This window comes from Vigna angularis, chromosome 7, assembly GCF_016808095.1.
Source record: "Vigna angularis cultivar LongXiaoDou No.4 chromosome 7, ASM1680809v1, whole genome shotgun sequence".
Classification (NCBI taxonomy): Eukaryota; Viridiplantae; Streptophyta; class Magnoliopsida; order Fabales; family Fabaceae; genus Vigna; species Vigna angularis.
The window spans coordinates 7,199,238-7,258,262 of NC_068976.1; the positions used below are offsets into that span (position 1 = coordinate 7,199,238).

At 31.8% G+C, this 59,025-nt stretch overlaps 1 protein-coding gene and 2 long non-coding RNA genes across 8 annotated transcripts; 2 read left to right on the forward strand and 1 right to left on the reverse strand.

Moving 5' to 3' along the window:
- Positions 1 to 11,939: 11,939 nt before the first annotated feature.
- LOC108337214 (beta-1,3-galactosyltransferase 7) lies at positions 11,940 to 15,789 on the reverse strand. Of its 2 annotated transcripts, none has more exons than XM_052881106.1 (11): positions 15,332 to 15,789; positions 15,021 to 15,117; positions 14,850 to 14,896; positions 14,517 to 14,743; positions 14,362 to 14,425; positions 13,690 to 13,762; positions 13,488 to 13,608; positions 13,291 to 13,378; positions 13,089 to 13,214; positions 12,364 to 12,473; positions 11,940 to 12,274 (listed from the first exon to the last, which is right to left on the reverse strand). In XM_052881106.1, exons 1-11 carry the CDS (start codon positions 15,421 to 15,423, stop codon positions 12,126 to 12,128), a joined length of 1,194 nt encoding a protein of 397 aa, XP_052737066.1. In that variant the 5' UTR covers positions 15,424 to 15,789; the 3' UTR covers positions 11,940 to 12,125. The 2 variants fall into 2 exon arrangements, with proteins under 2 accessions (XP_052737066.1, XP_017429176.1); XM_017573687.2 differs by having other exon boundaries at positions 14,517 to 14,734; positions 15,332 to 15,788.
- A 2,280-nt stretch (positions 15,790 to 18,069) lies between these two features.
- Positions 18,070 to 23,386, forward strand: LOC108338247 (uncharacterized). Of its 5 annotated transcripts, none has more exons than XR_008250389.1 (3): positions 18,078 to 19,334; positions 19,481 to 21,348; positions 21,748 to 23,386. It is a non-coding gene; the product is annotated as an uncharacterized LOC108338247 (long non-coding RNA). The 5 variants fall into 5 exon arrangements; XR_008250388.1 differs by having other exon boundaries at positions 18,079 to 19,174; positions 19,265 to 21,348; XR_008250386.1 differs by having other exon boundaries at positions 18,070 to 21,647.
- A 686-nt stretch (positions 23,387 to 24,072) lies between these two features.
- LOC128197708 (uncharacterized) lies at positions 24,073 to 26,948 on the forward strand. Its single transcript, XR_008250391.1, has 2 exons — positions 24,073 to 25,065; positions 26,662 to 26,948. It is a non-coding gene; the product is annotated as an uncharacterized LOC128197708 (long non-coding RNA).
- Positions 26,949 to 59,025: the final 32,077 nt, after the last annotated feature.

The following is a 59,025-nucleotide window of genomic DNA, read 5'->3' on the forward strand; positions in this document are numbered from 1 at the left end:
AAACTTATGCTTCTTTAATAATAGAATCTGAAAAATTAGATAAAGCTCATAAGAAATTGAAAAAGAATTTCAAAGATTTAAAATTAAATTTCGAAAATGTTCTTGAAGAAAATGAAAAATTAAAATTAAATTTTAAAAATATTTTTGAAGAAAATAAAAATTTAAAATCAGATTTTGAAAATATTTTTGAAGAAAATAAAAATTTAAACAATAAAATTTTATTTTATAAAAAAAGTAAATTTACTAGTAATGATGAATGTATATCTTGCATAAATATGAATAAATTACAAGAAACAACTCATGCTGAAAGTAGTAAAAATAATTTAAATGTTAAAACGGTTGTTAAAAATGTTCCTAAATATAATTATAATTATTACGATTATGATTATGATAATAAAATTGAAAATGTTCCTAAATATAATTATAATGATTATAATTATAAAAATAAAATCAAGTATGTTCCAAAATATAATCAAAATTATTATGATTATAATTATAAAAATAGAAATTATAGGAACCCAATGATGTTACTTGTTTTTATTGCATGAAAAATAAATGTAGAATAAAATATTATGGTGTTCCAAATGGAATATATGCATGGATTCCATTATAAAATAATTTGTCTCTAACTTTAAAGGACCCAGATAAGTATTTTTGGGTACCAAAATATTACTTTTTCTATTTTGCAGGTTATTTCAAAATTAAGGAAGAAGTTTTTGGGTGTGCACCAAAACTTGGTAAAGTATGGTTTGTCAAATTAACGGGGAGTTTTTAACTTGAATAAAAAATTTTGTTAACTTTTTTTTAACTACTTCTCTTTCTTCCTTAAAGAATTGTTTATGACTTATATTCAAGGGGAGTTCTTATATTTAGGGGGAGAATTTTTTTTTTAATCATACATAGCGCCTTTTTAATAATGATCAAAAAGTGGGAGAAATATGTTCAAAGACTTAATTATATTTATCTTTTGTCTACTAATCCCTCTTCTTTAAGTTATGTATGAGTTACCGATCAATACAGGTTACAAAAAGCTTTAAATTAAAATATTTTTGATCATCATCAAAAAGAGGGAGATTGTTAGCATAAAGCTAAAGAGTAGAAATTTTGATGATGTCTCAAAGTCAAGTCTCCAGTGCTCTTATTGCAGGAAGATCTTCATGAAAACTTGTTTTTATATTAAAGCTTTTATAATTTAGTAGATTTATGTATAGGGTGTGGTTTATATTTGATTCTATGTATTGTTTGTCTTAGGTTACGTTAAAATTTATTTTGAATCAGAAAACCTCATTTTATACTCAAGATAATTGATTTTGAATTTATAATAATCAGTAATCAATTATGACTTGCCATAATTGATTATAATGAGCAATTATAAGAAGCAAGTTTTTTTTACCGTTGTGCTTTCATTAAATGCATAATTAATTACCATAATTGGATAATTGATTATCACACGTTAATTAGTTGACAATGGATTTTTGGAGGTATCCTTGAGTGAGATCTCTATAAATTAGATTGAGACTCTCATTCTAAAATACGAAATACGAAAATACGAAATAAGTGTATTTTGGAAAATCTTATCTACAATGTGCGGTGATAAGTGTTCTAGGGTTTGTTGAACCCTTGTGTTGTGGCTTTGAGAACTTGGCGTGTTGGCATATAGCGAGAACTTTCACAGGGAGTGTGATTGAGTGTTGTTGCTGAGTTAAGAGCCTATCATCCTTCGTGAAACATTCGGAGGAGGTGTTCATCCTTTGTGAAGATTCAGAGGAGGTGTTCATCCCTTGTGGGTTACAGGGGAAGTGACTTTCATCTCTTGGGGTAACAAGAGAGGTGGTTTCTAAACTTTTACAAATTGTTTCTTTGTGATTGTAATTTGTAATTGTTTTGTGAGTAGTGAACTGTTTATCTTGTTTTGAGATAAGCGACTAGATGTAGGATTGGTAAGATCCGAACCAAGATAAAATCAGTTGTGCAAAATTCTCTCAACCTTACCCTCTTTATTTGTCTTTATTATTTGCTTGGTAAGTTTAATTGAGTAGAAATTAAAAGGCACACGTTCGTATTAAAAACCCTCTTGGTTTGTTATCCCACGCTAACCATTCCGCTGCAGCCGCTCTGACACAAATCCAGAAAGCATAGATGAATTCAACAAAATCATGGAAGCTGAATTTGAGATGACTGACTTGGGAAGATTGAGCTACTTCCTGGGGATGGAATTCACCTATACAACTGCTGGATTAGTAATGCATCAGAGGAAGTATGTAGGTGATTTGCTAAAAAGATTTAATATGATGGAGTGTAATATTGCAAGGAGTCCTTTGGAAGTCAATCTGAAGTTGATGAAGGATGACTCTGAGAAGGATGCAGATCATCGGTTCACTATGTTTCATTTGTAATAGCAGACCTGATTTAGCTTTCTATGTGGGAGTGATTAGCAGGTTTATGAGCAAACCAAAGGAATCTCATATGCAGGATGCAAAGTGGGTGTTACGGTACATCAAAGGCATAGTGGACTGTGGGGTGTTATTCCCTACTGGAAGATAGAAAACTGTAGAGGAGATAACAGGTTACACAGACTCAAATTATGGAGGTGATCCAATTGAGAGAAAGAGCACTTCAGATTATATCTTCATGTTGAATAATGCTTCAATTTCTTGGTGCTCTAAAAAGCAATCGGTGGTGACACTCTCAAGTTGTGAAGTTGAGTATATAGTAGGGAGTTTTGCTGCGTGTCAAGGCGTGTGGATCAAAGAGCTGATGGAAGAGTTGAAGGTGACTATGAAGAAGCCAATTCAGTTGAAGATTAATAATGTTTCAGCAACCAACTTTTCCAAGAATCCCATTAGCCATGGAAGGAGTAAACATATAGAAGTTAAATTTCATTTCCTAAGGGACATGGTAAATAAGGGCATAGTTGTTTTAGCCCACTGAGGTGCAGTTGGCTGATCTGTTTACCAAGCCTTTGAAGATTGAAGGGTTTGATATGTTGAAAGAAATCATAGAAGTTGTTTCTCTTAAGTATTTGACTTAGGGGGAAGTATTAGATAGTATAAGTCAGCTTTTAATGGCCAGCTGTCAATATAACAACTGCACACCTGTTTTTCTTTGCTCTGTATAAAAATATTTGTAAACAATATAGAATTGGATATACATATAATAAAATTTTCATTTCTCTCTACCTCTGCTATTTCTTTCGGTGCATTATCTTCTTCATTACTCCAACAGAACTGGTATCAGAGCCAGGTTCAGGTCTGGTGACCGGACTCAATCGAGAAGTCCCTCCATGATTAGGTGAAGCCTTGTCAAGTGGCTAGTGGTAGATAGTCAGATGAATCATGAGAGGTGAAGAGCAAGAGATGCTCAGTGTTGTGTGACCATAGATCGTGAAAGATGGCAAAGAAATGCTATGTGTTGACCATGGCTTACTCGAGGATAAGAAAAGACTTCCACTGTAGGGGAGGTAGAAGAACCATAGTCATTTGTTTGAGGGGAGGATGTTAGGAACAAATAAAGTCCCACATCGAATAAAATAAGAGATGAACATGGGTTTATATACACATAAGATACCTTCATTGGTAAGAGGCCTTTTGGAGTGGTACCAAAAGCAAATTTGTGAGGGTTTGACCCAAAACGGACAATATCTTACCAGTGTGGAGATCTATGTGTATGTGTGTGTGTTATCCCTCCCTACAATTATCACTCCATATTTTTCTTTTTTTTCCTCTTCCATAAGATGCTTTGCCTATATTGTATTTTCATCGTTTCTAAGCTTGATAGGAAGAATATTCTTTTGTAGGTGCATCAATGGTTTCATATATGAACTTTGTTACTTTAAAATATGGGTGTCCAAAAACTAAGAGGAATTTTTGATGATGATGAGTTATGGAGAAAGAGATTAAACTCTGAAAAATACTTGGAATATTAAAAACATTTTGCAGGGAGAAAAATGCATTGAAGTCTTGGAAATATCTTGGATGTCAAAAACAATGAAGACTTGGAAAATTGTGTTTGGAGTCTTCAAAATATGTTATGCTTTTGTATTAGTTAAGTGTAAGAGAGAGTTTAAATGTAGAAGACAATTGCAACGTAATTACTTCATAAATATCTTAACAATTCTTAAAATTCTCGCACAAAACGTGTCTTCTTAGAATAATCGATTATTCCTATCAATAATCGATTAATAGGGTAATATTGTTTTCTAATCTTGAATTCTTTGGAATAATCAATTATTTCAAGTGATAATAGATTATGCATACCTAATTTTGAAATGAGATTATTCTGAAATGGGTCAAAGCACATTTTTCTTCTATAAATCAAATAGAGCTCTATGTTTCAAGAGTATAGAAGTTAGATTGCGAAAATTAGCTTTGTGAGAAGCTTTGGTTAAACTAATTTTGAAATAGTGTCTTTTAAGTTTCATCAAGAGTTTTCTTGGTGATAAGGTGCAATTGTTGTTATTGTTTAAAAGTTTGGTTTATCCCTTGAAGTTTGTTAAGGAATTCAAGAGAGTTGGTTTCATTTCTTGTGGTATTTCAAGGAAGGTGTCTTCATCCTTTATGGTTTTAAGAGAGTTGGTTTCATTTATTGTGATATTTCAAGGAGAATGTCTTCATCCCTTATGATTATTTAAGGGATGTGAGTTTCATCTCTTGAGATTTCAAGAGATATAATTTATCATTCTTTATGAGTATTTGCAAAGAAGATTTGTTTTTATTTTGACTATGATTTTATATGTTTCACTTGTAATTAATGGTTGTAATATTAAAAGATAATAATTAAAGATCACTTTGTTTGAAATGGTTGCAATTCAATGTAGGATTTGTTTTTTTATTTGAACCAATATAAAATGTTTGAGTGTGACTTGCTCTATGTCTTATTCTCTATATTCAGTGTTTTAGAAAGATTAATTTTTTACATACTCGCTAGAATTCTAATACTGTGATATTCTTTAAAATTTATTAAAACAAAGTTTTAAATAGATGAAAAGTTGTGAAAAGCTAAAAGTTTAATTTTAAATCAATTAACAGTGATTTTGTTTAATCTCCTCTTTTATTCAAAGAAACTGAAGTTATTTTTTGCACTTAAGGAAGTGATACAAATGATAATTGTTTGAGTAAAAATCAAAATGAAAAAAGAGGAGTTGTGCGATTTTCACTAAGATGACGGTATGTGTTGATTCCTCATTCATGATGAAAGAAATTAAAACAAGAAGCGGACAAGAAACAAAAAAGAAAAGGAAGAACGAGAAAAAATTAAACAATTGATTTATCACAAAATACAATTTATTTTTATCAAGAATTATGTTATTTTTTTTCTGTTTTGTCACATGTATTCTTTAACCTGTTAAATCATGTACTAATCTCAATTATAGTTATATGATTATTATTGATGGAATGAGTTTTTACAGACCAAACAGTTAAACAAATATCCTATTCTTATAGTTAGATATATTAGCATCTAAAGAGTAACAGGTAAAGAATATTTAGAGACACTAGAGGTGTGAATCATGTAATGATCATATAAAGATGGGAGTCTACTGTTTAAAGAGTAGCATCTAATTACGTTGTCATTAGCAGATATAAAAAGTTGGATAGGTGAATCGTTTGTTGGTATGTGGAGACGCTGGACATATTATATGTATGATAATATGTTAATCGGCCAGATAAATGAATATTGTCTTAGAGTGTATAAATCATAAAATATTAATTATAAAAAATTAATATATTAGTTTTAAAAGATCCTATTCTTATTATAGATACTTACTACAACCTAGAACAATATGTCTAGTTAATACACCAATTTCTTATATAACTAAATTAATATATTAGTTTTTTTAAAAACAAAAACCGAATTTCAATCCGACAAATTATATTCATTTTTTTCTTAAAAAAAAAATTAGTGGCACTAATATATAAGTTTCAAAGATTTATTATGTAACACCCATGTTAGCAACATAAACTAATAAAATAAGACATTTATTAATAACATCCAAAATAAAAATAAAAAATATAGAAAATTGTTATTATAATTATTTCAAAATATAACTATAGTAACATGAAACTACAGTACAATAAGAACGATAAGAGTTTTCTTCAAAATTCTAGAAAAAAGAAAAAAGCAACCTAATATTGAGATGACAACAACACAACCCTATTGAGTAGATAAACTCTTGTTTCCTCATCTCCTCACACTGATAAAAGTGATCATTGCAAAAAATAAAAACCGTACAGACTGAACAACACAGAAAAAAAGGTAAGTTAATGTTGAAAAGAGTTTTGATAAATAAATATAGAAATAAACACCATACAACACCCATTCATAAAAAAACCTATCACATATGACGACTCATTCTAGACTCAAATATCGAGATAAAGCATTGATGCGAAATCTTGGGTGGTCGTGCATTTGTAGTGGCCTCTTCTACTTTATAGAATCATTGCCAATGAGTTTCACCCAACCACACACAAGGTTAGTTCATTAACATCTTTGGCCAAGATAAAATCCCTAGACTAGAACCTCCTACACCTCTCACCACATACCACATTCTACTCTACCTAAGATTGAATAATTATTAGAGTGACAAAGATAACCTCCAACGTTTGGACTCCACATCAATGCTTACGCTACTAAAACACCATCATAGAATCTTTCCACAAGATCCATGGAATTATGTGAAACACATATACCACACTCATAGTGATGGCATAGGCTCTTCCAAGCTATATGACTCAAGCCAAGGGGAGACTCCCAAATAGGTGGTGGTTTGCGGAAGCTTGATGGTGGTGAAAATATGGTACACATATGGTGGTTTTGATGTGATGAAATGGTGACTCCTCCTCCAAGCTATATAACTCAAGCAAGAGAGATATACTATGGTGGTCTTTGGGGCTCTCAAGATATGTTGGGTCAACTCATAAGGAAGGATGGCTAGAAGAAACCTATAAGGAGTGTTCTAGCCTTGGTGACCTAAGTTAAGTAGTATGTCACAAATTTAGCCTTGGTGACCTAAGTTAATTAGTATGTCAAGATACAAAGGTGAATTTACATTAAGGGGAGACACCTCTATTTATAGGCTTAAGTGTCTCCAAATTGTAAAAACAAAACTCTAAAAACCTGAACTTGGCTAGCTTGGAGACCAAGGTAAAAATCATCTCCATTAGGAGGAAGACATGTGACCACTAACATAGGAGAATCCTCTCCATTTATAGATTGACGCATCGTCATTACCTACGAGAAATCCTCTCTATTGATAGCATGACACATGACCACTATCTCCCAAAGGTGGGACACCCTTCTCCCTTGCTTACCAAGGCAAAGACGAAACATTGACTCATGGGGTCAACTGTAGAATATGTGTCTCTCTTGGGTCAACAACAAGTGTTGACCTTTGTTGACTCAAGTTTACCAAAACCGTACACTACTTAGCCTATTATAAAAGACCCAAAAAGAAAATCCTATACTACTTGGCCCATGATACAAGGTTTAAAATAAATCTAATCTACCAAGAACTCATTAATGGCTCATGATGGTAAGAGCTTAGATCGACCTTCCATTATTGACTCCAACTCTTCTTGAGTATGCCTGACCATGGTTAAGGGGTATGTCATCACATAACCAATAATAAATTCATCATCATCATCATAATATTATACATGAATATCCACCATAAACTCATAAACATTCATAAAATACATTACGATTTATATATCAAACAACCATGGGATAACAAAACTCAAACATGTATTCTAGCACTCATGAGTGGTGCCCAACACTAGGCTTCTTGTAGAAGGTGACGCTTATTGGTAGTCCTGGTGTTCAACAACATAGATAGTTAACATGCAAAGAAAGACAAAAATAGATCAATGAGAGAAGCAGAAACTTAACTTAATCTATCTGAGAAACCGATTGGATGGAAGTGGAGAGCTCGTTTCAAGGATAAACAAGAAATGAGAATTCCTAAAGAGAAGTTAGAGAACTCTAAAAAAGTGGATTGTAGAGAGATAATATATTTTAAAATAATAAAATCTGTTCATAACAAAATTGTTTATATTAATTTTTTTTAATATTAAAATGGTTAAGTCTCATTATTTTTAAATAATTATCACTTTTAAAATATCATTTTCTAGGTCTTTACATACCGTAATAAATTGAAAAAATCATATTCAAAATTTAAAGAAAAAAGACACATAAAAAAGGAGAGTGTGAAAAAAAATGAATGAAAGTTACTTTTATTTTTTGAGAGAAAAGGAATGAAAGTCCTTTTTGGAAGAGAAAAGGCAAAATGAAAAGAAGAAAAAAAATGATTACATTTATTTATAGAAAAGCACATTATTAATAAAGTAAAACAAGGATGAGACTAGTGAAAGTGAAAGTCCTCTTTTCAAAGATTGTCCTCAAACTTGAGGACATGCTTTTTGGTGAACGAGGTCCATATGATTTGCTAGGCCACACGTACTTTATATGCTCTTCAATTGATTCATACAATGCATGCTCAAGATATCTCTTTGGCAGGTTGTGACCATAACCCAAAGCTTACGTGCAAAGTTCTTAATTATGCCCACCCACTGCTTCCTCATTCATACCATATTCAGAATAAATTAAATTATCATTATTAGTTAATATATGTGGTTGGGTGGTGACTAGTGAATAGTGATGCTCCATATGTAAATTCTTCAATAATACTTTGCATTATTAAGAGAATAAAACTATGATACATAGGAGACAAGGTGGTGGTTACATCCATTACCCACCCATATTATATGTTATTTTCTTCATGTGGTGGGTAAGATCTAACAAATCCATATCAAGTTTTCTTCGGTTCAAACATAAAAAAATTTATGAAAATTGTAAGCTCATTAAATATATGATTAAATTACAATATGTAAATATATTTTGTAAAGTTTACAATTTATATTTTAAGATTTATTTCTATTGTTAATTATCGAGTTTCATTTATTTTCATGTTGGTTTCTTAAACAAAAGTGTTACAATATTTGTGGGAAATGGGGATATGCATGACTCCATTTTTATGGAAAAAGAAAACTATGTAGTTAGATATTTATATTTATTACGTGTGCACATGTAATGTAGACAGTTTTTTTTTTTCACATCGCTTAGTTTAATTTTGTAGGTAAGCCTAAACTATCTAATGAGAACCAAAACTAATTCTTTGAAATGATGATATGTCTTTGGAAGAATTAAAACCAACACTATTGTATTCTTTCCTTTAAAAAAATGTATTAAAATATATTTTAATTTAAAATGGGCTTGGTTTTACGGGACACAAGGAAGCTCCGTCAGCCCCAATTCACTTTATGTTGCTCAAAATAGACCAACACCACCGCGGCGTAATATGAAAAATATTTTTAGAAATTTTATTGGGTTTCAAAAAACTTAATTCAAGAGGGAATATTTAATGCACTACTGTAAGTTACTCACAAAGGTGTTTAAAAATTATCTAAACTTTAATTTTAAGAATGTATTGAATTCACATTTTAAATTAAAATTTTTCATGAGAAACAATAGCATTCTTATCTTTCTTAAATAAGGGGTAATTTTCAAAGAATAAGTAAAACCAAGTATGGTACAATTACTAAAAAAAATGTAAAAATGAAAGGAAACTAGGGAAGAATAAAGAAAAATGTGTTCAAGATAGTGTATTTCTACAAAATTTCTATTTCTTTTTATCAATTTTAATGGACGGTCTTTAAGATATCTCATTCCAACTAAATTAGTGTGCATTATAATTATTAGTCTATAAAATATTATGATCTTATCGGAATCTTGAACGTGGATTTGTAAACAGGTGTTAAGATCGTAACCGTGACTTGAAAGCTCTTTTTGGTTGGAATGTAATTTCTTGTTGGTCAAAGGGAGAGATCTGGCTCAAGTCAGTAAGAGAGTTTAATATTTTTATAAATATATTGAGTATGAGTAATTATTAAGTGAGTATTCATTGAAAAATACTAGTTGTATTTATAGGATTAACATAGACCATGAGCCTATATTTCCATTGAAATAATACTTACCTCGAGCATATAATAACAATGTAGTTAATAATAACATAATGATACCTTATTATAAACAATAACCATAATACCAAACTATTGAGATTAGTTATGATATATGGATATTACCACAATAGACGTAGGTTTGGGCTGCTCTAGAATGAAGAGACTTAATGAGCCTTGTTGAGTTGTGCTCTTTAGTATGTTTATTGGTTGGGTAGAAACATAAGCTCCCTTAGTCTTGGGAGTTTGATTTGGCATACATCATCGTGTCTGATCACTTGTTCTGATCTTGGCCAGCTTGTATAGTTTGTAGGTGGATTGATTATTCCGTTGAGCTTGCTGTAGATTGGCCCTCCAACCGAGTTCTTATGTGGATTGGACCCACAGTCGAGCTTCGCAGGTGGATTGACCCTCTGGCCGCGCTTGTATGAGGATTGGCCCTCTAGCCGAACTTTGCAAGTAGATTAACCCTTTGGCCGAGCTTGTATGTAGATTGGCCCTCTGGCCGAACTTCGTTGGTAGATTGGCCCTCTATCCAAGCTTGTATAGGATTAGCCCTCCGTTCGAGCTTTGCAAGTAGATTGGACCTTCGACCAAACTCATATGTGGATTGGCTCTTCAACATAGCTTGTTCGAAAGTTGCTTTGTAAGAATAGTCCTTCCAACTTGTGTTGTGGACTTTAAGGAAGTTTTATGCCAAGTTGTAGGGCAAACTTTGTTAGGTTCTATAAACTTTAGATTGTCTTTTCTTCGTGTGGCCAACTTTAGGGAGGCTTTGCTTAGATGTTATAGACTTTAGGCGAGCTTCGCTTTTGATGCGGCTGACTTTGTTCAGTGCTGCTAGTTTGGGTAGGTCTGACCAAGCTGATGATGATGTTAACTTGCTTTTATACTGTTACTTCACTTCTAGCAATCCTTGTTGCTCTGAGTCCTCAGTGTGCTTGTCCTCGTGTTTCTTATCTTTTCTTTTGAATTCATTTGTTGTCGAAGGAAGTGAAGGTGGTTGAGGTGAAGGTCGTGTCGAGCATCTTGGCCTGCTTGTAAGACTTGGAATTGGTACAAAGTTCCAACTGTGTTGTCCAGGTTTGCAAGCCTTAAGGCTAATGTTGGTCGTTTGGGTTAAGGAGAGTGTCAACTTCCTAACTGGTGAGCTAGCGGCCTATGTTAAGAGTTTAGAGAAAGAGACAAGCCGCCTTCTTTAGTTCCGCTTTGGACTTGGGGTAGCATACAACTCGTGTACTCTAGGGTGATAAGGCTAGGGATTGTTTTACCAAGACTCCATGATGGGCGCCAAATGATCTTATCGGGATCAGATCCTGGTGGTGGCTTGAAAGCTCTTACTAGTTGGAATGGAGTTCCTCGTTGCTCAAAGGGGAGGGAGATCTAGCGGCAAAAGAATATATGACGCTCAAGTGAGTAAGAGAGTTTAGGATTTTATGAATATAATGAGTATCGGTGATTATTAAGTAAGTATTCCTTAGGGAATACTATTTGTATTTATAGAATCAACATAGATCGTGGGCCTATGTTTCCATTAAAATAATACTTATCTCCAGCATGTGATAACAATATAGTTAATAATAACATAATGATACCTCATCATAAATAATAACTATAATACTAAACTGCCGAGATTAATTATGATACGTGGATATTGTCTTAATAGACATAGATTTGTATGGTTTCATATTAAAGATTCTTAATAGACCTTGTTGAGCTATACTCTTTAGTATGTCTATTGAATTAGATAGAAACATATTTCATCTACTTTAATACAACTGTGCTGAGGAAACCCAATTACAATTTGACTTATAAATATAAAGAATCATCTATAATTTAAAAAGTAGAAGCTTATTGTTTAAACTTTTTTTAATAGTTGAAGCAATTGAATTTTAATTTTGTGAAGTTTTGGATTTCATACTAGTCAAGAAAAAGAAAGTGATTCTATAATTCATTTAATTTCATTTATCTAGGGTACATGCTACATTGAAAACTAACCTTGCACACCTTTAAAAGCATTGTGCAGAAGGGTGAAAGGAACAAAAGAGGCCTATGTTACATGATATAATAATAGTACTAATTATCTTATATATATTCCCTCACACAAAAACAAACCTAAACTAAAGCACTCCAAACGGCTCCATCCCCTTCACCACACTTTGAGTGCACATATTTTATCTTCTCCACGGACTTGCATATTCCACTGCAGCTCCAGTCAAAGGATGCAACACATATGTTACCTGCTTGTGCCTTCCACTCACAGTCTGCACAAACATTTGGTTAGGAATAACGTGTCATGGGAAGAAGACACCAAGTTGGTGTCACATATTCTAAGAATTTCCACATGTCATACCTGGAGGAGTTCCACAGCACATGCTGCGCTCATCTATGTGCTCAACTTCTAGACCTATGAACCATGCACCAAGTGACACATCTTCATTGGCATATTTGTGCAATATTGGCCTGCAATCACAGTTAGGATCACCCTTTAAACTTGGACTCATCCATGAACTACAATAGAAAACTCCTTTTAACTACTTTTTAAAAAACATATTTTAAACATAACTCAACCTCCACAAAACCGGTTTGTAAAATAATTTTACATCCATATATACATATATATATATTCTAAATTAACTTTATCTTTAATCAATGTTAGACTTCCAACACTGACAACAAACAACAAATATCCAACAAATAACAAACATCGTTAGTATAAATTTTTCAAATGACTCTAATACTATCTTAAGAAATAAATTTTAAACCTAACTTTACTCTACTAAACCGGTTTATAAGATAAGGTTTGTACCTACTTGTAAATTTGTTTTATTTGTAAATTTGTTTTATCTTTAGTTTAGTTGAGTGGAATCTCCAACACTGGAAAATGTTTCAAAGTATATGGTGAATCTAGTGAGTGTCAAAGGTGAAAAAAGTTAATCTTAAACATACACCCATGCATAAATGGTCCTTTTTTGTTAAATCTATCACTGCTTGTCCATGTTGTATACTATAGATTAACCCCTCTTGTACCGTCAACTAAAATGTGGCTTGGTGTTGAATGAAAAACTGTATCCATACTGGTTAATGGAAATGTAGGTGGCTAGATCCTTAGAGATTGCGTATATCTGTCCAGTTGCATGTCGGAAGTATTTGTTACCCTCTTCTCCAAACTTCCAAAACTCAGGTTCATGATACTTAACATCCCTAGAGAAAGAAACAAGATCAGATAACACAGAGCCACAACAAGGAGAATTGAAAAACATAAGTCAAGTGGAATTACTTTCGTGAAAGAACAGGTCCAGATTTCATACATCCAATGTACACCCTGGGTTTTGAACGATGACGAGTAAGGGTTGTTGCAAGTACACCTACATGGCAGCAGTTGTTAGCACAAACCTTTCCTGTGAAGGGAATGGGGTGGAGGAAACAAAAGCATGGAAACACAAGAAAAATGTCGAGTATTGAGACATCATATACCTAAATTGACATGGACATCATCATCCACTTTGACAAAGAAATCAGCATCCCATTTTGCAACTGCAGTAGAAAAGAAAATTTTTGTCTTTGCAGACAATTCATGATACCCTTCAACATGTTCCTACAAAATGAATTAACAATATCATAATCCTGATGGATTATCAGGATTTATCTCAAAAACAGATCCAGTGATATGAGTTACCAGGCGAAGGAAATCTTTGTGCTGAGCTTCTTCTGAATCAATAGCTCGATCAAGAATGCTGTTAGAAGTTGCACTGAGACAACCATGACAAAATCATTCATGTAAGTTCCGTTAAGGGTAACTGTGTGTCACTTTTAAACATGTATCTATTTTCAATCAGAGTAATAAAAAAAGCATGCCTATGGTAACTTCAGAATTTACTCTTTTGTGATGTCAAGAATCTTCTATGAGCTTGATCATCTCAACATGAGATTGAGTGATTGACAAATACATAAAGTAAAGGATTACAGAAAATTCTACTGCAATTTGTAATTCTGTCACCAATGGTTCTTCTACAAGGTAAGGGTTAAAAATGAAGTTCTACGTGACAAATTTTGTGGCTCATTTTAGAATCTACCGGTCAGATAACTGTGTAATGGAGATAACTGTCACATAAAACAGGAAAAATCTTTCGGTGCTATCATATCAACAAATAGTATATGAAGGTGTTTCACATGACAAAGGAAACTTCACATGACTTTACATTTTAAGAAATTATGCATAAAGCCATTAATTCATTTGCTGACCTTAGTTACTTTAGACATTATTGTAACTCTCCCCTGATTCACACCATACTTTATTTTGATGATAATTTCACCTTACTAGCACAATCAGAATCTTACAAGAAATAACCTGTGACCAATCATGAATCTGATGATAATTCCCTTCTCTTGTTCCAGTTGAAGAAGCTGCTGCCCTGACCAAAGGGAGAAGCCAAAACCACAACTTATCAGAAATGAGTGCATCACCATTTAGATTAGATTAAAACAATTTCCATTCATAGATACCTTGTGGCATCCAAGTCTCTCTGACAGAATCACGCCGCTTCCTGCTACTGAAAGCAGTGTTTATGCCAATCACTAGAAACATCTTCTTCCTTGAAGGGTCTTCAATGGAGGATCCTGTGGCCAAGGTGTTAGCCGAACCATCTGAGATTTCAGATTCTCTGCCACTCCTTGCCACTGCTAGCTCCATCTGAAGGATGGAAATTTGCTTGTCCAGAGATCTGACACCGCTCCAGAAAAACATAAACACCAATCATTCAAAGAACACTTCAATTGCAAATTGCAAAAGGAAACAAATCTAACCACAACTAAAAACATGTTCCTCTCAGCACTCACTGAATGGCCTCATGGGTTTTGTACACTTCACTCATTACATCCTTATCCTGCACAGGTTGCACGTGACACATTCAAAACACCACCACAAATTTAAAAAACATAGAACGTAATGTAAAAAACATCAGCAAATGGAACTGAAGAGATCACTGGGAGTGAACCATAAAAACATGCCTTTTTAGTGGCACAATCCCCTGTCACCACTTGCAGTTCTTGGTCGCGTCGATGATTTGACATAAGCACCCCATTAGACTCAGGTGCCTCCCACATCCTGCGAAGTAAACAACGTTGTCGTTATTGAGTTCAATCATTAACATGAGCAATAAAAATTTGAACTTGGGAAAACAAAGCGCCAATTCACAGACTCAAGTTTCGAACTTCAGTATTTCAGTTTAACAAAATAAAATAAACAGGACCAGTGAACAGAGAAGAATCGAATAAAAATTGTGTGAAGAAAAAAGTTAAGACGATCAAGATATAGTGACCTGGTTGTTATGATCATTCCAAGAATGAAGGAAAATACAGAGAAAATTGGAACCCATTTTACAGAGATTTTGGCGGAACCACGAGTCTTCATATTGATTCTGTGTTCTGTGTTTATGTCCGAGAACTACAACTTCAAATACACTCTTTTTATTTAACAGTTTGATTTGTGGATATTTAGGGTTTAGGGTTTAGGGTTTAGGAACTTCAGTATTTCAGTTTAACAAAATAAAATAAACAGGACCAGTGAACAGAGAAGAATCGAATAAAAATTGTGTGAAGAAAAAAGTTAAGACGATCAAGATATAGTGACCTGGTTGTTATGATCATTCCAAGAATGAAGGAAAATACAGAGAAAATTGGAACCCATTTTACAGAGATTTTGGCGGAACCACGAGTCTTCATATTGATTCTGTGTTCTGTGTTTATGTCCGAGAACTACAACTTCAAATACACTCTTTTTATTTAACAGTTTGATTTGTGGATATTTATATGAGAATACATCAAGAACTAAAAAAACGAGGACAACAATAGTCAACTATTTGAAATTTTTGAGTGGAATATTTTATGAAAATGTTAGAATTTCAAAAGTTAATTAATGTTTTGTTGGATTGATAAGAGAGAAGCAATTGTCATTTTTAAAATCATTTTTCCATTCCTCTCCCACCAAGCTGTCTATTAATGCTATTTTATTAATCTTTTCTACCAATTTCAAGAAACTGAACTACTTAGTATAATAATTTAACTATTCAACTTTTAAAAATTGAACTTATATAATTAATTAATAACTCTACTTGTCTCTAAAAACATATTTTGATATATATATATATATATATCAATATTTTTACACTATTCACTTAGTTTTTTATACATTTATTAGAGAATTATACTTAATTATCCAATATATATATATATATATATATATATATATATATATATATATATATATATGAGTCAATATTTTTACACTATTCACTTAGTTTTTTATACATTTATTATAGAATTGTACTTAATTATCCAATATTTCTTCAGTTTTGATATTTGGGCTTAATTTGATCAATAATTCTTATTTTAATTAATTTGAATTATCTGAGACTAATTATTTACATTATTAATTGTAGGGAATTATTTGAAATATTATTTTGGGACTTCAAGAGGGCAAGAATGTCAACAACCACTCTCCACATAAGCGTTTTAGATTTAATTCATGTGTAAATTCGTTTTTAGTGTATTTTTGGACAGATTTGAACCATTGAGCCATTTTTAAATCAAAATACTAAAAGCCCAATTTTGGGCTCACCTAGGACTAGGGGTTTTAGGACCCAAAGGGGGGAAAACATCCCTCACTCTCTCATTTACATTTCCTAAGCTTTGGACAACAAGGACGAGCTCCCCCAATTTGGGGTTTTAGGTTTTTCATTTACAATTTGATGCACTTTCAATTCCAGTAATGCAATTTCGTTTTCTTCTCTTTGCTATTTCGATTCTGCACCTTTAATTTCCCTTTCATTGTCGCATTTCAATTTTCGTTTCCAATCTCATTTTCATTTGCGTTTTTATTTGCGTTTTCATTTGCGTTTTCAAGATGAATTTCGTTTGCTACAATGAGTTCTTTAATTTCGTTTTAATGGAAGAGTGAATCTGTTTGGGTTGGTGATTATGGATATTGCTTTGCATCCTTGAGATTTCTGGATTGTGTTGATGGAGTTGTTCTTGCTTTGCATGAGGTCAATTCAGTTTGTGTTTGCAATTGGGCATACGCTTAGTTGCCTAATTGATGTTTGATTTTCGCTTAGTTAATTGGACTGTGGGTGCAGATTTGATTGAATTCGTGCAACTTGTTTGGTTAATTTCACATTTTTGAAGATCGGATCAACCTTCACTTAATTGGTTAATTCGTGTTTGATTTAGGGCGAGAGTAGTGTTTAATTATGTTAATCCATGATTGGAAGCACAACAATTGATGTAAACACCAACCTGTTTTGAATCTTTGTTGAATTCAAGTTTTAATTTAGTTCGTTTTCATTCACATAAACACCTTCAAACACCCCCCACCAAGTGTTCGACTTAATTCTTGAACCACTGTTTGGTCATTGAGAGATGATCTAAGAGTCACTTCCTAGTCTATACTACACTTAATTACATATTAAATTTGATTCGGGTACGACCTCGATCAACTATGTATTCATTGCAATTATTTCATGGTTAGTATTATTTTGAAATCTAACAAATTTTTAAACACATATACCGGTGTTGCTTATATGTTAATAATATTGAATATTTGTAATATAAAGAAAATACTAACCATTTGAACATGACACCCAAAGTAGAATATATATATATATATATATATATATATATATATATATATATATATATATATATATATATATATATATATATATATATACACGTATATATATATATAATTGTATTATATTTTATAATTGTTTTCTCATACCCATATTTTTATTTTTTTATTTTTATAAATATATTTGGTTTTATTAATTTACAAAATAATTACCTATTCTTAATACAATTTAATAAAATTTAGTTTTTTTAAAATATATAATAATTTTAGTATAAATTTAATAATATTATTTTATTTTAATAATTATTATAGTTAACTTTTTAAAGAACTTTAAAAACAATTATTTATTTATTTATCCATATTTTATAATCTAAAAGATAACTCGAATATGTATTACTTTTTTATGTTGTTGAAAAATAAAAAAAAGAGCGAAGCAAGTAAAAGTTTCAAACCAAATTAAAATATAATTCAGAATTTAAAACAGTTAACTAAACTTTTAATAGAAAAAGTTTAGTTTTTTTAAATTGAACTAAAAAACAGTATAATTCAGTTTTCATAGTACAAAATAGTATAGATTATCCATAGTTTACGGTAACCAAAGTAATTATGCTTAGCCTTAAATTTATATGTAGTTTAAGTCCATAAATTAATTCTCACTATGGTTTTTTTAGTGTCATTGCAAAGGATTGAGATCTCGAGAATGGATTTGTAGATAGGGATTGAGATTTTAGTGGTGATTTGAAAACTTTTGTTAGTTGAAATTGAATATGTTGTTGTTCAAAGTAGGAAGATCAACTTGTAAAAGATTTTCTAGCGTTCAAGTCAATAAGAGAGTCTATGATTATTTTTTTAATATAGTGAGTATGAGTAATTATGAAGTGAGTATTCCTTAGACGATACTAATTGTATTTACATGATCAACATCGATCGTGAGTCTATGTTCCTATTAAAATAATACGTACCTCAAGCATATAATAATAATGTAGTTAATAATAACATAATAATATTCCATCATAAATAATAACCATAATACCAAAATGTCGATATTAGTTATGATATGTGGATATTGATTAAATAAACGTAGGTTTGGGTTGATCCAAGATGATGAGGCTTAATGAGTCTTGTTGGGTTATGCTCTTTAGTATATCTATTGGGTTGGGTAGGAACATAAGGCCCCTAGTGTCGAGAGTTTTGATTTGGTTTATGTGATCATGACTGATCTTTGGTCGATCTTGAGCCGACTGGTATAGTTTAAAAATGGATTGGTCATTCGACATAGGTCGTTGTGCATTGGCCCTTTGGCAAAGCTTCGGATGTGGATTGACCCTTTGGTCGAGCTCTTATGTGGCTTGACCCTTTTCGCAAGTGGATTAGCCCTCTAGCCGAGCTCTCAAGTGGATTGACCTTCTGACCGAGCTCTAGCTGAGCTTCATAGGTGGATTGGCCCTCCGACTATGCTTGTTTGTGTATTGGCCCTCCAGCCAAGCTCGTTTATAGATTGGCCCTTCGGCTGAACTTGTTCGAAAACTGTTGTGTAAGGATAACCCTTCCAACTTGTGTTTTGGACTTTAGGAAATTTTTATGCTAGGCTACCAGCTTGGGTAAACTATGTTAGGTGTTGCAGGCTTTAGGTGAGTTTCACTTTTATGCGACCAACTTTAGGCAGGTTTTGTTGGGTGTTGCTACAGGTTAGGGTGAGTTAATGATTATTTTAACTTTTTTCTATCTTGGATTTCTTTATCGTTACTTCTCTCTAAGCAATCCTCTTCGCTCTTTGAGTCCTCTCTGAGCTTGTCCCCGTGTTTCATGTCTTCTTTTTTGAATTCGCCCATTGTCGAAGGAAGTAAAGGTGGCCTAGGTGAAGGTTAGGTGGGACATCCTGGTCGATTTGTGTACTAAGGTCGGTGAGAGCTAACAAAAAGAGACCTGGAATTAGTACCAAGTTTCAACTATTTTATTCAAGTTTGTCAGCCTTGAGGCTCGATGCTGCTCGTCTAGGTTAAGGAGAGTATCATGCTCCTAATTGGCGGGCTGACGACCTATGCTTAGAGTTTGAAGAAAGAGGTGGGTTGCCTTCTTTAGTCTCAGTTTAGACTTAGGGTAATGGTTAAGTTATGTACTCTGGTTTTGGAATGCTAATTTGCTCTTGGGCCGAGTTGTTATTTGCTCCTATACTCTGGTCGAGTTACCCATATACTAGAATGTTGAGTTGCTCCTCTACTTAGTCACTAGAAATGCTAAAATGTTTTTGGTGCTTGGGCAGTGGAATGTCGAGTTGTTCCTTTTCTTAGGCATTGAATTGTTTTTTGTACTCGGGCACTAGGTTGTCGAGATGTTCTTGTGCTTAGGTATTAAGACGTTGAGCTTATCTTGTACTCGATTGAATGAATTGTGTTCTTTTACTCTAATAACTCAATGTTTCTTCTATTTTGTCTAAGTGACTTGATGTCTCACCTTGCTTGGAGGGATTTTTGGTTGGTTACTTGGTGAAGTAACTCGATTTTCTTAGTGAAGTTGCACGGTGCCTCACTTGGAGGTCTTTCTTATGAAAGTTTCTCGAAGTAGCACGATTTACTTGTTGATGTAGCTCGATGTCTCACATGGAGGGCTAGTGGTGCCTAAAGAGCTTTTGGTGCCTTGTTTTGAGGGCTTGCGATGACTCGTTTAGAGGGTTTTTGGTGCCTCACATGGAGGAATTTTAGTATCGTCTAAGTAAATTGGGTGTCACCTTGGTGATCTTTTTCTCATTGCCACCTCTATAGACTTTTCTCGTTGCCACCTTCATGGATTTTTCTCGTTGCCACCTCCGTGGATTTTTCTTGTTGCCAACTCCGTGGTCTTTTATCGTTGCCACCTTCATGGAATTTTCTCATTGCTACCTTTGTGGACTTTTCTTATTGCCACCTTTGTAGACTTTTCTAATTGCCATCTCCGTGGATTTTTCTTGTTGCCACCTTTGTGGACTTTTCTCGTCTCCACCTTCGTGATCATTTCTTGTTGCTACTTCCGTAGACTTTTGTCGTTTCCACCTTTGTGGACTTTTCTTGTTGCCACCTCTATAGACTTTTCTCGTTTTCATTTAGTAACTCAGTTGCCTCGTTTGAGGGCTTATTGTGCCATGTTTGTGGGTTTTATTTGCTGTCAGAGTAGGCTTTCTAGTTGTCCTTGTGTGTCTGCAAGAGGAGCCTAGGGAAGTAAATTCCCATTGTGTTGGTTGTCTTTCTTTCTCTTGCAAGTCTTTATTGTTATCGTTAGCATAAAGAAGTAGAAACAAATAACTATACAAAATGAATGATCCCAAGTAAAGGTTTTGGGAATATAATGATGTTTGTCTTTGTGTCGTCTTAGGAATTCTATCAGTAGACATTTTTCTCCATGCTTATCTACTTTTGATGTTTGTCTTAGGTTGACCTCAATTAGGTTTTTTCTTTATAACCAGACTTTATTCATACTAGGTGTACCTTCTGCACAGTTCTTTCTTGGATTCGAGTATTGCAATGTTGAATTGTAATCTACTACCATAGGCGGGTACTAGAACACTAAGGTATTCTCGTACATGGAGTCTGGACAACCGAGTTTCTACTATACTCGATCATTGGGAAGTCAAGCTTCTACTGCACTCGGTCACTAGAAGACCGATCTTATATTATACTTAGCCACTAAAACACAAAGTTGTTTTTGTACTCATTGAAGTCTTCTTATACTCAGGTATTGAAATCCTAAGTTTTTCCTATATTGGGTTGTTGACTTACTCTTGTGGTAGATATCATCATGCCGAGTCTTTTTTTTGTACTCTTGGCATTGGTAAGTCGTTTTACTTTTTTGGTGCTTAGGCACTATAATGCTAGGCTTCTTTTGTACTCGGACACTGAAACACCGAGTTGCACTTGCACTTTAGTGGATTAAGATTGTGTATCGATTAGTTGGAAATGGTGACAGTGATAACTCTTGGACGATATTACTCGTGGTTATGAAAACGGTTGGCATAACTCCTTATGGTAGTGAAGGTTTGTGTGCAACTTGATTGTTGTGGTTATGCTCATGGCAACAACCTCCGTTTGAAGGGTGTGTTCCTACGGTCAATGACTTAATGTTTTGCTCTTGTAGGTTATGGGACCTGACCATCCTTTCACGTCAGTGAGGTGGACTTTATGGTTGTTGCAATGATTAAGTTGTTCCCGGTGATTGTGTCTTAGGTTGTTACTCTCGAAATAACAAAAATGAAATGAGTCGAGCTTTTACCGTCAAGCACGTGTGGGTCGAGCTTCATGTGGGCGAGCCTTGCATCCTTTGATGGCCAAGCTTCGTGGCCAATCTTTATTCTTTATTGGTTGAGCATTGCGACAGAACTTTATTCTCTATTGGCCGAGCTTCATGACTAACCTTTATCCTTTGTCGGTTGAGCTTCGTAGTTGAGATTTATTCTCTGTTGGCCGAGCTTTGAGGCCGAGGTTGTCATCTTATAACACTTGGTTGTAGAACTTTGTTATTAATGGAGGCGCTACAATCGCTTTGTTATAGGGTGTCTTACCACTGTGTGAGTATGACATGTTCGGGTGTGCTTTATAGACAATTTTCTTTGTGTTGAGAATGCTCTTTTTCCCGATTGACTCGCCTGTCGAGGTTTTTGGTGGTGTGCTCAGGAAGTCTAATGTCCTTCCCGCTTTACCCTTTTGCTAAGATGCTTAGTATATCTCAGAATTTCCCAACTCTCCATCTCGGAAGGGGCTATGATGTCTATTGCGATATTATCTTGAGTGGTAGGACCGTCTATGAGTCTCCTTAGTCATGCACCAAGTTGATTTGTTTTGAGCTCTTCGAGGATTTTTGCCGAGTAGATCGACTACCACTCACTTGGCTCTTGCCGGTTTGTCCGCTTTTTGTGATGTTCTCTAGAATCGTGGGACTCCACTGATTTTGCATTTTGGTCTAGGTTACGATATTTGTGCCAACGAGGCTCTCATTGGAAGTGGTGGTCGTTCACAACTTTCTCTCATTCTGTGACAGGCTAACTAGCTTTGTTCTCTCCAAGTCCAACGTTGAGGAGATCAGTCTTGGTTAGAGTGGCGGGAGCGTTCATGAGTCTCTCCCATTTTGTGCCAAGTTGACCTGCTCTGGTGTTGAGGAGAACAATCTCAGCTTCTACTGGAATCTTGCTGAGCTTATGGGTTGTGTCTTGTTAAGGAATTACAAGGGTCGTGCATTGTGTCTGAAGTTTCTGGAGTTCGTGTAGATTAGCTTGTTGTTGAGCCTACATGGATTCCAACTCGGTGTCATATTGCTTGCGCTTTTTGTTATGCTATTATATGAGCTTTTGCATTTGCTGCTTTAGGGTCGCCACCTGGTTAACTTCCATCTCATGGGCGAGTTAAGCAGTCCTTCGTGTGGTGACCATGTGGAGGTGAGGTCAAGGGAGAGTTTTATTGGGGCCTCACGGTGAGCACCAAATGATCTTAGTGGGATCTTGAACGTGAATTTGCATACATGAGGCAAGATCCTAGCGGTGGCTTGAAAGCTCTTGTTGGTCAAAATTGAATCCCTTATTATTCAGAGGGAGAAGATCCACCTGAAAAGACTCTCTATCGCTTAAGTCAGTAAAGGAGTTTATGATCTTTTAATATAGTGAATATAAGTAATTATGAAGTAAGTATTCCTTAAAGAATACTAGTTATATTTATATGGATCGTAGATTCATATTCTTATTAAAATAATATTTATTTAAAGCATATAATAACATTGTTATCAATAATAACATAATGATATCTCATCATAAATAATAACTATAATATCAAACTGTCGAAATTAGTTATAATATATATATATATATATATATATATTTTGTTTAAATAAACGTAGGTTTTGGACTAATGAAAATAAAGAAACTTAATAAACTTGGTTGAATCATATTCTTTAATATGTATATTGAATCAAATAGAAAACTAATACAGCCTAGTTAGTATTCTTTTTATAACTAATGCAATTTAAGATTTTTTATACAAAAATAAGAGTAAAAGTCTAGTCCAACTTCGTTTAAATCATAAGTACTTTACATACCTTTATCCAAAATTTTGCTTTAACAACGTCAAACCCACATTTTTATAATTTTAAATTCAACTTTTTACACTTTCATTTTTTATTAAATAGATTATAATTATATATATATATAAAATAATAACATTATAATTAAATAAAAAATATTATTAATTTTATTATATAAAATTAAATTAATCAGTATAATTAAATTACAATTTAATATTAAACACAACGAATAATATTTTAAAATAAATAAAAATTCTAAATTTTTTGTGTTGATTCTTTATTGTTCGTGAATATTTTCATAATACCACCACATTTGGACAGTTATTTTTTCTTAAGGTGATCTTATTTATATCATATATATATATATATATATATATATATATATATATATATATATATTAATGACAGAAGATCTTACACAAATCCCACATCTTAGTTTTAAGATTTTCACTTTCCCGTAACACATGTTGCTTATACTAAGTTTTATACAATACTCACGTCCTCACTACCGTATCACATTATTACATTAATATGCTCTAATAATTTTCTTTATACACTAACCATTGTTAAGATATGAAAATGGTTTGAGAGATTTATAAATAAAGTACATAAATTTTTAAAAATGGTTAATTTGGTTAGTGTGAGACCCTTGATAATTAGCAATGATAATTTCTGTCACATTACCATTAATGCACGCCACTTCAATGCTCAGCCATTAAAACCCTCTCCCTAATTTGAAACTCCACTGCCAAGTGTCACAAATAGGGGAATTCTGAAAATGCTAGTGGAAGGCAGGTGTCCGTGTATCAGAGGACGTCCGCTTGACTTGGGAAGAAAACCAATTTCTGAAAAATCTTCTTCCCACTCTCTGCATGCACGAACGCCACCTGTCACGTTAGAAGTTTCTGAAATCAGAAGTGGGAGTGCAGGTGTCAGCTTGGGAGACGCTCGTCCGTTTTGACGTGGAATCAACAAAACTGAGTTTTGAAAAACTCTCTCTCTCTCACCTGCACGCACATTTCATCTCCCTCTGAACCTAACCCTTCATTTTCTCCACCTTCTCTCTAGAACTCCCAACTTCTCTCTACTGTAAATCTCACGCCTCTCCTCCGATCACATTTCAGAACCGTAGGAAAGTTCTCGGAGACGCGGACGTTATTTTGGACCGAACAGAATTAGGATCTAAGCTGGTAAGTCCTCTCCTCCAGTCGTTGTCCATTAGGTTTCATGCGAAACCATGTTCTGGGTTCATGCATGGGTGAAATCTGAGTTATGTTTGATTCTGGTGTATAGATTAAGTGAAAGTTAGTAAGTGGACCTTGGAGTAGAACGCTGTTAAAGGACGCACCATACCCCTGCTTTAGGACATTTCACATATTGATCCGGGTAAGGGAAGCTTATATGTTTAATTTATACTTGTATGTTGTATGATCTGGTTTGCATGTATGAAAAGTATGATGAGTGAGCTGTTATGAACGATCACTGTTATGGAATATGATTTTGATTTGGTTGAACTGCATGTTGTTTTGATACGTATGAAAAATGGATTATTACTGTAATGAATGAGTTATTAATGTGATGAATTCCATAAAGTTTGTAAAGTAATATTGGATGTGAAGTTATAAAGTATGAATCATATGAAAAATGTTAAAGTTAAGATAGTTGAAAAATCTGGATATGATAATTCTCCCTATGATAAATTACGCTCGTCACCGTACGGTCTTATACCGTTCGTGTTTCCTGGAAATAACTTAGAATGAAATTCTTTCATTTCGAAAGAATTCTGTTCGAGAACGAGCGTCCCCATTTTAAATGTCTGAGCGTTCGGTTCAGCTTAGCTGTATATAAATACCTTAACTTTAAAATACGTAACGTTTGGTTTTATACCGAACGTTCGTTCTAAATAGCGCTCGGTTTTAAACCAAGCGTTCGTCTTAAATAGCGCTCGGTCTTATACCAAGCGTTCGTCCTAAAGAGCGCTCGGTCTTATACCAAGCGTTCGTCATGATTGGTTTTCGGTCATTTACCTAGCGTTCGCTTTGATGTAGTGTTCGGTCTTAAACCGAACGCTCGTCCTTATCTTTGATTCCTTAACGCAAGTAAATAGCGTTCGTCCAAAATACTTAGTAAATGAATATTGGCGCGTTCGGTCATTGACTGGCAGTCGACCCCTTTTAAACAAAAAGTTCTCAATGTAGTTAAGTATTTTTCTTGAGGTATCTTCGTCCAAGTTGAGTCAACCTGACCTCTTGGTACTTAAATTATTATGAAAATGGTCTTATTACTCTGGAGTCTTCCTGATTGTTATTGAGTTCTTCTAAATCTGGCTTTTTACGTTCGTCCTCTTCCTTCAGAAAGTTGAACGTTCGTGCTTTTAAGAAAGTGGAACATAGAATGAAAATGTTATGAATATGAAATATTAAGACGTGTGAACACTATATTACATGATTATACGATTATGGAATTTGAACGAGCGTTCCAGGGAGGAACGTCTTATATATGTTGGATATTAAATTGGTAAAGTATGACTGTGGCTATTGCTAATGCTGGCTTGGTCCATCCTGATATTCCGTGATACTCATCTTCATGTAGAGGAGAGTAGTCATGTGTGGGAATGGCAGGAGGTTCTATTCCTTAGGGGTACTTTGGATAGAGCTAACCTCGAGTGGCAGCTGTTGAGTGTATCCAGTTACTACATCACTCGGGTGCAAGGACGCCTGTAGCTACACGGTTCATACAGTCCGGATGGTCGTCATACACACACACACACACACACACACATATATATATATATATATATATATAGATACTACATGATGTTATATGTTAAACTATGTGTTTGTGTGGAATGAAATGTTTTATTGTATGTGTTGATGTATAACTTAAACTATATAAGCTTACCCTTTCGTTTTCCTTGTGTTGTCCTGCTGTCTATGTACGTTCGTCTTGTCTTGCAATGATCATCCGTGTGGATGTGAGCAGAAGGCGAGGCCACCCTAGAGGATGTGATCGAAGAAGAAAACTTGGTTGAAGTGGAAGTGAAAGCGGAGCAGTAGGACGTCCGTCTTTCGTTTTGATTAGAGCGCTCGTAGATGTTAGGTTGTAAATGTTAGCTTATTTGGACGTTCGGTTAATTCTTTTGTAAAACCGTTAGTTCTAGTTTACTTTCCTGTTTCTGTGTTACGCTCGGTATTTTTGTATCCAAGCCGTTCGACTTTTGAACCTTGAGCTCTGTTATTTATATAAAGACTGCATTGATTTACTGTTAATTGTAATTAATTCTGATCTATGGTAATTACTATATTTTGGGATGTTACAGTTAGTGTTCAGTTAAACTATACTGCAATATTTTCCCAAAACTATTCTTAAAATATTAATGTGTATGGTAATAGAATAATAACAATGATGTTTTAATAGTTAAAACTAAAAAAACCCTTCTAGATCCCAATATTTATATGAGAGAAGAAAAATAGAAGCAATTCATTTAATTTATTATTTATAAAAAAAAATCACAACTAGTTATTAATTTAATTTATTAAGAAAAAGGAGAAAAAAGAAAAATCGAAATTTCTATTGAATTTTTGGTTAATATATTAAAGTGAGTGTATACTAGAGATACATACAAGAACAACTCTAGAAGCTCATCATATAATTTGTACTAAAAAGAGTGAGTAGCAGATGTAACCTTGTCTCCCAAAGGCAAACATTTGAAGGGAAAATTTACAATGATGATAAAGAAAGGAGCAGTAAGAATCCTTTGTTTTTATTATTTACTTGTTTTTTTTTTCTCTCTTACTTTTCATTTATATGTGTGTGTGTTTTTTTTATACTTAACTGTTTACATAGTAAAAACCAAACACATGTATGTTAAACTTGAATCCAACATACTTTATTAAATAATTTAAACAGTTATAATTCAATAAGCTAACTTATTGTTTCAAAAGTTGTAAGTTAAAAGTTTGTTAATTTTCAATTAACTTATCGATTACAAACTAACTAATGAATGAGAAACTAACTGATAAGCTAATTTTCTCAAATAAAACTTTAATATCTTACTAAAACACATTAGTTTGATATGACCTATCACACATTACTTAGTTTAACGAATTGGTTCATTAAAAATAAAATAACTACTATAATAAAAAAAAAGTATTTTTAATTTTGTATATATTTAACAAAATATGATACATGAAAAATAAAATTTTATTAAGAATTAAATATTTTATATAATACATAATTAAATATTTTATATAATACATAATTATGTCAATCCACTCAAATTTCGATAAAACTTCAACTTCAACCTAATTAACCATTAGATTAATCTAAAACTTTAATATGTAGTTTCTAAGACATATTGACATATTTATTCACCTTGATCGCTCGAATTTTTAATTGGATGTCTATATGTTGAGAAACTATTTTCGGGTTTATTAGAAAACTAAATCCCATCTTAAATTATATTTTTGAGTCAGCTAGATAAAATTAAGATTTTCACTTCATTAATCGTTGGATCGAACTAAAACTTGTATAGTATGTTCTAAATATGTTGTTATTTACTTTGATAGATCAGATCTTTAATTAGAGACTATAACAAAGAATAATCACCCCACGTAAAACTATAACTAGTTAAATTGTTAATAATATTTGATTATATTAGGTGAAATGAGTAATTGTATTTATTGATTTGTATCTCTGATTGTATCATTGACTTGAAAATTATTCTATGTTAAGCTACCAACATGATTTTGGATCAAATATGTATTGCATGATGAATGGGTTGATGAATATGAATATGAATATGAAGTGAGATTGGTCAAGTGTCTCGTGGAAAGACTCTATGGTTGTAATTCATTACTGTACACGTTGATGTTGAGGGTCCTACTGTTGGAGGTTATATTGATACTCTAATAATCATCCAGTCTCAAGTAGAGAAGGATGAATTATGTGGTGAGAGGGGCATGAGATCCTAGTCTATGCGCTGATGACATGGAGTGTTGTATTGGAAGTGTATCTGTAAAGAGCAGTAGAGGTCATCACAAATGCACAACCTTTCGTGATTGCTCATCAACATCTCATCGAGACGAATATGTCTAGTATGATTATTGTATGATGAGATGGTCGTGTCTAGTAAGATTATTGTATGATGTGAGGATTTAGGCTAGTATGATTGTTGTATGGTGTGATGATCAAGTCTAGTATAATTATTGCATGATAACATGATTATTGTTATGTGAGGTAATATATTTATGCATGTTGGATGAATTATCTGTTACATGTTAGCTCACCCTACTTGTTTGTATTTGTGTTTGTGTTTGTATTTGTGAGATGATCGTATAACTCGTATTGTCATACCAGAGCTTAGATAGGAATACTGATGATTATGGAGCCGATGGTTGACGAGAGAGGGGATTGACAATGAGAGTTTTATTTAAATTTTATCTACTGAAAATTTATAATGATGTTTTTATAAATTGATGAGATTAATGTATAAATGGAAATTGACATTTTCTTAATAAATAAAATGGAAAATTTTCCTGTAACACTCTAAGAAGGGGTGTTACATATTGTGTGTGTGTGTCTCTATGCGTGTGAGTGTGTGTGTGTGTGTGTTTGTGTGTGTGTGTGTGTGTGTGTTTGTGTGTGTGTGTTTGTGTGTGTGTGTGTGTTTTTTTGAGTGTGGACTTGTGTGTGTGTGTGTGTGCATGTCTATGTCTATGTACATTTGTATTTGCGTGTGTTTTATGTGTGTGTGTGTGTGTTGATGTGTGTATCTTTGTGTGTGTGTGTGTGTTTGTGTCTCTCTGTGTGCATGTCTTAATTCTTACAAAAGTCAAGCCAAAATAGGATATTTGGCCTAAGTTATTAGAAAAACTAAGGTCAAATACCCTTAAAATTAAATCATATTTTAAAATTGAAAAGGGTATTAAGCTTTCTACTAGAACCAAAGCCAAACTTTATGATTCAGTTATGGTTATAACTCAAGCATAATGTAAATGTTTTCTTAATATATTTTTTTGTTTTTTTTTCTTACATATTAACTTGCACAAAATACAATAAATTCAATACATAAACAACACATTATATTTATTACACCCATAACGAGTCATAATCTATATATAAGAATATGTTATCCTTACAAGAAGTAAATGTACTAAATACTAATACAACATATATCAAACATCAAAAGAAAACATATTAAACATAAAAAAAAACATACTTTAACATAAATATACAAATAAAAATATTAAAAAATATTTACAAAAAAGTGAAAAGTTTTCATGAACCTTGGAACACAAAACAAGTTGGAATTGGAGGCCTCACAAATATTTGGAGTGACAAATTGCGTCTAGTGTGAAAAACCTTAACACTAAGTAGTTGCATTAACCTTTCAAATAAAATAATAGAAAACAAAAACATTTAAGCAAACCTCTCTCCTGCAATTTCGAAATGGAAGCAAAGTAGAGGTTATGAAGTAGGAGATGTGGAAGGGAAGGGAAAAGAGAATGGAAGAGTGATAGCAACGACGGTGTGGTGACTTTGACGACAAAAACAATGAAGACTGGTGGCAAAAATAACCCTAGACAACACATTATGCTTCGATTATAATAAAAATTGAAGTCAAATCATCTTGTTCAGATAAAATAATTAAAAAAAACCCCAAAAAATTTAAAACCTAAAAGTGTTGAAAAATTTTAAAAAAATTACGCAACTTTTGACCTTGATTCTTTAAAAATCAAAGTAGAAAAAAGTGAAGGACTTCAATTCTTGCAAGAATCGAGGCAAAAAAGGGTATTGCCAAATACCCTTAAAAATTTTAAATTTTTGACACACTCTTTGATCTCAATTATTAGGGCCGAAACAAAAAATGATGTATGACTTTAGTTATTGTATAAGGAAGGTCAAATTCCTTCGCTTAGATTAAATAATTAAAATAATAGCTAGAATTTTGAAAAATTGTATGTACCTTTTTCGACTTCAATTGTTGAGGAATTGAACAGAAAAGAGATGTACGCCTAATCGAAATCAAATCCCTCACGTAGATAAAATAATTAAAATAATAACAAAATTTATTACAAATATCTAATCTAAACATTTGAAATAAATTATTAAATGCAATATTTTAGTTTATATTGTTATAAATATAATTATTTAAAATCTTATGCCAATTTTTATGTCCGTACTAAAAATACGAAAAGTATTCAATAATAAGAATATTTATATTATAAAATTAATATAAAAAGATAAATGTAATTTGTTAAAGACAAAATTATTACATTACAATTTGTTTTATATTGTAGTGTAAACAATTTGAATGATCAATAAATATATATTATTTTTAAATAATATTATTTTAAAAATAAAAGAAAAATATTTTTTTTCAAATTTTATTTTATTAAATGACTAAGTAATTAGAAGTCATAAAATAATAAAATTAAAAATGAAAAATATAATATAGAAAAAATATTTAGTACAATTATTTTTATCTAAAGTCTTTTTGTTATACTTGTCTAATTTTTGTTGTTAGACTCGTTTAATCAAAATAAATAAATAAATATATATATATATATATATATATATATATATATATATATATATATATATATATATATTCCTAGACTCCTCTAATAACAATATTATACATGGATAATATATTTAAAGAGAACTAGTTGATTAGTCTTTATTTTTGTTTTGGTCTTATTAAAGTCACAAGCTTATTAACAATTTTTGTAAAAAATGAATTCAATGAAAATAAAACAAAATTTATAATATTAAGAAGTCTGATTTTTTTCTTATTATACTAAACCTTTGAAAAGTAACTATTAAGTACAATCTTTTAATATATTTTATGGCAAAAATAATTATTTAATGGGTTAAATATATTTTTAGTTCTAAACTTTAATGTAAAATTAGAATTTGTTTTTGTATTTAAACCTTTTATATAATTTGATCTTCAAACTTTTAAAATAAATGGATATAATCCTTATAGCCCAATTGTAATACATCTTTTTACATGTCAAGTGGTGTTTGCTTGAATTTTTTATACTATTAGACAAATTTTAGCTCAAATGTGAGTCTATGAGACTGTTTAACAAGTAAACAAATTAACATGATTGAATTAAAATGATTATATCCATTTATTTTTAAGGTTTAACCTTCGGTAGTCTTCATATTTGTTGGGGAATCTCAAGTAGGTCCTCGTTTTTTTAACTGTCAAAATTAGGTCTATATACTTGTAAAATGTCTCAATTTGGTCCAAATATTTGAAAAATTAAGTCAATTAAGCCATATTCGTTAAGTTTTCACATACAATGTTAAAATGTGATGACGTGGTGCACGCTTATGTAAGAGTATTTTATTATGTGGAATTTTTTTAAAATGTATCAAAGTTTTCATATAGGAATGAAAATCAATTTGGCTTTGGTACTAAAACATACTTAACCATTATTTAAAACAAGTTACATGTATATGCTAATCATGTTAATTTTTTTATTAAATAATATCATTTTGATTTTTATATAATAAAAAATAAGAATATTCAACAATAAAAATATTTCTATAATAATTTAATAAAATAATGATAAATATAATTTTGTATGGAGAATTTTTTTAAGATAAAATTATTACATGACTATTTTTTTTAATATGACAATGCTAATACTTTTTATTATTAATAAATCTATATTATTTTTTGAAATAATATTATTTTAAGACATAAATCTAAAATATATATTTTCTTAAAATTTAATTTTATTATATGACAAAGTAATTAAAGATATAAAAGAATAAAACTAAAAATTAAAAACAATATAAAAAATAATTAATAATTTAAATATAAATTAATCATTAATAATTTATTAAATGATTAAATAATTAAAAATTATAAAAGGATAAAAAATGAAGAATAAAAGAAATAGCATAGAGAAAAGAATAATACTTTAAGTATAAGTTATTATTTAATAATAAGTATATTAAAAATACGACAAATAAAAATGTTTAATTATGATTAAAATGTATTTAAAAAATTAAATTAAACAAAGTATTTATTTATTTATTTTAAAATTAAGGTTTAATCATTCTCCAGGTCATTCTTTCTTGTTGGGAATCTCAAATAGAATCCTTATTTTTTTTGTCTCAATTGGGTCCTCATTTTTTCAAAATATTTTTAATTAAACCCTTACCATTAAATTGGACCAACATTGTTAAATAGACGTTGATATGACATGTTGATGTTAGTATTTTAAATGATGTGACAAGTTGTTAGGAGTGTTTTAAATGACATGGAAAGTTGTCAGGTGGCTTGCGAGGGAAGATGAAGGTGGAGTCGCAATTGGTTTCTACGTCTTGGTAAAGGTACGAATTGAGTTTCTGGGTTTCACTTGGTGGTTCGAATATGGTTTTCCTACAGGTAACTCACAGTGGTAGCGCGATTTGGCTCATGGTTGATCAGTGTGAATGCTCACGGGGCTACAACTCGCGATGAAGATTGGGGATTTTTTTTGTTCTGTTGCTTGGGTCTTTTTGCATGTTTGATCTGCAAGATGAAGGGGATTCTACATTTTGTGTGGCTTCTATTTGTAGAAAGAGAATACATGAGGGTTCTGGAGAAGATGGTTGTAGGGTTTATGGTTTAGGGATTGGCGATGGTGGTGATGCTGCGAAGATGTGTGATGGAGAACTCGCGTATTAGGATTCCATGGCTGTGAGATTTGGGGGTTTTGTCACGTTGATGGTTGTCATGAATCGTGATTTGGGGTTTTTTTGCAGATTTCCATGGAGGAGGCGATTCCGTGATGTCGTTGTTCGAAGGTTGAACTAGGATGTCTGAATCGGGTTTTTAGAGGTTGGGTTCGAGCTTCGCGACTTGGATTCCTGCGTTTCAATGGTTCGGGTGAAGGTGGATGGTGGATTCGTGGTTTCAATTTGGGTTGCTGTGGTGATCTCCATGGTGGCACAAACTAGGTTTTGCAATTATGGTGGGGAAATGCGAGTTTGACAGTGACTTCCTAGTTTTTTGGATTTTTGAAGTTTTGGTTGTGATGATGATGAAGATGGTGGCTAAACGATGTTAATGGTGGCTGATGCAAGGTGGAAATGGTGGCACAAAAGGGTTGAGGGAAGAGGATGGTGGCTGGTGCAAGGTGGAAATCTTTAATTTTTGGAAACAATTCACTTCAATTAACTTTTCTCAATATTTTTAATTTAAAAAAAAAGTAAAAATTCACGTTAGACTAAGCATTAAGTATCTAACAACTTGTCACTTTATTTAAAAAATTAACATGAGTGTGTCACATCAATGTCGTTATCCACTTTAACCACAAGTGTTTAGTTGAAGTAAGTTTGCAATGAGACGAAAAAATAGTTAAAAAAACTATTTAAAATTCTAAAGAAATGAACTCGATTAAACCTAAAATTAACTAATTTTAAAATTAGTTTTTGGAATGTCTATCGATGGATTAAGAAAAAAAATGTATAGGATTTCTTTATAATAGTATAAAAAATTTGTATTGTTAATAAATATATTATTTTAATAAGAATATTTATATTACAATTTAACAAAAATGATAAATATGATTTTTTATCGATAAATTTTTTAAGACAAAATTATTTCATCCCATATGTTTTTATACTTTATTATCAATAAAAATTTGATTATTTTTTAAATAATATTATTTTAAGAAATATAAGTAAAATAAATTTTTCTAAATTTAATTTTATTAAATATTAAATAATTAGAAATCATCAAAGTATAAAATAATATATAAAAATAAGTAATACTTTAATGTAAGTCATTATTTAACATAGTAAATATGTTGAGAAGATGCTAGAATTTTGTTTAATAATGGTTAGAATATATGTAAGGACATATGTTAAAAGAACTATTTATTTATTTATTCTTAAAATAATATTATTTTAAAAATAACTTTTAAGAATGCAATATGTATTAAACAGTATATTTTCAATTTTTTATTTAAAAGAAATTGATATAAGATATTTTATTTTCTTATAATGATCAGTTATATTCATGGATAAAAGAATTTTAATTTTAGATACAAGTAAGTTCAACAGGAAATTAAAATGTCAAGGAATAAAAAGGTATTAATCAAAACAAACAAATAAATTGTGTTAGTTATATGAATATATATGAAAATTTGTAATATTAAAAATAATTATGAGTTTTTGTAATTTGGTATATTTAACTACTAAATTTAATTGTTCATTGACATATATTTCTAATGAAATTTAAGAAAATATACAAAATTTATAATATTACGGTATTTTATTATATATATATATATATATATATATATATATATATATATATATATAAACCTTTGAAATGAATTATTAAAATAATATTTATACGAAATTTATGGAATTATGTAAAGACCTAGAAAATAGAAATTTCTAAACACCCACTTCATTTTCTTGAAACTGTTTATCTCTCTAGAACCACTATTTCCTAATTTCCCTCTTTTTTCTCTCTAGATTTCTTCACCTATAGTTGATCTATTCAGCAATCACGGGACACTTGAGTGATCCTGGCATCACAAGCTTCTTATTCCCCCGATCAATTTCGTGTTTAGAACGGGTAAGTGTCATTCCTTAAATTCTCGTGAATTTCTGGGATTTCTGGTACATGCAAGAAAGCTTTGTTGTTTGCATGTGTTTAACAGTATCCTCTTTCCCTTTCTAACTTCATTTTGGTCCTTTAGGTGGTCTCTTATCACCAATCGGTGAACTATAGGTATTCTTAGGATATTTTGGTGTTGAGAGCAAAATTTATGAAGTTATTGAGCTGTTCGGTTCGACTAAAAGGTAAGGGAAGCTAGTTAATTTAAATTATAATATTATTCTGATTTTGATACTGTAAATGCTGTTTGAGGTATGCATGTGTATGAAATTGTGTTCGGTGATGATTGGGTATGCCTGGATGGATTGTTAATGTTTGTGATCATATTGTTTTTAACTTCTGCAGATTTATGTTACTGTGTTGAGTGAGTTGTGAGGAAGTGGAGTAGTGAAATTGGGGAATTTTGATCCGGTATGAAATTGGTCAGTGGGGAGAGTCTAGATGAATTGTTTAGGACTTGTTAGAACCCTTAAGACACTCAAAACTGTACCAAAAGTAAGAAATCTGATTTTCGTTCCTTGAGTTGTTGATTAGGTAGATTTTGGAGTGAAATATGGTACGAGACTCGTTGGAATGATGTTAGAAAGATTTAGGTAACCTTGGTTAGGTGTAAAGGTGTATATGATTCATGTTTGGAGGATTAGAAGTTGGGGAAATTGTTTAGTTTTGGTAAAATCTAGCTTGTTCATAATTCTGCAGAAGTTCTGCAGAATTATGTAGAAAATTGAGCGTTCGTTGTTGACCGCTCGGTCATGTTCAGGTACTTGGTCATGAATTGGGTTCGGTCTCTTTAGTCTTATCCGTTCATGACCTTTCGGTCTTAGGTGGTAGTGCTCAGTCTTGTACTAGCGCTCGTTCTTGGTAGTGCTCGATTTTGTACTAGCACTCGTTCTTGGTAGTGCTCAGTCTTGTACTAGCGCTCGTTCTAGGTAGTTTTCGGTCTTGTACTAGAACTCGTTCTTGGTAGTGCTCGTTCTTGTACTAGCGCTCGTTCTGGGTAGTGCTTGGTCTTGTACTAGCGCTCGTTCTTAGTCAAGCGCTCAGTCTTATACTAGCAGTTATGATAGAGTTAGCGTTTTGCCTTATACTAGCATTTATGTTGGTGTTAGCGATCGGTCTTATACTAGAAGTTATGCTAGTGTTAGCGCTCGGTCTTATACTAGCATTCGGTTTAGTCTTGGTATTCAACCTAGTTTTATTACTCAACTTTAATATAGTGTTAGACTTTCCCTAGTAGTCAGCCTTCGCCAGTGTTCGGTCAATTGTTAGGTCTTGTCTGTTATAGACCGTTCAGTCCTGTCCTAGGGTGGTGAGAAACTGTTCGGTCTTCAACATTCACAGGGTGTTCGGTCTATTTCATATATGTTTGGTGATTTCTGTTCGGCCCATATTTATATTTATTCTCATGTGCTATTTTAATTAATTGTTCAAATTTCTTTGATGGCTTATGTATGCATTATCATAATGGTGTCAAAGTGAAAGTATGGTATGATAATTGTAATATGGATATGAAAGAGAATTTCAAGGCGGAATGTCTCGTGGATGGTATTTGAATTATAAAGTATGAATGTGGATATCGGGTTAAGCTGACGTTTTTCCTGATATTCTGTGATTACTCATTCTCAAGTAGATAGGAGTAACTCATGCGTGAGAATGGCAGGAGGTTCTTTAACCTCAAGATATCGAGGTAATCTTCACTGGACTACCCTTATGGGGTAGCTTGATAGGGGTCTTGCTGTTTCACCACTACAAGTGCAGGAATGCTTGTAGCTACACATTCATACAATCCAGATGGTCAAGTCAAGTGTTCGGTCATTGCCTGTAATGTATGGTCGGTCATTGTATGCTTGAAATGCTTGGTTGACACATGTTTATGTATTGGTTTAAATTGCATGATAACTGTAATCAATTAAATTACTCTAGCTTACCCTTGCTTTTCTGTGGCCTGTCTTTGTGTCTGTGTTTCTCTTTTGCGATAATCACCTGATTGGTGTGAGCTTAAGGATACATTCTTTTTCAGTGAGAACAGTTGATGGAGGGAAAGTGAAGCTAATAGTATATATAGTTAAGGTGATTACTATAATTATTTATTAGGTAATATCAATTTAAATTTTATATACTAAAATATGAAGAATATTTACTAATAAAAATATCTGTATTATAACTTAATGTAAATATGTTTTATTGTTGATAGTTTTTTTAAGATAAAATTATAAATGATAGTATTTTACAAAATAAAATTAAAATATATCTTAAGAAAAAAAATAGTAAAATAATAATAATTAGTATCATAAAAATATCAAGTGAAAAAAAACTCACAATTAACACTTATAGATTTTTCTAATATTTTCTTTTATTATATTATAATAGATAATGGATATTAGTTAAATATTTACATAATAGATAATATATAATAGATAATTGATTACCAAAATAATTTCATACACGGCAAAACAAATAAAAATAAAAAATTAATTTAAAAGTAAAATAAATAAATAAAAAGTTAAAATAAATTCTATAAATATGGATACAAAATTAATTTGAAAATAAAATAAATAAATAAGAAGTAAAATAAATCCTATATGTGACAACAAAATAAATATAAATAAACAAATTAAAAAATATCAAGTGACTTATAAACTAAGTTTTAAGACACTTATTAATAAAAACAAAATAAATATTAAAATAATTTTTTTAGTATATTCTTTTCTTATATTATAATAGATTGTTTTATTTTTATTAAAATTGGATTTTTTTTTATTTCTTTGTGTCACCTACCCACTTTTTCCCTTCTATATTTCCTTCGTTTAAAAAATAAAAACTAATTAAGAAGTGAAACTTATAAAAGGTATAATTTTGAATAAATTTTATATAAAAATATGATGCAGAATGTGTGTTGTCAATCTTTCTTAAATTATTTACACCATTATATAGTCTCTCTACCAAGAAGCTTTTTAATTATTTATTTTTCATAAGTTATTTTTTCTGTGTGGTCTTTTTTTTATGTCATAAATTAGTTTCCAGAGGTAGATTTTCTTTGAAAAAGAAAAGAAAGAAGGTTTTAAAAATTAAAAAGTACACTATATTAGTTTAACGATTTTTTTCTTAATAAACCTACCTTTTAAAAAAATTGTAAACTTGTATCAATATCATTTATCATAATAAACTTGTTTATCATGTTAGAATTCGATCATCAGAAGTTGAATTTTAAACATGAAATAGTGCCACCAGTATTGAAAAATAAGCTAAAATTCAGTTTTTGAGGTATCAAATTTTCAAGTCTAAATAGTTTCACTAAAAATCGAAAACTCACTCATTAGAAACTTGAACTTGAAAATTATCTGAAAATTCAATCACTGGAAACAAAATTCCGATAAAGTTTTCTTTTTTTTTTCTTTCTTTTTTTTTTTGCAAAAGGAGATAAAAATAATTCAAATGAATTTAAAAAAATAAAAAAACAACCCAAATTCTACCGTTCAAAAACTGAATTGTAACTATTTTTTCATACCAATCATATTATTTCACATTCTGAATTCAGTTTTCTGAAAACTGAATTTTTAAAATAAATAATTGATAAGTTTATTGGATAAATAATGTTGCTACAAGAATATTATTTTTTTTCAAACGAATTTATTGGAAAAAATAATTTAGTTTAAGTAGCATTTGTTTCAGTGAATAAGAGTGATGCAAGAAGTGGTTGAGATTGTTAGGTAAAGTTGATATGCGACTTTAACTCCTAAGATTTGGTGTCTCTTGGTCTCGTCGTCAATCACGCCTTCACTATGATCTCTCATATTCAAAACAAGTTTCCTCGTGGAAATGTAAACAAACTCATGCATGCATTTGTGTCAACTTTGGTATTTGCTTGGCAACTTTAATTAAGTAAATGTTATCACCTAAATGTGTACTTTGTTTGAATAATCTATATAGGGAAAAAATAACATTTTCTTACAAAGGGTTGAATTACTTTAGAAATAAGTTTTGCTAGGTACTATTCTAGCATCGAATAGAAAATTTCTCTAAGATTCATTGGATAACTTAAAGATATGGAAAAAAAATTATTTTTTTAATATAATTTGTTTTATATGTTAAAAGTGACATCTTCCCAATTCAAACCCATAGATTTCTGCAACAACCAGGTTCAAAGAAATGATGAAGGATTTGTTCATGCTTTGTGCGAATAAAACGAGTTACAGGAAACTGGGTTTTCTTTACTGCCGGGTTCCATTGTGTTCCTTAATTAAAGTTAAATTAAGATTTTGATTTTCTTTGACTAAGCAGTTGAACAACATTAAGACAAAATTGTTCTTATTAAAGTTTATTAAAAGACTAAACGACAAAAAAATCTCTTCTATCTTCTATCATCTAACTCGTGTTTTTTAATGTTAAATAAAACCAGTTGAAACCGTAAAGATAATTAGATAAGAGACCAAGTTTAAAATTAATCTCAATGGATAATTTATCTTACAAATTAATTATATAGCGTCTATAAAAGAAAATTAAGGAAATAAACAATCTTATGATTATATTTGATTATGTGTAATATTGTAATTCTTATATTTACACACTAATACAAAAATGACTTTTATAACTAATGTTATTTTAAACTTTTGATGACTAATGTTATTTTAAACTTTTGATGTTTGTTAAGATTTGATGTCATAGAAGAAGACACCAAATTGATGTTTACGATAGACTCTTTTTTTCTAATATTGTTTTTTCACTGAAATAATACAATATTAAATATATAATATAAAAATACATCACAAAATTTTTTAGAATTTTATAAGTAACGTGGGTATCTAAAATAAAAGTGTAAAGTATAGAAAATAAGTGAAAAATACTAATAAAATGAAAAACATACTTTAAACTATAAAATTTTGAAAATTCCAGAAAAACAAATACCTTAAATGATAGTAAGTGTAAAGTATAGAAAATTTTGAAGCGTCTCTATTCGTGGTCCATACAAATTTTTTTTGACAATTTGAATTTTACAAAAATTAAGGTTAAACTAAATCAAGGTTATCTTAGGAATTTAGTACACCTCTAAGAAGGAAACAACACCGAAATGGAATAGCCAAATCAAGAGGTCCATGAATCAAAGCAAGAAAAACTCAAATGAATATATGGTAAACTCAAAAGGAGAATTGTCAAGACATACTCGATAAGAAATCAAACAAGACAAGTAAGAAATTAAAGGCTAGAAAAAAAAGGAAGAAGACAAAAGAAATTAAACTATAGGAATGGTACTAGAGTGGATTCAAAAACCAAAAATCAAACTAGAATAAACTTGATAGTGGGTGGAGCAAACAAACAACAAATATCAGTAGGATAGACTCTAACATAGCTCTGATACCATGTTGAATATTATAAAAACTGTGTATGAGATTAATTTCTCTTATATTGAATATACACATAGAGTAATCTATTTACTTTGTTTTTTTCATTCTAATTGACATTGACACAACTTGCATGTTTTAATTATTTATCTCACACTCAGATACATTATTAGTAATCAATCAAGTAAGGAACAAAAAAACCAGCCAAAATAAGACTACTAAGCTAAATCATTTTTCTAATTCATTCATATTTTTCTTCTCATGACTTTTTTTTATGGTTTTAAATTTTTATGTCTTGTTTACTTTCTAGTTCAATTCAACTTTAAATTTGTTATATTCATTCATGTTATATTCATTTAAGGTATTACTAAGGTATTACTAAAATATAATTTATTTAATTAAAATATAATATATATATATATATATATATATATATATATATATATATATATATATACACTTATGTAGAAAACAAGGTGTGTGAGTCTCACAAAGAGTGTAGTAATCTTATGGATATAGTTAATGAGGTTTATGAACCTTGTGGAGGGTGTCGAAATTCGACTATTGCTTACCAGAAGATCAATATTCCTGGGTTTAGGGGCCAAGTGAGTTGGACTTTGAGGGTCAGGTGGAACTGGGCTTACAGGTGCCAAATGAAAGTGGGCTTAAAGGGGCTAGACGAAACTAGGCTTAGGGTGCTACATAAACTGAACTTACAGGTGCTAGACAAACTGGGCTTAAAGGTGTTAGATAAAACTAGGCTTGGGGTGCTAGATAAACTGTGTAATGCCCAAAATTTCAGGGTATCACGGGTTATTCAAAAATTGATAAAATTTAAAACTTTATCATAACGCGAAAAACGTAATTTCAAAACCTTAATCCTTTAAACAACATAATGTATTCAAAACATAATAGTTTCAAAACCATTTGTTCAATAGAAATAATGAAGGAAATAAAACAACTTCAATTACTTTGTTTCAAAAGTCTATACCAAAAAGACTTTTTAAAGAAACCCAAATCTTTCCTCTGTCATCTCACGAATCTATCATACCTCTAGAACATCTGCAATATCATTTTCTCATGTATAACACATTATACGATCATCGCCGATAATTTCATTCAAAAACACACAAACACAAACATGTATGGGTAAGCTACCGATAAAACAATCATGATAACAAGATATAAACATACTGATTATATCAACAATAATCAAACACCCCATACATAATAGTAATAACATTAGGATTCCTAATCCTCTAACATAAACAATTCAATCATAATGAATTACACGATCCTCAATTCTCAATTCTGGATCCTCTAACATCGATCCTTGATCTCTAACCCTTAATGTGATCACTAACACGTCACACACAGACCCTTGGTCTATTAACTCATTAGCACCTACGCTAACTACTTACTATAACCATTATACTAACACCACTATCAACATAACGTGAAGCATCTTCAATACCATGATCATCATCATAGATATACCACCATCATGACTATCTCAATCATGAATAACATCACCAAACCATGAACTACATCATGATAAGACTTAGTCATACTCTTGTACCCTACCTCAACCGACCGTAGCCACTCTTACAGCCCCATTTATAGCTTCCCCATACAGATACACTTGAGTCATCCTTCTTCTAGCTTCGGACCTATTCTCTTATCACACAAGGCAGATCATCTACCCCCCTCACCAAAGAAGATTCAACACTCGAACATCATTCTCTTTTCTACAACTATTTGCCAAAGAGAATAACATTGTCTTTTCAAAAACCAATGCCAAAGAGAGTCACCCATTTTCAACAACCAATGTCAAAGGGAGCACCTATCCATAGATAGAATCAGGATTTACTAGGTACAGTAAGTAGACTAATCTCCCATGCCTCATGCTCATCAATCACACACACTCTTGTGTGTTCCTCTTCCACTCATGCTTCACTCGCAAATCACAAGTCAAAACTGACTCTAAACATACCCATTACTCTCATTCCTTGAGTACCAATGCATTCCACTACTTTGTAGGCTTGGTTCACGTCCATTCTTCATCAAATTTGCCATTTTTCACCAAAATACATTGTGATAATCGATTATCTCAGTGAAAAATTACCCAGAACCATCACACATGAAGGGATAATCGATTACCATAAGTGATAATCGATTATTCTCGTAACCAGACTCAATACTTGAATCATCTAAACCCAATCATTATACATGTTATACCCCAACAAACCCAAATATATTTCATATGATTATCACAAAACCCTTACAACATATATTTGCATGGAAACCCCCAAGCATCATAACTTTGTTCTCCCTTAGCATGAAGCCCTCTATTGGGATAACCCAACAAACCATACATACATTCCTAGGAAAAACCAACACAAATATTACATAATCTTTATGCTCATGCATACATAAACCCTTGCCTAACAATAGCAACATACAACCATAATCATAATTATATTAACATATATCAAACAAGGATTATTAGTCCAAATAACCAAGAATACTAGAGATTTATCTACAACCCCAAAACACCATCAATCTTTCTTTTGCCCTAAAGGTTTCTTTTGTTATTTCACTTCTCTCCCAAACGTCTCTTTCTTTTGCTTCTCTCTTTGATTTAGAGTTTCTAGGGTTTCTAAACCACAAAATACCACCACTCACTCTATATCTTAATATTTATAAAACAACACAACTCTATCTCTAATATCTCCTCACTTATAATAATATATTTTAAAACAACACAACTTTATCTATCCTTTTATTTTATTTTATTTCATTTACACACTTTTACTTCCTACACTTCACTTATTTAATTTCTTCACCAATTAAATAAAGGTAAAAGACCATTTTTCCCCTAAGCAAAAATACAAATAAAACAAAGGTTTCCCTTAATTCCCTTTCTCCATAGAATTGAACCCATACCTATTACAATCCTTCCATTAACAAACCAACACATCATATTAATAATATCACACAATCACCAAATCACCTAATTATCAACATATCAATCATGTGTTGCACTTTATTAATAAAACACAAATAACTAACATATCAATTATAATTATAAACAACATCTAAACATTAAACCTAATTACCAATAATAACACTCAAGTCTCAAAATCGACTTTATGTCTTCATTACTACATTTTTCGCAGGTCCTACAAAATGGGATAACAGATGCTAGACAAACTGAGCTTAAAGGTGCCAGACGAAACTAGGCTTGGGTGCTAGATAAACTGGACTTATAGGTGCTAGACAAACTGGCTTATAGTTGCCAGATGAAACTGGGCTTATAGGTGTTGAAGGTGCAAGAAAACACTAGAATGGGAGTTGAATAGTGTTTCATATATCTTGTCGCGACTCTAATGATTTGTTCATGATGTACGTAGCACTTGTGACTTAGTCATACTTCGTCTATAAACTCTATTCCACAAAGATCGTTTACATGACTAACTTAGTGTATTATGTAGGCAATAACCTTAGATGAAGTTATTCTTGTTGATAGAGCAAGAGAGTGTGAAGAAGCTTCAACTAAACCTATATTGTTTACCAACAAGCCAAGACATACAACATTTTATACTGGTTCACTTGTTAGAGCTACATTTAGTTCTCCTCTAAGTTGACTTAGAGGGTTCCATTAGATATTCAATGAAGTATAGTTGAGTGTTTTAAACCACTCCTAGTGTTCCTAGTCCTATTGAGTTAGCATCGTTACTTCTAACTAGTTGAGTTTGACTCACTCATGATTGTGTAGTATTATTCAGAACTCATAGTATCCCTAGATGATTACAGTATCATTGTGATACATAGGCTAGTTGAGCTTTTATCCACTTCTGGTTTTCGTAGACGGTTCCAGTATCATTGTGATACATCGCCTAGTTGAGTTTCACCCACTCCCAGTTGTGAAATATTCTTCACCATTCCTAGTGTCCCTGATCAACGAATAATCTCCAGTTACCCTAAACTAATTGAGTACGTATTCGCACCACTCCTAATTTCCCAGTCAACAAGTAGTTGTTAATTACCTTTGACTGGTTGAGTATTCGCACCACTCTTGGTCTTCAGTCAGCGAATAACCTCTTGTTACCCTAGACTGGTTGAGTATTCTCACCATTCCTGCTCTCCATAGTCAGCGAATAACCATTTGTTACGCTAGACTTGGAAGATTATTCGCACCACTCCTGGTACTAAGCAACCTTGCCTATATTTCCTTAACTCTCCAAAGTCAAGTTGTAAGTGTTTTGATTCTCTCTATAATTCTATCAATGATTTCTTACAAGTCATTTAGACTATTACTCTCGTAGAGAGTATTTTGATTACAATACAAATCAGTTTAAATAGTCACAGGTGTTTCTCTCTTTACTCTTTTCTCTCATCTTACAAAAGTAATCAAATAATACAATAAAGCACAAGAGTATTGCTTAACTTTTTCTCTTTTATTTTTCTCTCTTCTCTTCACTCACAAGATGAATGGATATAACAATGAGGCTTGAGATAATCTTTCTTTTCTTGAGCTCTTCTCTTCTACTATTTCCTTCGTTAGAGGAGTTTTGCTTTTAATAGCTTCAAGAGATTTCCTTGCTCAAATGATGATGGTATATCTTCTTGCTTGTCTTATATTCCTCATCATCATCATCATATTTTTCTTGTTGTCTTCTATTTATACACCTTGATGATATAACCGTTATGATGATGTTTGTCTTGAAATTTTATAATATGACCGTTTCATGAAGCTTATCTTGAGATTTGGTCTTTTCTAGCTATTGGTCAAGATGTTTGTCATAGGGTGAAGTCCTTTGTCAGAGTAATCATGCTTTCCAGAGCTTTTATCAAAGGAAAATTTGACTTCTCATTTGGCACAACTTTTGATAAACTGATCAACTCGTCTTTTGTCTTTTTCTTCGACGTTCATATTGGATGCTTATAAGATGAGGTAGAAGAATATTTGTAGCATTTGTCCTGCATGAGATAGAGGCATGTATAACAAGTATGTTTTATTTGCTGTTTATTTTAGTGTTTCTAAATGTTTTTATCATTTGTTCAGGATTATAAGTTTTCCATTGTTTTGTTTGCATGTTTGACTGATATTGTTTAGTTTGTAAGAGACTTCTTCCTGATTGGTGTTTTACATATTGTCTTCATGTTTTGTTTAGGCTTAGGTATTGTGTTACGATTTCCTAAGGTATAAACATTCCATGAATGTTTGTCTTGTTACCTTCTACTGATTTGTGTAGATTACTCGTTAGATATGACTTTTGTTGTTAAGCATTTAATGTCATTTAATGTCATTTACTAGTGTTTGATAGTTAAGCTTTTCTTCCAAAGATACCAAACATTGATTAAGGACTTTATCGTCTGAAAAAAGTAACCTTTTAGCTTATGGTATCGTTTAGGCAAAGTAAACGCTTTTGTTATTTTGCCTTTACAGACAACGTTTAACTTTGTTTATGTTTTAAGTTTTAGTCTCTTAGTTTGCTTTGTCAATGACATAGTCTTTGACATTGTTTTGTTTTCCCAAGAGCTAATCTGAATACCCTTTAGTATGATAAGCTTTACGCTTTCAGCTTCAACTCTCTTAGATGCTTTTGACTTCTTTTACCATTGCGTCTAGGTGTTTGGCTTAGTTGTTTATCTGTTTCCTAAGACCTTACATGTTTTCTTCAACTGACCTTACTCCTATTTCTCTTATGTTGTATCCAGTTAGTGTTTTAGTTTTCTGCTTGTCCTATTCTTAATTTGATAGCCTAAATTTTCTCATGATTGTTTGGTATGTTAAACTCCTTTAAGAGGATCCTTGTTAGTGTTGTGTGAATACCTGTACTTCCTAAATTTAGGGTTTCATATCCTATTGTTTTGAGTTTGTTTTCTTATTCTACGAGGTTTTTTATTTTGTGGTTATCATTTCTTAACTTAAGCCTTTCTACTCTTGCTTTTAGTATTTCAAGGTTTTTAGAGTTTTCTATCCCACGAGTTTTCTTATTCTTTTATGGAACTTTTTCGTTGCCTTTTCTAACTTGAGGTTTTCTATCTTATGAGTTCTTTTATGGAACTTCTTCGTGGTTTTTCTATCTTGAAGTTAGTTTTCTAACTCAGGGTTTTCTATCCTAGTGTTTGGTGTTAACGTAGAGTTTTCTGTAACTTAGGGTTTTTTATCCTAGTATTTGGTTTTAACCTAGAGTTTTCTGTTTAATGAGACTTCTTCGTTTCATGTTGATTAGTTAAACTTCAAAACCAAGATTTCTATTAGATGAACTTGTCTTCTCCTTTCTATTAGACGAGTTGGTCTTGTCTTAACAAATGCTAGACAAACTAGGCTTAAAGGTGTCAAACAAAACTGGACTTGGTGTGCCAGATAAACAAGTCTTACAGGTGCTAGACAAATTGCGCTTATAGTTACAAGACAAAACTAGACTTACAGGTGCCAAACGAAACTAGGCTTAAAATGAATTTTGTAATATCATCTTATTTCTAAAACACCAATTTGATTGAAGAGGTGTGCGAATGGTCTTGCATTATTATTTATTTAAAGTGAATGGATTGAAACCCCTACATGCATGAATCTATGATGAGAAACTGATTATGTTTTGACTTCTTTTTGTTTTGGTTGTTTATTTTTTTACATGAGTCAATTGTTCTCTTTATAATATTCAAACTCCTTATTATTTTTCAATATTTTATAAAAGTGAGAATGTCATACATCCTGAGGTCTAATGTTTGAGATGATCATTATTTTGACTTTCTTTTTTGCGACATTAGTACACGTGTGCTTGAATTCGCAAGCAAGTGAAAGGCTAGAAAGAGATGTTTTTAAAGGGCTTTGAGGAGACTGAGATAGCCATACGAATACAAGATATCCAAAAAGCTACCCTATTTTGGTGTTTGGGAAAATGAGTATAGGGGTATGGATCTACAAATGTCAATGGTGAAAGGAAAACATGAGACCTTCAAAGATGCTCCAATTTGGGGGTAGCCAAAAAAATTGGATGAGACCCACAAAGTTGCCCCAATTTTGAGGCATGGGTTTTGTTCAAAAGAGGCAATGATTAGGGAAAGGATTGGCTAAAAGGATGACTCCAATTAGTTTGATTTTCTTTCGCTTTATTTTGGTTAGCTAGTAGGGGCATCCCCTCTTCCTAAGACATTATTTTTCCTTCACTCTTTTTCACGATTGCATTGTTAGTTATTTCGCCTTTTCACAAAATTAAGCTTTATGAAAAGTTTGAGCAATCATTATTCAATCTCTGTGGACTTTTATTAGGCTTGTAACGTGGCTAGAGGTTGAAAAGTATTGAAAGAAAGGATATAAAGGTCCAAACTAATGTTTGTGGGTTATTATTTTTCTTGAAACAAGGGTTGTCATCTTGATATTGTATTAGTTATTTATTAAAAAAAATTAATGCTTTCTTCAAGATCATTTTTCGTTCTTTTTGTTCATCATCAGTTTTTGATGAACTCTCTTCATTTAATCGCAAAATGTTTTCTGTTTGTATCTTGAGCTGACTTCTAATGTGATGATAACCATCACTTGGAATAATTTTGAAAAAAAAATATATTTTTCATTCAATGAGGGGAGCAACAGGTATTTTTTTTAAATAAAGAAAAATGGCCACACATAATTTGAAATGTTGATTGCTTTATTTTCAAAAGATTAACCTTGTGACAACACTAGAGGACCTCAACACGAGTCATTTTTTTCCTTCTTTTCTTATTTTTTTAGATATTTTTAAAAATTATTTTTATTTGTTATTAGGAATTTAGGGATCACTCAACCAGAACAAGTGAGAACAACCTTGGCAAGACAAATTTTCCATAGTGTAAAGGTTTGTGTTTATTACTTTGGGTAGTGTCAGTTTTTGTTAAAGCCAATCCTTTATTTTGGGAAAGTGAAAGGTGGAGGTTTCTAAGCAACATGCGCAGAAATGTCTCAAAAGAAAACAACAAATTGTTATTATTGATTAAACATTTAACCTTGGAAAAGCATGACATTCGCGGTTTATTATATTTTTGAAAGAAAAAAAAGTTTGATAAGTTACAAAAAGAACAAATGACTCAAACTGTGACAATCTTATTTTATTCCTTTTTGCTTTTGTTTGCGACTTATCTTATGTGAAAGATAAGATATCTCATATGCTAAATCCAAGGAGTTCTTCATGGAAATGTGTTTTCATGCCCTTGTAGAGGATTCTCTTTAACATAGGGTTGTCTTTCTCCAAAGGTCAGCCTTCCTAAGTCAATCAAAGATTGAACCTTGCACTTTAGAGTCATGCATGCTTCTATTGAATGTCCAAACGCTCCTCCATGATAATGACATCTTTCATTTACATCACAATTCTTTGGGTACAAAAGTAGTACAAGCCTAGTGGGACAAACCTCTATGAGGTTATTGCAAAGGAAATCTGGTAATAGCTTTGTGTAAGTCATGAGGATAAGAGTGAAATTTACGACCTTCTCTTCCTTATTGCAATTTCTCTACCTCGTGGCTTGGTTGGATTAATAGGAATGAGACATTTGAGGATTCAAAGTTGTTATCAGATCTGAGCCTAGTGCAATTTTTCCATTTCTTACGCCACCATCAAGCCTTTCCCTAATAATCACTATATCAGTAAAGATGGAGGAGACACTCCTCATCACGTGCTTATAAAATGGTCAATGTAGGGTATCTAGGAATATGGTAATCATCTCGTTGTCATGTAAATGAGGCTCTACTTGAGCAACAATCTCTCTCAACCTTTAGGCATATTCTTTAAATGATTCAGACTCCAAAGTTACAATCTCTCTCAACCTTTGGGCATATTCTCTCACCATGCTATGAAGTTGTAATCTCTGCGGTGCGATATTGATGTTATATTTATATTGCTTCAAGAAAGCATCCACCAGATCCTCCCAAGATCAGATGCGCGAAGGCTCACTAGTGCAGAAAAGGCTTTTAACGTCTGTTATTTTTGGGCTTTTTACGTCTGATCCCGACCCGACGTCTCTATGGGTGACGTCAAATGGGACGTCGGTTTGCACAGTCAGACATCTATATAGGCGTCGGACACTATAGCTCAGACATCTATATAGACATCGGACATTATAGATCACATCTATATAGACGTCTAACACTACAGATAGATTTTAAAAAACAATTAAGTTCAATTAACTTTTCTTAATTTTTTTAATTTAAAAAAAAAACAAAAATTCATGTCAGACTCAACTAAAATTATCTAAAAATTTGTCACATCATTTAAAAATTTAACATCAGCATCCACATCAACATAATTCTAACGCCGTTAGTCCAATTTAACGGCAAGACTATTGTTTTAATTTTTCAAAATTAAGGACCCAATTGAAAAAATCAATAAATAGGGGTCCTATTTGATAGGACCCAAAATAAGTACTTACAGAATCATTAAACTTATATTTTATTATCATTTTTGTTATTATATTAAAGTTTAAAAATTTAAAGAAATTTTATTTTAAGTCTTTTTTTCCACTATTAATTGAAAACATATTTTTTTTTATATTTTTTATTGTTATTTTTTATTGTTATTTTTTATTTTTGTTTGTTTATTATTAACGAAATTGGATGTTAACATTAATTATTCAGGAAATAATTTCTTATCAATCAAATTTTATAGAAAAAATGGTAAGAAACGCTTTTCTTATGAATTTTTGTGAAAAAGTTGTAAGAAAATATTCATGAAAACTTCTTGTAGTAGTGTATCCCATTTAGATGATGTCGTCCCATTTTCAAAACTAAGGCTAACTTGTTAAATGTTGATACTGGAATATTGCTTTAATAGTTAGAAACATTCAAGGTTTTAACTGCTTTGTTTCTGTAGACAGATTTACAAACCCGGAAAGAGTGTGAGGAGGACAGTTAGAAAAATAATAAAATAAATATCGTTAAAACACAAAAAAAAAAAATAGAAACTTTTTCACTTTAAACTTTCCTTCACACATTTGCAAAGAAAGTTACAGTAACTTATCATTTTATATATACAATCATATATTAATTATATTTTAATATATATATATATATATATATATAATGTTTTTATATATTTTAATTTGTGGTTATAAATATTATTTTTAATAAAAATTATAATAATTTTTCTTTAAGTAAATTTTAATTTTAATCTATACTTTTGAAACATTTTTTTAATTATAATATTTATTAAAACATTTTTTTTCATTGATCTTATCGATCATATATCATATATAAACATTTTCAAAATTTTCCTCTAAAATACACTTAGATCACATAATTTTTCTTAGTCCAAATAATTTCATATTCACTTCTAAATTCACTCTTCCAAATCTATTCTCGTCCAAACAAAACCTATGAAATTTTAAGGTAATCTATGTAAAGTTTACCAATTATAACCATGATATCAAAACATTAAAGTTGGTCAAATTAGCTGTTATTCTGATGTTGATAACAAAAAAATAAAAATAAAAGTTCATTCTAATATCTTCCAAGGATGCACCTCAACCAAAATTTAAGGAATTAAGTCGGTCATAATCTCAAGATATACTCTCACATTAGAAATAAAAAAACCAAAAGACATAATGAAAGATGTAGAAGTTGGCGAAAATTAGGTCAAGAGAAACTACCAAATCTAAAGCAATGGTGTCTAAAATCTTGTAGAGTTACCTAAAGAAAAGAATGGTTGTGAAAGACAAATAAGTGCACGAAACTAAGTTGCACGAAAATGGTAAAGTTGTGGGAAAAAAAAAATATTACTCGTTAAAGGTTATTGAGAAGGAGAAGCAAAAATTATATTGAATTCCATGTTCATTTTATACACCTAGAAGCAATAAGCATTCTACCATCATTTGTTACATATAATATTTGTAGCAGTAAAAGGATATTTTATACCTATAATTTGGGTACTCCAACTTGTTTAGAAAATATATACAAATATTTTTCTACAAGTTTTCGTAAGAATCTCATTTATTTATACTTAATTCTCTCAGTCCTGTCATACTTTACTGGTCTACCATACTCTATTTTTTTTTAAGCATTTGTACCTATCGTAGTCCTCAGTTGCGTGTAGTCAGTAATATTCAAGTTCATCTGAGTAATAAAAAAATTATTAAATAAAATAAAAGTTAATTACATTTAAAAAGTAGAAAACTGAAGAAAATTAAAAGTACTAAATTTTAATAAAATAAATTAAGAGCAAAGAATACATTATTTTATCTAAAAAAAAGTAAATGTTTATCTTTTAAATTTGACAAAAGTCTAAACGTTAAAAAATATATAAGTTTCTTGTGTTTTAAACTTTAGTAAAAGAAAGTAGTATAGGAGAATAAAATATCTTTTTATTGTTAGCTTTTATTTATATATATTAATGTCTTTTAACTTTATAACTTATTTTCTTGGTCACATATTTTATTATTTTTACTCTTCTTCATATTTGAACTTCATCTTTGTTATTTATACTCTTATTTAATATTTATATAATCATAATAAAAGAAAATATATTTTTTACATTGAATATTTGTTAATTTCACTATTTTTTTACAGTGACTTTTATTTTTTTAAAGAAAAGTATTTGGTTGATATTCAGGATAAGGACACGGGTACATAATATCTTTTTTTTAATTAAGATGAATGATACAGAAATTTAATATTGTTTGTGTATAGAAATGGAAATGGAAATGTAAATAAATTTTTACTTTAAAAATGAGATAGTTTTAGGTGCACCCCATTTTATTGTCATCCCTAATTAATAATATGATTGTTTATTGATTATTAACAACCCATGAATGGGAAGTAATTTAAATGTTCTACAAAAGACGTGTCTGACCACCTTTCAATGAATGGTTAAGTTAAGACATGGTATAACTTCTGATAATTATGTGTAAATTTGGGATTACGTATTGTTGTAAGAAATGGTTGCAGCCCAGTCCTTAAGGCCCGAAAATTTCAAATACAAATCTGGCTCTTGCTTTTTACACCCCATAAAAAAAATTTCTGAATTTTTTCCATAATAGACAGGATTGATTGTTTTCCGGAAAACAAAATTCCAAAATTGTTTATTGTGATCTCAAAAATAGATTCCGTAGATGATAGGAGCTGATAGAAATGTGATAGAGTGTAGAAACCAATAGCCTACAAACAGAAATTTTAAAATCTCTAATGGATAGCTAGGGCCCTAGGCATACACTAACAAGCAATTGCCTTCTGCACTTTGTCAACTGCTTTCACCATACTTTAATGAAGTGAAAAAAATATTTCTTTATTAAAATATAAAATTAAGAATAACAAATAGGTTTACCTTTGCCCGTCTTAAAAAAAATTGTATTTTTATTATATTATTTATGAGATGTAAATATATAATAATACTTTAACTTAAATTATTAATAATTAAAATTAAAATTTTATCATTAATTATAGGGTTAAATATGTTTTTTGTCCCTTAAGTATCATACAATTTTGGTCTTAATCCCTACTCGAAACTTTGATGGTTTTTAGTCCTTATAGTTTTGAAACTCTTACTATTAGTCTTTAAAATTGGACGGCGTTAACATTTAGTAGATGTGGCAAACGGCGATGCCACGTTTTATGTCAACTGCCCTCTTCACAAGATTAAGTGATTGGCACGTGTTGTTAATTGAAATCAGATTAACAATTAGGATTTTTAATTGAGAAAATTTTTCTTTTCAATTGGGGAAAATAGTTTTACTCGAAGCATTGTACTCCAAGCATAATCCATTTGATGATTAACAAGCTTTGTAGAGAGACTGGAAGAGCAACGATTTGTGGATGTGAGGGTAAATTTCACCCGCATAAGGATGAAACAGTTTGGAAATAATAATTTAAAGATTAAAAGAAGGAAGGGAAAGGAGAGAAACGAAATTTAGAGTTTGCCTTAATAATCATAACTAGAAGAAACTCCTAACGAAGGCGCGGAACTTCACCAGCGTTGGGTACGCTTTTGCCGCCATGGCTAACATTTAGATCCATAAGACCAAACTCTGCATCATCGAAAGCGATCTCGCCGCCCATACTGCCGTCGTGTACGTCGCCCCCGCTGAGCTCAAGTCGATCCTCTTTGAAGGATGGTTGGCAAACGACATCGCCCCCGGCGGCCAGCTCACCACCACAACTAACGTTGAGAACTTCCTTGACTTCCCCGACAACATACTTGGCAGCGAGCTCATGGAGAACTGCTGGAAGCAGTCGCTGCGCTTCGGTACTGAAATCCACACCGAGACCGTCTCCAAGGTCGATTTCTCGAACCGCCCTTTTAGGATTTTCACCGATAATTAAGAACCCTAATTGTTAATCTGATTTCAATCAACAATACGTGTCAATCACTTAATTTCATAAATAAAAAGAAAACCAACGTGGCAGGGAGTGAAGAGGGCAGCTAGCATAAAACGTGGCCTCGCTGTTTGCCACATCTACTAAAAGTTAACGCCGTCTAATTTTAAGGACTAATAGTAAGAGTTTTAAAACTATGAGGACTAAAAACCATCAAAGTTTCGAGTAGGGACTAAAATCAAAATCGTGTGATACTTAAGGGACGAAAAACATATTTAACCCTTAATTATAATATACAAAGCTAATAATCATTTTAATTTATATAATTAAAAATAATGTTAAAAAGTCATCTTGACACAACATATTGCATCACCTTTGCATAAGAAATCATTTATCTTTGTCGATGGATAATCTCCTTTCCAATGAGGTCTTTATTGAAGCTTGTGTCATACAACACCCTTTCTACCATTCCTTCATCGCCATATAAGTTATCCCAACCTTCATAGAAGGAGTTGTTGTAGCACTCACAATCGATAGTAGTAGTGATGGTGGCAATGTTCACCTTCACTTCCTTTCCAGGTATCTTGGAGGTGAGTCTTTCACTATGCAACTCCTCATTTGTCTAGAATTGCCTCACCATATACTTCTTCCAAAAAGATGGAAATTTGTTTGATGTTCTCCATTTATGCAGAAGTTAGCTTTTTCTGGGTTATGGTAAAGGGTTGAGAATAGGAGAAGTCGAAGTACCTAGAAAAACACTAGAAGAAGGAGAGAGGGGGGGTTGAGGGGATTGAATAATGTTATAGGAAATTTTTTTGCAAAGGAGATAATATAACAATTTTGTCGAGGATTAAAAAGTGTACATAAGTTATTAAATGCTCGACCTTAAAGATCAGTTTAAACTATAAGTTCCTTTTGGCAAATGCTTTTCAATAGTTTATAAATGTTTGCTGCAATGTTTTGATAAAACTAACTCTTTAATGAAAATACGTTTGGTAATAAGAGCTTTTGTATCAATTAAAATAAAATGCAACTACAGGATTTGCAAGAAAATCGTTTAGAGAGAATAAAGCAATAAACACACACTTGTTTTTATACTGGTTCGCTCCACCGAACTATGTTCAGTCTCCTCTAACACCTTAGAGGGTTCCACTATAATCTTCAACAAGATTACAACTAAGTATTCTCACCACTCTTGGTATCCCTAATCACTCCAAGTAACCACCGTTACTCTGACTAGTATTCAGTTTCACCTACTCTTGGTTGCACAATATTCTTCACCACTCCTAGTATCCCTAGATACTCCTGGTATCTTCTCGATACACTATCTAGTTGAGTTTCACCCACTCATGATTTCCATTAGACACACTCGTCTAGCTACAATTTAAATTTACCAAGTTAAATGTCAGAGTTCCACCCACTCCTAGTTTCCACTAGACAACTTGTCTAGCTACCTTTTAACTCCTTCAAGTTAAACGTAAAGTGTTTTAATTCTATTCAGAATTTACAATCAAAGGATTGATTACAAGTCCTTAGATAATAACTCTCATAGAGAGGATATGTGTTCAATACAATTCAATCTAATTGACTTACTGAATCTCTCTTCTCTCTTCTTACAAAAGTAAGCTTATATATAAATGAAGCTTGAGAGTGTTTCTTCTCTTGAGCTTTTCTCTTTGAGATATTCTCATGTGCTTTTGAGCTTTCTCTCTACGCTTGTTTTCTTGAGCTCTTTCTTTCTATGTGTTATTCTTTTGATTCTCTTTTTGAATGATCTTCTATTTAAAGGTTTCTCAAAAAGATATCTGTTAGACAAAGATTTACTTTGATCTTTAAGTCTTCTTAGTTTTGTCCTATGTAGGAGTTGTTGGTTAAAGTCAACTTCTTAGAGCATGCTTGCTTTTTCAGTACTTTGACGAAAGTAGGCAATACGATTTGATATGATCATAGATGAGGCAAGAATGAAGAGTTTTAAGAGTGACAAGAAACATAAAAAGAAATAACAGAGATTTTCTTAGGCTTGTATTTTTCCTATTTTAGTTTTTAGTTTCTTTCTCTTTGTTTGGTTGTAAAGAAGCTTATATATTCTTCTTTTCTTTAAGATGCAAACAATGTGGGACTTCACAAAGCTTGGACTTAAAAGAAAGAAGAATAAATAAGTCTCTTCTCATTTTAGTTGCTTGTATTGCAAGTTATCTCATATATAGTTTTAGTTTTGATCTTTAGACTAGTTAGGTAGCTTATATACCTTTAAGATGTTGTAGAATTAAGAGATGTGGGACTTAAAATAGCCGTGAGAGTTTTTGTCCAGTTGAAGGTCTCCAAGTCCCACATCCATTAGTTTTCTCCATCTATTTCATTTTCTAATGCTATATAAGCAATCTAAGGTCTCTTTTGTACATACACCTTGAACACCTTCAAATTTGAATATAAAAAGTGTTTTGCATTCAATTGCATTACTTCTTTGAGATAACATTTTGTCTCTTAGTCTAAGTTTGGGTCTTATCTTGTGAAGAACAAGTGGCGATCCTTTTTGGCATTTATCTTGGATCCTTTCAAGTCGCATGCCTTCTAATCCTTAAGTTTCATCTTCTTTCTCTCTTACATTTTTAGTCTTTTATTCCATTTCTTAATTTCTATCTAGGCATGTTGTTCCATATTGTTACCAATGAGGATCATTGGTTTCTTGAAGACAATGATTTTGATGATGTTACAAAGTGAAGAATATGAAGACCCTTATTGTCTTAAGTTTAAAAGCACTCTTGTATGTTGGTCCGTGAGGAAAAGGAACAAGAGCCCAGATGCAAACCGAACGATATATAACAGTTGAAGACCGAACGATGTTGAAACCCAGGCCGAACATAGTTAAAGGCCAAACGACGTATAATAGATGAATGCCAAACATAGTTGAAGGTTGAGCAAAGCTAAAAGGCCGAACGACGTATAATAGTTGAAAGCCGAACAAAACAGATAAACACAACACATGTACAAGACCGAACAGTCACTAATAGATGATGACCAGACCCAACAGTTAGCACTGAACGCTGAAAAGGTGTGAGGAACCAAGCCGAACAGTAGAAGGTGATACGGGGTCGAGTCGAACGATGGAAGATGGTGAGGAACCAAGCCGAACGACATAAGGCGATGAGGGCTTGAGCCGAACGGTGGAAGAAGGTGAAGAATTGGAGCCGACCGGTTGAAGAATTAAATATCCTAACTGTTCCAAGTCTCGCATATAATCGATTATCACTTACAATAATCGATTATCAATGGCAGTTGTAATGTGTCTTTTTAGTTTCTGACCTTGCACGAACCTTAGGCTATAAATAGTGTTTTCCATAACTCTTAGAAAGTAACTTTTCATTTTAGAGTATTAGAGCTGTGTGCCTAAGGGAAGCTCTTTGTGAGTGAAAAGGGAATATATGCCATTTGATAATACAGTACGTCTGAGGAAGTTCTTAAGTGATAGTTCTTGCTCTTGTCAAGCCTTGTGAATAGGAGAAGCTCGTGCTTTGTGTGTCAAAGGTCGGAGCGGTTCTGTTCAAAGGAAGTCTCTTCCGGTTTGTTCGTCGAAGGAAGGTCTTGTTGTTCTAAATTTTCATTCACTTTTATTGTAATTGTGAAACTATTTTTAGTGAAATAGTTAATTACTCTTTATAGTGATTAACGAATGGACGTAAAATCTTTTGATTTAAACCAAGATAAAAATCATTTGTGTGATTTTTCTACTCTCTATACTCTTTACATTTTCTGCACATCAACTGTTTGATAAAACGTTTACAAGAAAATTAGAGGAACCATTTTAATTAACCAAACATGCTTTATGCTATTTTTTTTAGCTGCGCGACTCGACGATACCGATTGCTGGTACCAACACATATCAATTCTGCACCTTGATATTTGTGTAAGATTCACTCACTAAGAGTATAATTGATTGTAATGACATTTCATCACTGAAAAATGTATGGATTACCTCATAATTGAGTCACTAATCATTAAACTGTCATTTCTTATCAATTGGTATATCTAGAACATTCAATTGCACAGCTGAACATAATTGATTAAGCCAAATATTTGTTGCTTGCATTGAATAATCATTCCTTCCATATATGATTTTATTGGAATTACTTATATGAAAATTCTTAATGCACCTATTCCTTTTTATAGGGGGAGCATCATATGTCAAAATTGGTTTATAAATTACTTGATGCATTTCTTGTTGAATCCATCATACTTAATTATTTTGCTACTTTTTGCTAATGCCCAAAAGGGGAAAATTGATGAAAGTGATTAGTCATCATCAGAAAAGGGAGAGATTGTTGATAGGGGGAGCATTAAACTCCAAACATATTGGTTTTTGATGATAAGTGGTTAATGTAAGAAAAGAAAGGCCTTATATCTCAAGCCAAGAGGGGGAGAGGGAGTGAATTGGATTAACCCTTTTAAAATGATCTTTTCAAAATCTTTGTGAGTTCTTTGGCTTTCGTGAAATCAATAAACAAAAAGTGATGAATCAACAAGAGAGAAATAGTAGAGAAAGATCAACACAAACAATCTATATTGGTTCGGCGATCACAAGCCTACTTTCAGTCATCCTTCAACAACTTGAGTTGAAGGGAACCCACTATAATTGATTGAGTATACAAAAATACAGAGATACCCCTCTTAATGAACTCCTCTCACCACTCAAAATCAATATAGCAACCCAAGAGATGAACAACCTCAATATCTTACAATACAAGAGCACTCACAGCCGTTAACCCCTAACAAACCCGCACATGAACACAATACACATATTATCTATGAAGAACCTGGTCTCTAAAGTACACTCCTCTAGTGTAGATCAAATCAGAACAACTTTAACACACTTTCTTGAACGAATCTTGATGGGTAATCGACCAATGAAGCTTTGACTCTCCAAGAACACTTCTTGACATCACCTGTAAGCAAAACTCAATGAAAATATTAGTATTTGAAAGTGATCACAAATTCTTGTTTTGAAATAGGTTTCAAGACGCATATATATAAGATATTTCAAATCTTGTCGCATTATAATTGATTAGGATTTTTATGTAACCTTAAGCTTTTGC

Coding starts and splice junctions, on each gene's coding strand:
- LOC108337214 (XM_052881106.1), bottom strand. CDS start 15,423: ATGAAGACTCGTGGTTCCGCCAAAATCTCTGTAAAATGGGTTCCAATT. Junction 14,744..14,849: donor AAAACCCATGAGGCCATTCA/GTGAGTGCTGAG, acceptor GTTTTTCTGGAG/CGGTGTCAGATCTCTGGACA. Junction 12,474..13,088: donor ACCTACATTTCCATTAACCA/GTATGGATACAG, acceptor CTGTGATTGCAG/GCCAATATTGCACAAATATG.